This window comes from Schistocerca cancellata, chromosome 3 (assembly GCF_023864275.1).
Source record: "Schistocerca cancellata isolate TAMUIC-IGC-003103 chromosome 3, iqSchCanc2.1, whole genome shotgun sequence".
Classification (NCBI taxonomy): domain Eukaryota; kingdom Metazoa; phylum Arthropoda; class Insecta; order Orthoptera; family Acrididae; genus Schistocerca; species Schistocerca cancellata.
In genome coordinates, this window is record NC_064628.1 from 602,265,579 (window position 1) to 602,337,667 (window position 72,089).

Consider the following 72,089-nt stretch of genomic DNA (forward strand, 5'->3'; position numbering starts at 1 on the left):
CGGTGTTTTTCTCTTACATCCCGGATACCGAAAAACAATGGAGGTTTCAGAGTGTCCCATGAGGAAAACAAACTGCTGACCGAAACCTGTGTCCGAATACTGGCCACCATCGAGACAACAGTGCATCGCATTTATAGAAGACTAGGCCTGTCTTACTGCACCTGCTTTCTGCATCGCCTCCACCGGCGATCGTGGCAATCAGTTGTGAACACAAGTCTATTGTGAGCTGTTTACCATGTGGTCCGTCAGCATGCCAGGTCAGATTTGCTATCGAAGGGGCGGCCTATCAGTACGTGTCGACTACTGTTACTTCAGTGCCCTGTAGTGTCGCTGAATGACCTTTCCGGACATTTGTTCCTAACATCAGTTTGTTCCTCAAGATACCCCCTACAACCCCTCGATGTTTGTTGGTATCGCTTCGTAACACTCTGCACAAATGGCAAATACAGGGTGCCAAAACCGTGATTACAAGGAAGCAGCTACAACAACCGTGTCATCGAGAGCAGTCACTTATAGAGTGACACTTTGATGTCGTGGTAGTAAAAACTACAGACAGTCTGTACATATTCGAGGGAGGACGGCTGAGTTTCCGAAAAGTAGACAGCAACAGTTATTATCATGAGTTTTCTGCCTGTTGCTGAAGAATAAGCTCTGAAGAGCTTGTCTCTAGTAGTAGCAACGAGTATTAGTTGACATTTCCTGTGGGTCAGAATACGAGGACAGTCTGACAAGTTTTCAACATAACAAAGAAATAAGGCATTTTTCTTCAAATTTATTTTATTTTTCAACATAATCTCCCCGAAGGTCTATACTCCTCTCCGAATGGTGCTTCCTGTCCTATAATAGTATAGTTAGTGTCCTTTTCCGCAAAGTAGTTGTTTAGGAAGGTGACGGCCTCTTCATTCGACGAAAATTCCTGTTCTCCGAGCTCAATCTGTAACACTTTTATCGATTAGAAGTAGGTTTATACTATGCAACTATGTATTTGTAATTATGGAGTGTGTATTCCTTGTTATTTAAAGTCCTTGATTTGTGACAGGAAAATTAGAGTTTTGTAATGTATATATGGAAAAAGCAAAATGATTCGTTAAAATCATAAACCATTATAATGTGTGTATGTGCATGGGAAGAAAATGTTTACTTAAAGCTGGTTCATGCCTAGGGCACTTGTATTTGTAATATATAAAAGATTTAGGGAAGTCCCTCCTCAACGGAAGTGGCAGAGCATGATGCAAAAGGGGTTTTGGCGGTCGAACTGAGCGGCTCCTTGCTGCGAACGGTACGCAGTACGTGGCTAAACTTCGACGGAGTTAAGAGAGGCAATTGGAAGCTGATTTACAATGTATTTGCCTCGGATGTGGATCTTGCTCTTAGTTGGTGTTCTCGGAAAAAAGGAATAGCTCCAATCCGACGCTAAGAAGAGATTTTATAGAGCATCCGAACATAAAGAGCCGTGAGTACAGCTTGCCACTAATCTTCGCCACTGCTTCACTAACTTGATACATTCAGTAATGTATATGGGCATGGACCAGTCAATTTGTATGTGGTTTGAATAATAATCACAAAAACAAATATGTGTCCAGAACCATATTTTCTATCCTGATCACGAACCTATGCAGGGTCCTCACCTAATTGCTACTAAAACCGAGTATCCTGATTTAAATGAACAATTCTTGCATTCAAGTGCTTAAAAGTAATTTTTTGTCAAATGTAAAAAGGAGTAGTAAAAGTTAAAGTTAAAACCACAAAAGTGAAGTAGATAGGATTTTGCTAAAGTATACCTAGTTTATTACAATGCATAGTTTTGCAGAAATACAGTGCAAGATTGTGTAAATATTGTCTAGAATACCTACTTCACAGATAATAAAAAGGCAAAAAAGTTAAGTTCATTTTCAAAAATAGTGTGTTTTGATTTTTGTCACGAATGGTTCCCCTTTTGAAGTTAATTAAGCTCAGTGTTGAATTTTATTCTCTCGCAAAGTAAAGTATGACCTACTCGAAGTGAAGTGAATGATTAGCTTTGTTTGAATTATTCTTTTCTGCTGGAATAAACATAGAGCTTGAGTGGTGAAACTATACTAGTTTAAGGGTCCCCATCATGTTCTCCACTTATTAGAAAGAAAATTTAACTGTTACTGCTGCTAAGGATAACTGATATATGTAGAGGAGTTTAAACAGTGTATTTATGGTATTACTTATCTTTATTTGTTTTTTTTTTAATGTCAGTTAAGTTAAACGCCCCTCATGTCCAAATTTAGTTCTACACTTCATGCAGTAACATTTCAGTATCTGATTAAGTAATGATCTTGAGTGTAGCTGTCATTAATATGAGCTTGGTGCAAATTTGCTTCCTATAATTCACTGGTGTGTGCGTTATTGGTAACCACTGCTACATACAGTTCAGAGTGCACTGTGTCAGTTTGTATCCTGTGTGCTATCCAAAGGGAAATATCAAGGAAAGTAATTTAAATAACCAATATTCAATTTTCTGAAACATATGTTTTCAAATTAATGTGCTTAATTGGGCTGGCGACCGTTCATTTTTTTATTCAGTTATGATTTTACCACTTTCATTAACTCACAATGTTAAATTCTGTTTAGTTTTCTGTTAATTTCACCATATTCAAAATTACAGTCCAATATCTTTGTGCATTAGACATACGCGCGGTCAGTTTTCGAAATCCTCTCAGAGGGTAACATTAACTTGTTTCGCGGCAAGTTAGTGTTATAAACCTTTAGCTGAGGGAACCAAAATACGTCGCTTGGTGGTAGATCTGGTGAGTAAGGAAGGTGGTCAAACAGTTGAAACCAAAAATCGTTAATTTTCGCCATGGCAACTGCTGACGTGTCTGACGGCGCAGAGTGAGTAATTCTGCACCCAGTGTGCGGCTAGCTTTTCCGTACCTAAATTTTCAATCAATGTGTAAGAAACACGTTCTTTAGATATGTTCATAGCCTTACGTATCACTCTGACTTTAATTCGTCGGTTCTCTAACACCATTTGGTGAAACTGAGCGATTTTATCGTCAGTTGTTTAACTTTTTGGCCATCCCAGCGTTCATCGTCAACCAAGATACTACGGTCACTTTTAAATTCAGCTACCCAAAATTTCACAGTGGTAAATGATGGTAAGGAGTTCCCGTGCATAGTGTCTAACTTGAGTAGGCGTATTTTCTCTGAAAAACAAAGATCTAATGACAGCTCGATACTCTATGTTGTCCATTTCCACAAAACCACCTGCGTCGACGCACTAAAACGACTGTCAAACAACAACTACACGTCCAAATTGGCAGAAATTTTGGTGAGTACCTTAATACACATGCGCAAAAAAATTCCCCTGTTTATGTTGACAGATACTGCTACCCTCATCTTGAGGTCGGAAACTTTTCAGATTGTTCTTGTGTAAAGAGGGACGAGAGCAGTGGAAACAGCATGCAGCCTTATAAGATGCTGACTCCTCTACCTCAGCAGATTCTTGAGGCCTCTGTGTCTCTCAAGGCTGCTCATGTAATATCTCTGTGTCATGCGAAGTGGCGGGCAGCAGGCATAGCTTATACAGTTGTTGTCCTAGCTGAAAAAAAGTTCCACAGAGTTCATTCATATACCCCAAAAGATGTTTTTCATGGAAATTTAGTTCGAGAAATGCAGAATGACCTTCACCAACATGTGGAAATACTTCCACGTACTGACGACAACTCTTAGCTCCACAGCTAAAGTCGAACGGTTTTGTCCTTTATGACTTCATGTCATTGTCACCTACCCCAAGTAATCTGTACAGTGAAGACCTAAGTCTCTTCCTACCTAAAAGGTACATAGTAATGACTGACACATGCACACCTGTATCTACAAAAACTTGAGTTCCTTGTCCTGTACTATGCCTAACAAGCAGCATTCCGTCTGCGCATACATGTGTGGAGAAAACGACATTGCACTCTAAATATAACTATTTCGAGTGAGAAGCTCTCTGCTGTCGAAACAGCTGTTCCGAAATTTGAAGACTTAATAGAGCTTAACCTGACCCCTGATCAGTCGTATAACATTGATGATTCTGGGCCGTTCTTTGAGGCCGAGCGGTTCTAGGTGCTTCAGTCTGGAAGCGCACTGCTGCTCCGGTCGCAGGTTCGAATCCTGCCTCGGGCATGGATGTGTGTGATGTTCTTAGGTTAGTTAGGTTTAAGTAGTTCTAAGTTCTAGGGGACTGATGACCTCAGACGTTAAGTCCCATAGTGTTCAGAGCCATTTGAACCATTTGATGATTCTGGCTTGAACTACAAAAGGCTCCCTACAAGAATTCTTGTTACACAAAATCACTCTGTAACGGATACAAATCTTCCCAAAGATAGAATTACTGTTGCTCTATGTAGTACCGCTAATTGCAGTCACAAGATGCCATTGTGCCTAATCAGAAAGGCAAAAAAACCCAATGCATTCTAAAACATTAGTATCTCATCATTATCTGCACATTATCGTAACCAAAAGTCAACATGGATGTAGTCCAGCCTTTTTAAGGAATGGTTTTATCACCAATTAGTCTCTGACATTACAAAATACCTAAAAGGAAAAAACACTTCCTAAACATACCATATCGGTATTCGACACTGCGACATCTCATTCATTAAAGATGAACTTTAAAAGGAGAAATAAAAACTTTATTTCTTCCTGTTAGCGTAACATGTCTAATCCAAACGTTGGTCCAGGGTGTCGGTAAGTGGCTGAAAAGGCGATGTTACGGAAAATTCATTTGATCGCTTTTGCGGAGGACACAAGAAGGCAGTATATTGTTTCAAGCGATGAAATCAATAAATATAAACGATATGACTTACACAGTTGCCAGAGTTTGGGAAGAATGCCGGCATCAACGCTTGAAAAATCGTGGTGCAAACTGAAATGAAAGATGGAACCTCAAACGAGACAACTGAAGAGAATAAAGATGAAACAGACCACGCAACAAGTGACGAAAGTCAAGACATAGACACTCCAGTTATTTTGCGCCATTTGCAAACATTACAACCATACGTTAAACCCAGTGACATGAGTGAGGGGATCAGTACAGCTGACGCAAACTGCACAATGGAAGAAGAATTAACTGCCGATCAAATCATTCACGCTTTAAGCCAAAGATCCGATGAAAACGAGAAAGATGATGACGGCAAGGAAGACTGTTGTGTCTAGGAATCCTGCCTACTCTGTTCGGTAGACAAACAAGCAAACAATTCATATTAATGAGTTTTATTACAAAAAGATAATTACAATCTTTAACTTCGGCAATTACACGGCTGTGTCGCAAGCAAAGGACGACATACGAAATAATCAATCTTTGCAGTGATTGCTGGTCTCTAATTGACAAAAGTCTTTCCTGAACTGTTATCGAAGTGCCTAACGTTGACCCTCATATCCAAGTGCCTAACATTGAAGCTGCTATCCAAGTGGGCTGTCATCAGTCGGGCGCGGTGCTTATGTCCTCTTCATGTAGGGCCCACTGCTGTCGCGTTGTCGATCTCGAAGGGAGGTCGGTAAGCGTGCGATCGGCTGAATTCTTCTCACAGCTCTCTCCCCCCTGTCGTTCCCGACTGGGCTGCCCGCGCTGACCTTACGCCGTAACAAAGACAATGAAAGTACAGTTCGAGTATCACATATAGATGATAAAGACGCCTTTGATATAGCCTTTCAAAGCTCTACATCTGCCCAAAAGACGTTTTGTGGATAGGTAATGGTGGAACATCACTGCAAAATCAATGTTGTTGATTGCTAAGCAAAAGTTCATTAGAGTTTTTTTTCGTCGTGCTTAAAAACAGGACATTTTTTACCGTATGATCTCATGTTTTAAACAGTTAACTGCAAATCAGTTGAGTGTCACAACAGTTCTGTAATAAGGTATGTACAGCTGTTAAACTTCCGAACACAATAGCAATAACTTTCCGTACGATACAGACGTATTTTACAGTACAGACACTAATTTACATTACATTTTCGTATAAGATTTTTCAGTATGTCGACCTTTTTTTCGTATTACTACTGTTTTAACATGAAACAATATTTCATACAGCGTTTCCAGTTGAAAATTAAAGTTTTATTGCACTCTATTGAAATGTGACGGGTCAATAAAAGTGTTCCTCTAGTAATCCAACCGTAGGGGATGGATTAGCGATGTTGTACAGTAAAAAAGTTTTACTTATCGTGAGGATGCAATATGAACAATTCCTGTGAAATATGCTGGTGGTTTTCTTTTGGTGTGCGGGTGGGGGAACGCAGATTCCGTGGAAACACCGGGCAGAATCTATTTCTCAAACCCCACTTCACAAAGAATCGATATCAGCTTGGCTAGCAGACGCTGGTGCCGTCATTACATGCTGCTTCAATTCAACCTACAACTACGTCCTACTCCGCAAGCCACCTAACGGTGTGTGGCGGAGGGTATTTCTCAGACCACTAACTGATTCCCCCCTCCACTACTGCCCTGCTCCACTCGCGAATGACACGTGGGTAGAATGATTGCCGGTGAGCCTCTGTGTTGGCTCTAATTTTTCGAATTTTTTCGTCGGAGGAATTACGCGAGATGTGTGTGGGAGGAAGTAATATGTAGCCCGGCTCTTCCAGGAAAGTGCTCGAAATTTCAATAGTAAACCTCTCCCTGATGAACGACACATCTCTTGTAACATCTGCCAACGGAGTTTGTTAGCATCCAGGTAACGCTCGCGCCGACTAAACGATCCCGTGACGAAACACGCCTCTGTTAGTTTAATCTTCTCTATGTCTTCTATCAGTCTTACCAGGTAAGGATCCCATAGTGACTAACAACACACAAGAATCGGTCGAACAAATGCCTTGTAAGCCACTTCCTTCGTGAGTGAGCTACATTTCCTTAAGATTCATCCTATAAATCTTAGTCTGCCATATGCTTTTCCCACAATTTTTTTTACTCGCCAGTCTTCTGACTGGTTTGATGCGTCAATCTCTTCATCTCAGAGTAGCACTTGCATCCTCTGTCCTCAGTTGTTTGTTGTATATATTCCTCTCTCTGTCTTCCTCCACAGTTTTTACATTATCAATCCACGAAATTTTCAAGATTCTTCTGTAGCACCACATCTCCAATGCTTTGATTCTCTTCTTTTCCGGTTTTCCCACATTGTTTCACTACCACACAATGCCGTGTTCCAAACGTATATTCTCAGAAATTTCTTCCTGAAATTAAGGCCTCTATTTGATACCAGTACACAACTGTTCCACACATACTACACCTCGTCGCATCACCATCCTGCAGTAGTGACTCGTGGCGAGCAGTCAACAGCTGTTCCACAAACCACACCACGCTGCATCACATCAGAGCTGCTTACAGCAAAGTCTTAGCTGCAGCTCCAATTAAGCTCTCTTGTTAACCACAGTAGTGGAGCAAGGGATCAGAACGTCAACTAATGATTGTGCCTCCACGGCCAGTGGAGTAAGCCTACGAGTTCAGAGAGGTGGAGTGAAAGTAGGAGAGATTTTCTTGACCACAATGCTTGGTTCAGTGAACATCCAACTGAGTAAACTGGATAGTAAAATAGATATTTCTGTAGTTACTTTCAAAGGTGATTTGAAAAATGAAGTTGGAGGATTAGACAATAAATATGGGGATCTAGCCGTGAAGTTTGACGAGGTAGAATATAAGTTATGTACTAGGATTGATACTGTTGAAGCAGAATTAAGGGGGGAGACGGGTTCAGGCAGGCAGAAGTGTGAGTTTAGAATGCTGAGACATTGCAGGCTCTGGTAGAGGTAGATCGAAAGATAGTGGCTAGTAACGAGGAAACAAAATCTATGCCGAGAGGTGAATTAACGATCACTGCTGTCAGTTTAAGGAAGGAGATGGAAAACGTGGTTGCTATAACTGTGAAGAATAACGGTGAATTCAATAAAATAACTAACACAATAATGAATTTACAGCTAAGCAATGTTCCTGGAAATGTGGGGTGGTCAGTGAAGCAGGTGCTCAACATATGGAAGCATATGTCATGATGTGGATTTGCTTTTTGCATGCAAAGGTTTTCTGTGCAGTGTGTGAATGATAATGAATGAGAGTAAAATTAAATCTGTGAAAAGATTGCTAGAGGGTTTTTCTCAGACATGGGCAAATCAAAATGCTTACGAGTTTGTCTCTTATAATATGTTTCAGTAACTGTCTTTAAATTGATATCAGAGCCAGTCAGAGCCAGGCAAAACAAATTAGCCTGAAAAATGAGTTCTTAACGGCCAATGTATAGGACAGGCAGATTCACTACGAGAGAGTTGTGCCAGGAGGAGCTAAGAGAGTCGGTGCATTCGAAAAGGCCACTTGAGGTATTAACTGAGATATCCACATTGAAAAGGGTCTTATCAGAGTCATTACAGTTTTCTGAACTGTATGGAAAAAACGTGGTTCAGGCATTGTAGCACAACCTAAGTGGGTAAGCAGTAATCACAGAAATTGTCAGGATAGCAAAAATGACAGGTGGAACAGTCATCATAATAGTAAGAAGAATAGGAATCAAAATGAAAATTGGAGAGGGATAGAGGAAGATTTAATGAAGGAAACAGAAACCACGTGGCCACTGGGAAAAAATTATAGGTATAATTCTAGACGAATAAAAGGCAATAGGCTAAGGATTGTCGAAATGAGTAGAGGTGAACATTGGGGACAGAATTTGATAAACTGAAATGTTTTCCAACTTGGATCCAGTTAAGGACAATAAATAATAAAAGAAACAGGATCAAGAGGTGTGATAATCATAGGCATAATAGTAGGGGTTTCCCCAATAGTAATAGAAGTAAAGAGATAAGGTAGGAGAAAATCTGCAGAAGGGAGGCATTTATGAGAAATAGTAATTTATGGGGAGACTGTTTTGAGCAGAATGATACGAGGCAGGTAAATAAGGGGAAAATCTTGCAAAGAAGTAGTCATGCAGAAGAAATTATTATTGGATATTTATTTGATGAAGTTAATGGTAAGATTGAGTTTGTTGAAGATAGTGTGGGGTTCGGTAGCATAAAAACGTAGTAAGCAGTCACGATCAGAATCAGCTGAGGTACCTTGGGGAACAAATGTTTGCTTTGGTAAGATAAGTAAGGTTGCAAATGCCATTAATTTAGTTGACGTAGGATCAACTACAGTCGAAGTTGATGGTAACTGAATGCAGGCAGTAAGGCTTCTGGCTGCTGTTTTTGTGGGAGGTGATGTACACGAGGATGCATGATTCCAATTGTAAGGTTCTGGTTAATTGCGTGCAAGCAATGGAGCCTGTGTCACGTGTTTTAGGTGATGATATTTCTGTTGTACGGGATGTAGCTAAAGATTATGTTTTACTATAGTAGACGTGAAGGATACGCTGAAGGCCCATAATGTGGATTATGTTTGCTACTGGTGTGAATGAAGAGGTTGTGCAGGCACACGTATTTATTAATGATAATCAGTAGTTGAGTGTTGATAATGAAATATGTGATAGAATATAAATTTAACATTTTTGGGGGGAGAACATGGATATATGATGGGGAAAGATTATATAGAAAGCACTATAGGTGATGCTAGTGAGGTTAATGATAACGTTGATAATACTGCAAATACCGAGGAGAACGATGAGATTCAAACTTTCTTGGTTGTTGATGGTGAACAGCAGATGTCCGTGAGTAGCAATGACAAGCAAAGATTGTGAGGAAGTGCTGAAAGCAAAGGTGACAGTAAAGGAAGGAGTAGTGACAAGTGATCAATAATGTGTTATCTGTCTATATGGTTAATTGTTTATCTATTTTAGTGTTCGAACATTATTATTTATGGCTATATAAATGCAAGTTGTTACTGAAGCAGTGAAGAGTTGAATTCGGTGTAGGAACATGCAAGCAGGAGATGCATATTGTCAGTGTGGTAGTAATTTCAGATGCAAATGTTAAGTGAACGATTTCCTTGTGCTTAGGTTAATATTTTTGGGATTTTTTTTGTATGTGAGGTCCGCCAGTTATGCAAAACACCGTTTTTCTCAGTACCCAAACATGTTTTGGCACCACTGTGCCATCGTCAGTGGGTTTTCGTTTTTATTTGTTCTGTAATGTGAACATTGTTTTAAAATGATTATAAAATATGTGCATTTTTAGTTCAAACAGCAGATCGTTTCTTTTTGTAAATACCTTTACATTTAGTGATAATGAATTTTATGGATCACTTTTGTGTTAATTATTACAGGTAGCTTGTCATCTGCAACCAAACGATGTTGATATGAAAAGTTTTTTGCTGGGCGTTAACCTATTTTCTAGAATGTAATTTAGTTTTTCGCGATGTTTTCGCGCCTATTTACGTGTTTACTTACGTTTTCGTGTGGCAAGAACTTCCATTCTACGCATCATTTTGAAGAAACTTCAAAACAAGATATTCGGAACATCTCTGAGCTTTAAAAACCAACAGCTCCCATAGTACATTTGCTGACCACTTTATAGCCAACAATCACCACCCAATCACAATAAAAACAGACTTAAGAATACTAAAACCCAGCCACAGCCTATACAGCAAACTGACCATTGAGGAAAACTTTCATATACAGAAGGCAATAGCAGAAGGAAAACAGGTCTTAAACGAATACACTACACTCTGCAAGGGCACGCTATTTAACACATTAAACGAACTTTACAAATAAAAACAGCACAAACAGATAAAGTCTACTCACACTTGCACACGCACGCGCGCGAAAAATAGATACACTAAAATCTGCAAAGGTGCACCATTTACACACAAATAGTAATACCATAGAAAAGACAACACACACAGCTAAGAAGCACATACAGTCGCGCACATACACACACACGCACACACACACACACACACACACACACACACACACACACACACACAAAGATAAAATTCAAGTAAAATTCAAATTTGGCGCCGAACTCTCTGATGAACAAATGAAAACTGACATCTTCAACTTTTATAGTCCTGTCTTCCTCAGTTGCGTGTAATATTACGGTATATTGATAATTTTTACTTATGGACCGTCTGACAGCAACTGAATAAAACACAATTTTAGTGCCATACGCGTTTCGCCTTTATTTTCTGCAAGGCATCATCAGTGGCCTGGAATATGTACATATGTTAGCTATTTTATTTACATTTTTGTCATTGTGCCTATAGGTTATAAACAGTTCTGGTAGTTGGTATTTCCTATTAAGCAGTAATGTTTTGAACTGTACTTACAGGTTGCGTGGACAATTTCTTACATATTACGCTCCTGTTGCGTTTTTGGTGTTGTTCTTCTTCTTATGAACGCCAATTTGCGGTTTTTTCCACATTCCACAGCACTATGCACTGGACGCTTGTTTTAAAGCAATGTTTTGGTTTCTGTTGCCGACTGTCAAATATTTTTGCCAAAGATCGAATGTTATTGCCAAACTTATGAATGTAACTATTGAAGTATCTGTGGTCTTTTCGTGTATGCATTTGTGTGTGCGTATGAGTGTGTGTGTGTGTGTGTGTGTGTGTGTGTGTGTGTGTGTGTGAGTGATTTTTGGTGTGATATATATTTTTTGTGCTGTGTGTGTGTGTGTGTGTGTATTTTGGTGTTATATAATTTTTTTGTGGCTGTGTATGTGTGTGTGTCTCCAGATGGTGTGGGGAAGAGTTTTTTTTATGTTATCATTTCCTTTATTAAGTGTAGTAGGGAGCCTGTGCTGATGTGTGTTTGTTCATTTATCACATGTTTGTTTTCTGCTATGGCTTTCTGGATGTGGAAGTTTTCTTGCATTTGTATAAGATGTTTGTCATAGTTGCTTATTCTCATTGTTTTCATTTCTTGTTCCATGTTTGTAGGATGATGGTTGTAGTGTTTTAAATGCTCTGCAAATGTGGAATGGTTTGTTTCATACTTCCAACATCTGATATGTTCTTTGTATCTTGTTTCAAAATTCCTGCATATCATGCCTATGTATACTGCATCACAACTTTGACATTCAAGTTTATGTATTCCTGGTTGTTGGAATGTGTCCTTCTTGGTAGCTGGCTGGCTTAGGTGTGATTGAAGGGTTTGCCCAGGCTTATATACTATTTTGAAGCCCTGTCTCTTTAGGATGTTTGCAACTCTGTGTGTTAGTTTATGTGTGTAGGTCATGGTGTACCATCTGGTTCTTTTCTGTGTGGTGTTATCATTGTGTGTGTTTGTTGAGTGTGTTTGTAAGTTTTCAGCTTGTGAGTTCTTTTGTATTGTGGAAATTCACCTTGAAAAAGAAAAAGAAAATCAAATAAATTTTCTTGACATTACAATTAAAAAAGAAAATGGTAAACATACATTTAACATCTTTAGAAAACCAACAGCCACAGACACAATAATACATTCCACATCCAACCACCCCCACAGCCAGAAACTTGCAGCACTAAGACACATGTTACATAGATTAAACAGAATCCCACTCAGCAAGAGAAACTATGAACAAGAAATGAGTACAATGATACAAATAGCTAGGAACAACGGGTATGACACACATGTGGTACACAAGCTCAATCAAAAAGGAAAACCACAAATAAAAAACGAACACAACAGTTCCACAATACAAAAGAACTCACAAGCTGAAAACTTACAAACACACTCAACAAACACACACAATGACAACACCACACAGAAAAGAACTAGATGGTACACCATGACATACACACATAAACTAACACACAGAGTTGCAAACATCCTAAAGAGACAGAGCTTCAAAATAGCATATAAGCCTGGGCAAACCCTTCAATCACACCTAAGCCGAAACATGTTTGGGTACTGAGAAAAACGGTTTTTTGCGTAACTGACGGACCACACATCCAAAAATTTTAACTGCAAACACGGCCAATACAAGGAGCTGCAAATCAAAAAGATGGATACTTTTAGGATCATTTTAATGTGGGAGCGAGTACAAGTTACCTTTAGTATATTTTTAGGGGGACATTTATTGTGGGTTGTTGTCAGATTTAAGAATTTTGGAAGGGCTAAATGTACTGTATCCCGTTATTTAAGTGCAATTCTGTCCAACTTGTGGAAAGTAAATTGTGAATAACATGTACCTGAGAGTTAGTTTTGTTGTTCACTGTATTGCAACAGCTGTGACTACATTAAAGTATTGGAGAAGAAAGTATGAAAAATTTACTTTTGTTCGTCTGTTTTTGCAAGGCATGTTAGCTGTAGTTGAATTTTAAGCGGTGATGATTTTGCGTTGGTTACTCACCAAAAGTTTTGGTACCTTTGGATCCAGCAAGTAACAGGTAGGTAGTCAGCTGATATTGATAAATGTGAGGAAGGCTGAAGTTTTGACATGTGGTAGCATAGGATATTGGTGTAGGTTTGTTTATTCATAGACTTATTGTTCTATGGGATTTTGTTCATTCGGTGTTGATTAAATTTCATGCAGTTTCATTTAATGTTTTTTTTAATTTTTTATGTTAAATTTGTGGTTAATGAAGAGGGTGTTATCTTTTCTCTGGTTTTAAAATGGCTAATTATTTTGTCTTAGCGATACATGTTCAAGATACCAATGATATATATCTACATTTACTGAACGTTATTTACTTGACATCTTGATTTCATTTTGGCTGGCACAACTTTATCTTCATGTTGTACATTTGCAATGGCTTGGGTGTTCTGTATATGAATGGCACTAGTTGTTGCTACCGAAACGAGAAGCCTGTACCAGGGGGTACTTAGTTTTGTGTACTTGGGACTTTTGTGTATTTGGGACTTTTTCCCTCTAGAGCTATAGGTGGAAAGTTTTCAGTACCATCTTTGTCGTATGTAAATGAGTAATCGTGTTATTTATTAATATTATGAGGAAGGGAGTGTTTCAAATGACACAAAGATCCACATTTTTATGTGTGTTATTGTATGTTATCACAAATAACTGTTTGTATTGTAGTGTCATTTGCTTTAGATACGCGTCGGGTGGCGTGTGGCAGTCGGAGTTCGACAACAGAAGCTTGTACATCACAAGAAGTATGTCATGGAGGTCATTGAAAGGATGCTACTGTTTACAGACGTGCTCTTGCTTTTTGGTTTACAAAGCAACATTCAGATATTTAAATGCGTTGTAGTGTAGTGATTAGGGTAGGAAACATGCTGCCGCATATGAAGTTTTCCAATGAAATTTTGTGACTAGGTGTAAGAAGGTTTGTGGAGCATGAAATGCGTTAATGGATACTGTGTTTGGTGCAACTTGTGACATCAGCCATTAGGTTCATAGTGTAGTAGGTAGGGGCTGTACTGAGGTAGCAGTCAGATACGGCCGTATGGCAATATTTTTAAAAACAGATGCTGCTGAACACGCATTGTATTTGACAGCTGAGGGGGGCCTATTGACCGTACTAGGCTGGACCCAGAGGCAGTCCGAGTGGGGGTCGCTGCATTCACTAGGAGGTGGCAACGAGGCTTGAGTCACTCAACTAAGCAGACGGCAGATTTCAGATTTCTTGGCAGGCGGAAGCTATAGTATGAGACATATCATGGCTGCAGGAGGCAGCAGGTAAACTGATGGATTGATATGGTTGGTGGAAATACCCAAGGCACCTGGCCGTTGGAGAGGTGATTGCTGTGGCGTCAGTGTGTACAAAGCAGAACAAAATTCAGTAAAACCCAATCCAAGACAGCTATAAAATAAACAAGCTCATCTGCATGAAGAGAAAAATAAAATGAGTGCGTAAATATGCCCTTAATTGGAGCCGGCTGGAGTGGCCGAGCGGTTCTAGGCGATACAGTCTGGAGCCGCACGACCGCTACGGTCGCAGATTCGAATCCTGCCTCGGGTATGGATGTGTGTGTTGCCCTTAGTTTAGTTAGGTTTAAGTAGTTCTAAGTTCTAGGGGACTAATGATCTCAGCAGTTAAGTCCCATAGTGCTCAGAGCCATTTTGAACCTTAATTGGACAAGTAGTTTTTAAAGTACTGATTATCGAAATTTTGTAAGTAAAGTAATTTCTAAAAATTTCATATCTCTTCAACGCCTCGGGAGATTTTGATAAACTATGTGTCAGTGTATAGAGATTGAGAAACTGTATCAGAACGTAGTAAAAAAACTTTTGTACATATTATACAATATAAGCTAAAAGACTGAATATGTATTACGACGTATAAAAATCTCGTATTCACACTATTTGAATGAATATTAATAGATAAATATAGCGGCAGAACTGTAATTTAGATTGAGGTACCTATCTGTAAGTGTATTTATTTCTTCATATTCGTAGTTTTTCAGCAGAAAAATATATTAAACTAACTAATGCACTGTCAAAAACTGTAATTATTGTCTAAATGAAGAGGGTCGGCAAAAAACTGAAGACACCATCAGGAACTTGGTATTTTTTTGTAGACGTTAAATACATCATTAAAGTTTGTTAATATGCCTAGGAAAAAATGTGTGAGAATTTTCGAAACAGACAAACTGAGTGCATAAATAATCAGTGGCCATCTTGCTCAGGTAGTTGATTTGGAGACTTGAGGCAGGGCAGACGTATGTACTGGTGATTGATACGTGAGTTATGACGTTGATATATTTATAGGTACGAATTCGTGTACTTGTGAACGTCTTGCACGTCGGTAGCGTAAACTTGGAAATTGTACGGGGAAAAGTTCAGGAACTTGTAATATATCCGCGAGTTAGCTAGTGTTTGCACCTACGATACTTTTGGTAGTTTATTGGAACTACTTGGTAGATAATAACGTTGTGCTCTCTTCTGAACAAGAAATTCACAAAGCATTAAAAATTTTTGTTGATTTAGTTCAACAAGAAAAGCAATGAAAACCCAAGTTAGTTGAGAAAGTTACTTTACTTTTTATCACTGTTTATTCAATAGCGTCTGCATTTTTTATGAATTACTGTATAGTCAGTACGACGAATAACAGTGTGTTGCGGCATATTCTATGAATTACTGTATAGTCAGTACGACGATTAACAGTGTGTTGCGACGAATGTGTTGATTGTCCCCTATACAATAACCCAGAACAGACGTTCTTTCGTACGTCGCAATAGGCAGGGTAGACCTTGTATTCACCGAAGAACCTCTTCGTTAGTAATGTGGCTTTCCACAGCGTTTTGAGCATTTGGGATTTAGTATCGCATCTTAAGCTAGGTTTCGAGAACGAATAGAATCAAAAGGCAACCATCACCATTAATATCCCCTTAGCTTTCAATGTTCTTCCTCGAAACCGATTTCCTCAAACTTCGCGGGACCGTGTGAACCCAAGCGCTTTAGCAACCCAATGACTTTCACAGAGGATTTTTTAATGTGAATATGTGTTTCATTAACGTGTTGTCTCCATATGTAACCTATTCATTTGTTTTTTTATTATGTTGTACGGAATATTTTCTGTGTTGATACAAAATTGGCAATTAACGGTAATTTTGTTCTGTATATTGTCTATATCAGAGCAAATTTCTTTTATGCTTCTATGTTATGTTGAGAGGCACCCACATGCCTTGCTCATACTGTGGCATCAAGCAGTCAGGCCTGCAAGATGAGTGGTCTGCCAAGCGAGTGGATTCATTCTTATTTATCGAGTAACATGAACTCTCGTACTCACAATTAAGTTACAAATTATCCTCCTGTATGAATAATACGCAACGGAAACGCACATCTGACTATCAGTGATTTACAGAACTCAGACTGTTCACTACGCACTGGCAATACCACATTTTCTTTATGTCTTTTATTTAACGGCTTTTATCAACACGTGGCCACCGCACTGAATATGAATGGCGCACACATTATAGATTCGGGACATCATGACAACATACAATTCGAAGGAAAAGTCCACCAATCTTTTACTTTTCACTATCTTATTAATTCTGATAAATTCTATAACCTAAACACACAAATTCTATAACCTACAACAATAACACATGAGAAATTCCGCCCAGTGGGCATGGCTTTACATTGGTGAATCTCTATATTATGGTCTCGTAATTATTTAACGCTACAGTGCACTTTCTGGATAGGATGGTGGATCTTTTATTATTTCTCACACTTCGACTCTCACAATCATCATCACGAAACTTTCCTCCAGACCGAGCGGTACAGAAGGAACAAGCATAACCCACTAATCTTTTGAAACTACCTCGCTACTCTCCCATGCAAACCACACATACCCAAATTACATGACATACACCACACTACAATATGAAATACTACACAGGTAATAGTCACAACATTATCACTTTCAGCTTTCCCACTTCAATTAATATTTATCCCAATTTCACACGACACTGCCCCACTTCGTAATTCTACTTTCCTACTATGAACTCTGATGATATATGCACGTCTTCCTGTACAATGCAAGCCGAGTGGCGTTGCTGGATAGACGGCCGACTCACCTTGCTTCTCTCTCAGAGTTTGAATCTAGCATCACACGGAATCATATCACGCAAAGTAATATTAAGAACATATTCATTACACACGCGAGTCCTCAACTGATACCATGGACGAGTACTTCGCTTTATCTTTTGTCTCATACACAGTTTGAGACTCACTCAGTACTCACCACGTGGAAGTACTCGTCTCTAATTTCAAGTTCTGCACACGCCATTTGTTAAATATTTCAAGTTATGGTACACACGCTATTTCTTAAATATTTCAACTTATTGTACACACGCTAGTAATTCAGCTTAACTTAAGCACACGGAAGTATTTCAACTTATTGCTACACGTGGTTTCATTGTGACCGTTGGTCACTTCCGAAGATTACTACAATCCCATTAATATTACCTGCCTGACATTTAATTCTCCCCACAAAAGTTCCTGCAATAGAGAAATTATTATTTCAAACTACTCTTAAATATTCCACATGCATACCATGTCTCCACTCTTTCGTCATTACGGAGCACAACTGAAACAGGTCATAACAGCACAAGATCCTGCGGCAGAGTGCTGAAACATGGCCGTTCTTGAGGTCCTCTCGCACCTCTGTCGAAATGGGGGAGCACCTTGCTACCGTATTGGTCAGCCACATTTCAGGCGCTCAAAGCTCAGGTAAATTTCATCTCTTTGGTCCCACCAAAGGTGACCAAAGGATCGACTCAAAGATGATCATATATTCACATTCACTATCTGTGGTTAGCAGACGACCATACATTCATTCATTTCAAAAGATCTCACCAAACTGGACGTAGGGATTTATTTTGTGGGAGTGCACATGTGATCAATTAAATAAATAAATTGTCATTCTTTCCCACACTGGTATCTGGCTTCGCTGTATTAATTGAAATTGAGTTATTTTACAAAAAAAGTGTTGTTCTGACAAAAATAATGAAGTATGTTGTACCTATTTTCAATGTCGGGCGGTACTGTACCCTTTCAATGTGTGATGCACAAACACCTACTCAGTATTTAATGTAACGCGGTGGCTCAATTGGCCTGACATATAAATGGCACCTGTAGGATTTTGCTTAAGTGAAGAACTCCTTTGTTAAATCGAATGACTGTATGTGAGTAACAGTGCTGGGGTGTGAAAGCGAGAGTGAAACAGCGCGCCCTCATTTCGAAAACTATAATCCGGTTGTTGGGACTGAAGTCAAGACTTAATACGAACTGGGAACTATATTGAAAGACACGAAAGAGAAGAGCTGGAAAGCGTTTAATTGATCACAGTCAATTTGGAGACTGCGTACATGCGAGTCACTGTGATGCATCGTTAATCAAATGCTGGATTGTTTCGTTATTAAAGGAGACCAACATAGGTGATTTAGATTGCGGACCTGGGCCTGTGTGAGAGGAAGAAAACCAGTTAGTAGAACCACCAGAATTGAACCGTGTCCGCCTATAAACTGTGACCATCAGAATTGGGGAGTAGGAGAACGGAAAACGCAAACGTTTAACCATTATGAACACGGTAACAGCAGACCAACTTTATAAACTGTAAGGCTTGTGACGGTACGTCACATAAATATTGACGTTTTTATCGGTTGCAAGCAGTGAACAATATTATGAAGTGTTAAGGATGAACTAAAAATTATTTGTAAACACTTAACGTATTTTATGAACATAATTAATATAGAAGATACAGTTAATGTTCTTGAAAAAAACCTGATATGCAGCGATAATTTAAAAGTAGCATCTTTTTTTTAAAACTTGTCTATGAAAAGAAAAAGGGATCGCTAAGAGACGCGATTGTACGGCCGAGGAGGCCGAGGAGGACGGACGTAGTTTATGGTACACACACTGTTTTGTTTCCCGATACGGAAGGCAGCCATTGAGCGGCTGCACATATTTTACGTAAGTTATTCTGTATTCTGCTAAAATAAACTAATTACTGTTATCACAAAATGAATTTACTAGTAATAGTTGTCACCTCAAATGGCCACAGTGGCTAATTGTTTTTAATAAGCATTTTTTTTTCAGTAATTTGCGCTGCGGGAAACTCATCTTCCGATGCAGCCTCTGGTCGGCCATTACGCGCCGAAGTATTAATTTATTTTTCAGTGTGTTAACAGTAACTGTAAATGCGAGAGATTTCGTTGTAAGAACCTTTCTAAATTGCAACAGATAATTAATTTAACGTTAAAGTTAATTTTTTAAATTATACAGATTCCATGAGTCCAGTATGTTTTATCTTGGCCGCTCCACGGCAACAATCGAAATTCTCTCGAACCTTGGTTTGCAATCAATAAATAGAAATTAACAAAATTACATTCAATTCAGTTAACGGCAACTATGTTTTAGTCATCACGTTCAAAATCTAAAGTTGGTACATGAATAACAGCGGCCCTTCAAGAACCCGTTTCATATTTGCTTATGCACGTAAGGAAAAGTGATAAGAAAAGATAATATCCCTGAGAGAAAGAATCATGCTCTAACAAAAAAAAATTCACATGATAAATTAAAAATAAAATATAAATATATAATTTTTAATATATATAACGTAACAGCCTCATTCGCGAGATGTACGGTTACTAGTGGAAACCTTGAATAATCGTACACGCTCCGGAATAATAAACTTCACGTGTGTGTACATTTGTTCAGGTACACAGTGTTTCACTTAACGTTTAAGCCTATAAATCCCATCTTGACGTTTCCCATGACTGCAGGAAACTTAAATATGCTCGGTGGAGACTCAGTGTCACCTTTAACGTCACTAATTAATCGTGAACTGATTTTTTAACAAGTAATTAAATTTAATACAGCTAGAAGTATTGCGCCATTGCTGTTGACTGTCGTCTTTCCCGGTCCAGCAAGAAGCAGATAGTTTGCAGCATCAGCGAGCAGACGCCCGGTACGGATGCGTGTGGGACACGTTTTTGCGGTTCAGTACTTCTGCGGAGTCAGCGGTGTTAAAATGTCTGAGGGACTAGCAAGTTGCCCAATGCTCAGCCAATGAACGCGATGCTTTAACAGCCAATGAACGCATTTTTAAACGAAGAATTAATTAAAGATCTGCAGTCAGCTAGAAGGCTGTAATCTTCCGTATATCAGACAATCTTTTAAAGTTGAACACAGCAAATTAGTTTAATTTCATTATGTCTGGTCATGCATCAGTAGAATGTGCATTACTTTACAGTTCGAGCTCTTGTTGAGGTTTTCTAATGAGAAGTTCCTTAAATTAACTAAATTAGCTGATTTCTCGCAGTCACTTATTCGCATCAGACACACTATCATGAAAGAGAGCAGCAACGGAGTATGAGATTTGAAATTCAGTAATTTCAGAAAAACGCATTGCTGCTTCACTTGCGCGACTAATGTATACTACTATACTGTTATTATTACTAATTTCCATGCTCTGTCAACTAATTTTTCACTTGTATGAGTAATAAATGATTTATATCACTATATTGTTATTACTATGAATTTTCGTCTTTTGTCAGCTGAATGAGAGCACACTTCTATCTATGCTTGCGTCAATATTTTGCCTAAAGAGTAATTGGAAGAAAGACTAAGAGTTTAGTGTAGTTCCAGTTTTTTATTTTTGTAATAAAAATATATGAGAGGCGAATAGTGCCCAAGATCAAACGTGCACTAATATCGAAATATCGCGTCTTAACGGTTTGATAACCAAAGACATCTTGCCGCAGTAGCCTTCCCAGTTCTTAGTGTACGAAACCACAAATTAGATCAAGGATAAAAGGTCTGATCAATATGCATTTCTCCCACTGTTAAAGTAATCACTTTAACTCAGCAACAGGAGATTCATATTATTCATAAAGTTTTCACTAAAATCATTACTACTATTAAACTGATTATTCAGCGTTTTAAAGTATCTGTATAGAATGAGCTGTATAAACTGATTCAGCTGAAATAATGTTTCGGTCATTAGAGAAATTTGTAATATTCTTTCATTTAGAGAAATTGTGACCGTACGTTATGAATCACACCCATCGTATTTCGGCATCATCATTACTGACCGAGGTACATGCATTAGCTTTATTCTTTAAACATAACTGTGATGTTTTCTTGCGCCATAGCAGATATATGTGACAAAATCAGTGATATGATTGTTTTATAGATCTGAAACGATATTATGCAATAAAAATTGTGGAAATTTTTGTGCTGTTGTTGCGTTTGTTTGACGGACTCGCCGCCTGGAAGCTGACACCACTCTCCACGGAAACTAGCGCCGACCAGCAAATTCTTACGAGAGACTCTATAATTTCTGTCCAGGCTTTCGAAAGAGTTATTTCTCCGCATTTGTAGAATATAGATTTGCTATTCTGGCCCCAAAAGGCGATAGATCAAAGAAAAAAATCTAAGTTTAAGCCTTTATCTGAGTGCTGACTGAAGTTGACAAACTCGCAGGTCATTGTTTAATGAGATTAAAAAAAAAATGATTCAAATGGCTCTGAGCACTGTGGGACTTAACCTCTAAGGTCATCAGTCCCCTAGAACTTAGAACTACTTAAACCTAACTAACCTAAAGACATCACACACATCCATGCCCGAGGCAGGATTTGAATCTGCGACCCTAGCGGTCACGCGTTTCCAGACTATAGCGCCTAGAACCGTTCGGCCACTCAGGCCGGCGCTGGCAGGAGGGACAAGACTTCTGGTCAGGTGAATACAGGGCTATAAATAAAAAATCAGATAGGGGTGATGCAGTAGTAGGTTTAATAATGAATAAAAAAATAGGAATGCGGGTAAGCTACTACAAACAGCATAGTGAACGCATTATTGTGGCAAAGATAGATACGAATCCCACGCCTGCCACAGTAGTTCAAGTTTATATGCCAACTAGCTCCGCAGATGACGAAGAGATTGATTAAATGTATGATGAGATAAAAGAAATTATTCAGATAGTGAAGGGAGAATAAAATTTAATAGTCATGGGTGACTGGAATTCAATAGTAGGAAAAGGAAGAGAAGGAAACGTAGTAGGTGAATATGGAGTGGGGCTAAGGAATGAAAGAGGAAGCCACCTGGTAGAATTTTGCACAGAGCATAAGTTAATCATAGCTAACACTCGGTTCAAGAATCATGAAAGAAGGTTGCATACATGGAAGAGGTCTGGAGACACTGGAATATTTCAGATAGGTTACGTAATGGTTAGACAGAGATTTAGGAACCAGGTTTTGAATTGTAGGACATTTACAGGGGCAGCTGTGGACTCTGACCACAATTTATTGGATGTGAACTGTAGATTAAAACTGAAGAAACTGCAAAAAGGTGGGAATTTAAGGAGATGAGACCTGGATAAACTGAAAGAACCAGAGGTTGTACAGAGTTTCAGACAGAGCATTAGGGAACGGTTGACAAGAATGGGAGAAAGAAATACAGTAGAAGAAGAATGGGTAGCTTTGAGAGATGAAGTAGTGAAGGCAGCAGAGGATCAAGTAGGTAAAAAGACGAGGGCTAGTAGAAATCCTTGGGTGAAAGAAGATATAGTGAATTTAACTGATATAAGGAGAAAATATAAAAATGCAGTAAATGAAGCAGACAAAAAGGAATACAAACGTCTCAAAAATGAGATCGACAGTAAGTGCAGAATTGCTAATCCGTGATGGCTAGAGGGCAAATGTAAGGATGTAGAGCAATATATCACTAGAGGTAAGATAGACACTGCTTACAGGAAAACTAAAGAGACCTTTTGAGAAAAGATAACCACTTGTATGAATAGCAAGAGATAAAATGGAAACCCAGTTCTAAGCAAAGAAGGGAAAACAGAAAGGTGAAAGGAGTATATAGAGGGTCTATACAAGGGCGATGTACTTGAGGACATATTATGGAAATGGAAGAGATTGTAGATGAAGATGAAATGGGAGATATGATACTACGTGAAGAATTTGACAGAGCACTGAAAGAGCTCAGACGAAACAAGGCCCCGAGAGTAGACGACATTCCATTGGAATTACTGACGGCCTTGGGAGAGCCAGCCCTAAGAAAACTCTACCATCTGGTGGCCAAGATGTATGAGACAGGCGAAATACCCTCAGATTTCCAGAAGAATATAATATTTCCAATCCCCAAGAAAGCAGGTGTTGACAGGTGTGAAAATTACTGTACAATCAATTTAATAAAACACAGCAGCAAAATATTGACAGGAATTCTGTACAGATGAATGGAAAAACTGGTAGAAGCCGAACTCGTGGAAGATCAGTTTGGACTCCGTAGAAATGTTGGAACACGTGAGATAATACTGACCCTACGACTTATCTTAGAAGATAGATTAAGGAAAGGCAAATCTACGTTTCTAGCATTTGTAGTCTTAGAGAGAGCATTTGACAATGTTGACTGGAATACTCTCTTTCAAATTATGAAGGTGACAGGGGTAAAATACGGGGAGCGAAAGGCTATTTACAATTTGTACAGGAACCAGATGGGAGTTATAAGAGTCGAGGGGCATGAAAGGGAAGTAATGGTTGGGAAGGGAGTGAGAAGCCTATCCCTGATGTTATTCAATCTGCATATTGAGCAAGTAGTAAATGAAACAAAAGAAAATTTCGGAGTAGGAACTATAATCCATGGAGAAGAAATAAAAACTTTGACGTTCGCCGATGACATTGTAATTGTGTCAGAGACAGCAAAGGATCTGGAAGAGGAATTGAATGGAATGGACAGTGCTTGATAGGAGGATATAAGATGAACATCAACAAAAGCATAACGAAGATAATGGAATGTAGTGGAATTAAATCGGGTGATACTGAGGGAATTAGATTAGGAAATGAGACACTTAAAGTAGTAAATGAGTTTTGCTATTTGGGGGCAAAACAACTGATGATGGTCGAAGTAGAGAGGATATAAAATGTAGACTGACAATGGCAAGGAAAGCGTTACTGAAGAAGAGAAATTTGTTAACATCGAGTAGATTTAAGTGTCAGGAAGTCGTTTCTGAAAGTATTTGTATGGAATGTAGCCATGTATGGAAGTGAAACGTGGACGATAAACAGTTTAGACAAGAAGAGAATAGAAGCTTTCGAAATGTGGTGCTACAGAAGTATGTTGAAGATTAGATGGGTAGATCACATAACTAATGAGGAGGTATTGAACAGTATTGGAGAGAAGAGAAATTTGTGGCACAACTTGACTAGAAGAAGGGATCGGTTGGTAGGACATGTTCTGAGGCATCAAGGGATGACCAAATTAGTACTGGAGAGCAGCGTGGAGGGTAGAGATCGTAGAGGGAGACCATGAGATGAATACACAAGCAGATTCAGAACGATGTTGGTTGCAGTAGATACTATGAGATGAAGAAGCTTGCACAGGATAGAGTAGCATGGAGAGCTGCATCAAACCAGTCTCAAGACTGAAGACCACAACAACAATGTCCCTCTATCGGAGAATGTTTGGTAGGCTTCGTTACTGTGCCAAACAGCACCTTCTATGACTGTGTACGCAGCGATTATGAATTTGGACTACTCGGCAAACACTACTTCGTTCTATAGGTGTCCTGACTTCATCATAGGCGCTGTTGTTCGTAGACCGGAATACTATCTTCCGTGCAGAACACGATCGTACGGACATCCGTATGTTCATAACGTGAATTAGATACGTGGCGAGGAAGTAGTGGTTTGTCGCTTTAATTATGGTCCCAGTGTAATTGTTTCAATACTGTTATGTAGAAGCAATATATTTATATAGAGTGAAGCAGTGCAGATTAATGAACCTCTGACTTTAAGGAATAAGATTATGAAGAAGCGAAAGAGGGTGATAACGATCAGTCTATATCCGCCACAAACTCACGTTTGCATCCCCCGGCAAAGTGTTAAATTAAAACGTGATATTGAAAGGTTGCATGAAAGATGTGTGCTACGTGATGAAATTAGAGTTGCAAGTGGGAGTAAATCATTTCATTAAATGTTTTGAAAGTATGTTGAGGAACGAGCTGCCACACAGTATTCCAAACCCAAGGGATTGAGGCAGATCTATGGCTGTCAGTTGAAAAGTAATCTTCTGCAAAAGAATGGAAATGTTAAAACTTTACTTCTAATACTGGTCCATGCGTAGGGTACTTAAGTTTGTAATCCTGTAAAACATGGAGGGAATCCCCTTTGCAACGAAACCCCATGCCGGGAATACAAAAAGTGGATTTTGGGGGTCGAACTGGAAATCTGCTTTGTGGCACAACTTAGTCGGTGGTTAGCAGACAAAGCGTTCATATCTTGTGTGTGGAACGAGGTAAGAAGAGCAGCAAGATTAGCTTGTAATGCAGCCTGAGATGTAGATGTAATTATGCTTATAATTCATGGCGTACTTTCGTTAACTCTGTACTACGAAATTCTGATGCTAAGAAGAGAATTTTCAGAGGCTGTTACACAACAAGAGACATGGATACTTTTGCAGCCTTGTTTGATAATGCATAACTGCATGGACCAGTAATTTGGTTCCTTATCCAAATAACAAAGCTACTTTGTTTAATCTTTGTGTCGAATACCCATATTTAATCCCTACTCAATTACCGAAGATGGGTCCTTTTTCAAGTGCTGTAGTGTTTCCGATTATCCTATTTTATTGAAATGTAAAGTAATTATTTTCTATAACAAAGCTTAATAAACTTTGTGGAGTTGTAAATTTCTTAGTCATTCATTGAGCTTTGTTTCTGTAGTAATACAAATGTTTTTGCAGTTTTAAGTTTAAAGTTTCACTAAATTGTAACTGCCAAGAAATGACCTAAAGTGCTTTTCTTCAATGCTTACTGAAATATCAGTACAGTATCAAAGTTACCTGCATAGAACTGTCATCAATCAGCGTAGTTACGATCTAGTAAACTTGTTGGAGCAGCTTAAGATATAAGCAATGTACACGCTTGTAATAATACGTATACTTCACGTGGTTGCGGTTAACAGTGTTTTTAATACTTTGCTGTAACAAACCTACTCACCCTTGATCTTAAGTCACTAATAGATTGGTTTCTGGCCGCCATACAAACTGTTGAGCCACCTTTGCTTTCCAAATTACAGTTACTGTACTAATGAAGTGCAGCTACCAATTCTATAACATTCATGTGCTATAATAAGTAACTGGCTATCACAATACATACTACTATAGATTCAGGGACGATACGTCTTACGTGTTCTCTATTTACTATACAGAAGTAAATGCTTTCTGATAAAACAATGAGTAATCTGAGAAAGGACATAAAGATTTGAATACCAATTCAGTGATAGTATTTCTCCGATAATTAAGCTGATAAAAGAATCTCATGTCCAACTTAGTAATGCTCCACCATTAATAACCATTTACCTCGAATGATCATTAGCTGTCTGCTTTGACAAACAGATAGTAAGTGTTGCTGAGAGCCAGTTGTCGCCAAAACATTTTCATACTCCTCCTGTGTCAACCATGACAAACAACTAGTGTATTACTTGCTAAAGTGTACTACTGTCTTGCATCCTATGAGCTAAAATAGAATTCCAGTATCAAGTAAAGTAAATACTAATGCTTAACTTCCTTTATGAACAAAATGGCTTTGAGCACTATGGGACTTAACATCTGAGGTCATCAGTCCCCTAGAACTTAGAACTACTTAAACCTAACTAACCTAAGGACACCACACACATTCATGCCGGAGACAAGATTCGAACCTACAACTGTAGCGGTCGCGCGGTTCCAGACTGAAGCGCCTAGAACCCCTTTATGAACAAAATAGTACTTGATTCAACCTTGCCTAATAACAGAATGTCTAATCTTTTAGCCGTATAATTTTCCAAATTTATTTTTAGTGGGCTACCAGTTTTGACGATATATTACGCCATCTTCAGGTCCCTATGTAAAGACAACAATGGTAACAATATGAGATATACAATAAAAGTGGGTGGTGCAGGTCTTATATACAATGTGTCCATCTACCTCTTCTTTGAGATTTATAAAAGCGCTGGAGAGCTAGAGAGCGCTGGATAGCTAGTTGGACACATTGATGGACAAGACCTCGCAAATCAAAATGAATCAGCCGTTGGTAGCATGCAGGTACCTAGAAAAATCTGAAACCGATTGAACTGAATCAGAACGAAGAAAGCACGATGCAAAACATCCTTTATATAAATGGGAATGATGCACAGCAAACAGTAGACAATATTATTCCTGAATGCCCAAATAAGTCTATTGCATGCTTAATTTCCCTGCACATAGAGCTCTAACGGAACCGTGATATTAATAACGTCTCTAAATGTTAACTTGCTGTTATATTATACAATTTCCTTGATGTTTAATATGTTTGTTTTATGTCTTAATTTTCTGTTTTAGGTATGTCACTTACTTACATGATTTTGCTATGCGCTAAATAAATACAAATAATAAGAAAAAAAAGTAAATACCACTTTTCTAATTTAATGGTTTGGTAGACCTCATGAGCACACCAGTATTGGATGATTCGGCTAGGAGTGACGTTGTTGTATTCTGTGAGGGTGTTAAACAGAGGTTCCGGCTGGGCAGGGATGCTGCTGAGTTTGCCAATGCAGTTGTACCTCCTGTTGTCAGTTATATGTAAGGAATCACTGATCAGCCACAACATTATGACCACCTACCTAGTAGCCGATATTTCCATCTTTGACAATGATAACAGCGGCGACGCGTCGCGGCATGGAAGCAATGAGGCGTTGTTAGGTCGCTGGAGGGAGTTGACACCACATCGACACACATGTCACACATCCCAGATGTGTGCTATCAGGTTCAGATCTGGCGAGTTGGGGGGCCAGTATATCAATTGGAAATCGCCATTGTGTTCCTCGAACCCCTCTATCACCTCCTGGCCTTGTGACATGGTGCATTATCTTACTGAAAAATGCCACTGGGCTCGGAAAACTTGATCGTCATGAAGGGGTGTACGTGGTCTGCAAGCAGTGTACGATACTCCTTGGCCGTCCTAGGGCCTTGCACGAGCTCCACTGGACCCAAGGATGCCCACGTGAATGTTGCCCAGAGCGTAATGGAGCCGCCGCCAGCTAGTCTCCGTCCCGCAGCACAGGTGTCAAGTAGCTGTTTACCTGGAAGACGACGGATTCGCGCATGATGAAGAAGGTATCGGGATCCATCACGCCATGCAACGCTCTGACATTGCGCCAAAGATGGCCACCTGCCCATTTTAGTCATAGTTGCCGATGTCGTGATGTTAACGTAGGCACTTGCATGAGTCGTCAGCTGCGGAGGTCGATCGCTAGAAATGTTCGATGCACTGTGTGTTCAGACACACTTGTACTCTGTCCAGTATTAAAGTCTGAAGTAAGTTGCACGACAGTTCGCCTCCTGTTCTGTTTTACCAGTCTGCCCTGCCTACGGCGTCAGACATCTGTAGTGAGGGGTGGCTGCCCATCCCCCACGACGTCTGGACGTGGTTTCACCTTGGTTTCGCCACGTTTTGAAGACACGTACAGCAGCACTCCTCGAACGCCAGACAAGTTGTGCAGTTTCCGAAATGCCCAGCCTCCGAACTATCACACTCTGCCATCGATGAAACTCAAATAGACTGCGTCCCTAACCAATTCTACACGCGGATATCACCCTCGCTGCACTACATGTACCGTGCGTGTGTCTGCCTAGAAGTCATTCCTCGCCAAGTGACACTACTATCGCCTGGGCGGATTTATATCTATAGTAGGTCAGTGGTGATAATGTTCTGGCTGATCAGTGTATGGCGATGACCAAATATGCGGTAGAATGGCTGAGGATGAAGACATGGGCCTGTTACTGTGAAATACGTGTACAAACGAAGGTTTCTTTACAGTGAAGGAGAATATGTGGCAGAAAATGTTATTACAATGTTGTTACATCATAATTTGAAGACTAGGAAAGGAGGAGGTAGAGAAAGTGTGGTGTATTCTAAATTAGAATTTCAAAGTTGTTGAAGAGGAAGTTCATCTGGCTGTGGGAAAGCAGAGTTTAAACAGTGAGTTGGAAAATTTGACTCGGCCTTGTGAGTAATTCATTGGATGTTTTGTGCCAAGGTGCTGACGTAAAGGCAAGTTTTGAACTGTAAGGATTTAATTAGAAGAATTATTTTGTTTGATAATGTAAGCAGGACGGTTAGGATAGAACAGTTTCTGTTTGGGTGACTGATTTTTAGTTCTGCATACTGAGGAATACTAAAGATGGGACTAGTTACACGTATTACATGTGACTGGGCAAACTATCTTTGGGCTACGCTTGAAGGTATGTTTGGCTGTACAGTAAGCAGATGTTACGAAGGTGTGAATGAGTGTGAATGTTCAAATGTGTGTGAATTCCTGAGTTCCTGAGGGACCAAACTGCTGAGGTCATCGGTCCCTACGCGAACACACTACTTAAACTAACCTATGCTAAGAACAACAATCACACCCATGCCCCAGGGAGGAATCGAACCTCCGGCGGAAGGACCCGCGCAATCCGTGACATGGCGCCTCAAACCGTGCGGCCACTCCGCGCGCCTAGGAAGGTGTGCACAGTCATGGGTTACGTAATGATAATAGGTAAGACACATCTTTGAGTTAGGGTTGAGAGTGGGAAGAATGTGGATAAAAGAAACGATTGAGTTTAGTGTCCCATTAATGATGAGATTTATGGAGGTGGCGCACGCATGAAGAAAGAAATCGGGCCTACCCTTTACAAAGCAATCATCTCAGCATTTCTTCTGATCGATGTAAGGAAACCACAGTAAGGAAACCACAGTAAACCTGTATTAGGAAAACTGGACGAGGATCTGAACTCTACGTTTCATAAAGGCGAATTCAATATCTTAACCACTGTGAGTTCTCGTTCGATTGCGGAAACTATATGGATCTACATTGTATCTGTGGTAGTAGACCATAAGGCGATCCGAATATTTGGACGATAGTGGGACCAGCTTTAATATGAAGTTATTTTTAGAGCAGTTCTTAGCGTAATTGTGTATAATATACAGGCATCATGTGTTTTGGGTAGGGGGAGGACTGATTGTGTGTGTGTGTGCGTGCGTGTGTGCGTGTGTCGCGTGCAGCTCGTTACACGCTGTCGGGTTTATTGCCCGCCGTAGCGCAGGCGATGCTTGATGGCTCAGCTGTCAATACAGGCGGCTGGCGGCTGCTGAAGCGGCGGTTCTTCCCGCGGCCGCGTCACCGCCAGCCGCGCGCTGATTGGCTCGTTTCGGCGCGCCGTCGTTATCTCGGCTGCTGTCGTCACGGCTGCCCGCGTGTTGCTAAACGCGTCGCGTCCGCCCGGCACGGCGCAGAGTCCGCGTGTGTGCGCTGCGGACAGCGGCAGCTGACGAAGGCGTCCCGCCGTCAGCGTTTAAAAATAACGCGGCCGCTCTGTGTGTGCACGCTGGAAGTGACGTCTCAGGAAGCTGCCGTAATCGCCCCCGTCACCTCCTAACAGCTCCACTGCCTCAGCAAATAATGTAGCTCCACTAGTCATGATTCATCGCGTTCATGGCAGTATCAGTAAATGAATCAGAAGAGCTCAGGCCAGAAAAATGGTTCAAATGGCTCTAAGCACTATGGGACTTGACGTCTGAGGTCATCAGTCCCCCAGACTTAGAACTACTTAAACCTAACTAACCTAAGGACATCACACACATTCATGTCCAAGGCAGGATTCGAACCTGCGACCGTAGCAGCAGCGCGATTCCGGACTGAAGCGCCTAGAACCGCTCGGCCACGAAGGCCGGCTCAGGCCACAAACCGTTTATATATACACGAACGGGAAAAAATCGTAACACCAGTAAATAATGTAGAAGTAATTAACATTGATGATCACAGACTACTCTACCATACAAGTCATTGCAAAAATTCACATGCTGGTACATTAATAACCGGTGCAAACGTGCATGCATTGTTCTGTAAAGGTGCCGGATGTTAGTTTGTGGGATGGAGTTCAGTGCCCTGTTGCACTCGGTCAGTCCATACAGGGACGATTCATGCTGTTTGTGGGATGGCGCTGGTGTTGTCGTCCGATAACGCTCCATATGTTTTCGACTGGAAACAGATCTGGTGATCGAGCAGGCCAAGGCACCATGTCGACACTCTGTAGAGCATATTGGGTTAGAACAGGGGTATGTGGGGGAGCATTATCCTGTTGGGAAGCAGCTCATGGAATGCGGTTCATGAATGGTAGCACAACAGGTCGAATCATCGTAATGGTACCCCAGATCGTAACTCCAGGTGTAGGTCCAGTGCGTCTAGCACACAGACAGGTTCGTTACAAGCCCTTAACCTTCTAACCAACACACGCCATCACTTGCACCGAGGTAGAACCGGCTTTCATCAAGAAACACCCTGTCCCGCCGGCCGGAGTGGCCGTACGGTTCTAGGCGGTACAGTCTGGAACCGAGCGACCGCTACGGTCGCAGGTTCAAATCCTGCCTCGGGCATGGATGTGTGTGATGTCCTTAGGTTAGTTAGGTTTAAGTACTTCTAAGTTCTAGGCGACTGATGACCCCAGACGTTAAGTCGCATAGTGCTCAGAGCCATTTGATTTGAATCCTGTCCTCCAATGAGATCTCGCTTCGCACCACTAAAGTCGCAAATGAGGTAACCGACTTGTAACAGTTAGTTGTGTCACTGTGGTGCCAACTGCTGCACAAATTACTGCTGTGGATGCAGTACGATCCACCAGAGCCATCGCTACATTTCTCTAAGTCTCTTTGCAGTATCACAGAAGAAACATCCAGTTTCTCGTAGCCCTATTACACGACCTCGCGGAGTGGCCGAGCGGTTCTAGGCGCTACAGTCTGGAACTGCGCGACCGCTACGGTCGCAGGTTCGAATCCTGCCTCGGGCATGGATGTGTGTGATGTCCTTAGGTTAGTTAGGTTCAAGTAGTTCTAACTTCTAGGGGACTGATGACCTCAGAAGTTAAGTCCCATAGTGCTCAGAGCCATTTGAACCATTTTTGAACACGACATCGTTCAAACTCAGTGAGCTGTTCATAATGGCTTCTTTGTCGCCTCAAAGGCATTTTTCACTAACATCAACTCACCACTTCCGATTTCAAAGATAAGCGTGTATTTAAAACAAAGCTAATTTGCACCCTCATAGTGGCGCTATTAGCGCCGGTTTTGTGCGAGTGGTGCGAAATCTGAACAGATATCATCTTTCAGATACAGAAACACGCCTGCCAGCTTTCATTTGTGTCACACAACGCCTCCCTGGTGTTGAGATTTTTTCCTGTCAGTTCATATCATATGTAGTGCCTGCCTAGTATTGCCAATTCACAATTCGGATTGGTATTTTAAATAATCAGCGCGACATAAGAGGAAAAAAATAAGGACATGAATTTTACGTCATTAGATACGTTATTTCCGTACAATATACTACCAATTTTTGGGTTGTAACAAAAACTTGTCCACACGCTTCAGCAAAATTCAGTAAGTTATTTAAATATTACCAACCATTTTTAATGTGAACTTGAATAATACGGTTGCGCCCACACATGAGTATTTCTCGCCGCCCAATGGTGCATAGAAGACATGTCCGAAAGAACATATACCATCGGTGACCATGCAGTACTCTTAGAATGAAATGATAATTAAATCAAGAGCCTAAGCTGTTGACAGACGTTGAAATACATCAACGGGGACAGTTGAAAATGTGAGCCCCGACCGGGACACGAACCCGGGATCTCCTGCTTACATGGCAGACGCTCTATCCATCTGAACCACCGAGGACGCAGAGGATAGTGCGACTGCAGGGATTTATCCCTTGCACGCTCCCCGTGAGACCCACATTCCCAACTTAATGTCCACACACTATATTCGTGTTGCCCCTGCCCATTACACTCATTACTCGCGGCAGACAGACTTACATTAAGTTTGGAATGTGGGTCTCACGGGGAGCGTGCAAGGAATAAATCCCTGCAGTCACACTATCCTCTGTTCCCCTGGTAGCTCAGATGGATAGAATGTCTGCCATGCAAGCAGGAGATCCCGGTTTCGAGTCCCGGTCGGGACACACATTTTCAACTGTCTCCGTTAATGTATATCAACACCTGTCGACAGCTTAGGATCTTGATTTAAACATCATTTCATAGCAGATAGTAGGCTTGTTAGTGTACTTACTTAATATATCTCACTAGGACGTGGCTTCATTCAAACTGGTACTACTTACTGTCTTCCATAGTAGATAGACAGGACGATCATCACTGAAAGTTTGCAACATCATCACAAAAACACCCTGTATATTGTACAAATGACTTACCAGTTGTATTTCCATTAAAGGAATGAATGAAGCTCGTCGACGGGCGTTGTGAAGAATGAAGTCACAAGTTACTACAGACGATGCACTGCAAAAACATACGAGATGCATTCAAGTTCTAAGGCCTCCGATTTTTTTTCTAATTAACTACTCACCCGAAATCGATGAAACTGGCGTTACTTCTCGACGTAATCGCCCTGCAGACGTACACATTTTTCACAACGCTGACGCCATGATTCCATGGCAGCGGCGAAGGCTTCTTTAGGAGTCTGTTTTGACCACTGGAAAATCGCTGAGACGATAGCAGCACGGCTGGTGAATGTGCGGACACGCAGAGTGTTTTTCATTGTTGGAAAAAGCCAAAAGTCACTAGGAGCCAGGTCAGGTGAGTAGGGAGTGTGAGGAATCACTTCAAAGTTGTTATCACGAAGAAACTATTGCGTAACGTTAGCTCGATGTGCGGGTGCGTTGTCTTGGTGAAACAGCACACGCACAGCCCTTCCCGGACGGTTTTGTTGCAGTGCAGGAAGGAATTTGTTCTTCAAAACATTTTCGTAGGATGCAACTGTTACCGTAGTGCCCTTTGGAACGCAATGGGTAAGGATTACGTCCTCGCTGTCCCATAACATGGACACCATCATTTTTTCAGCACTGGCGGTTACCCGAAATTTTTTTGGTGGTGGTGAATCTGTGTGCTTCCATTGATCTGACTGGCACTTTGTTTCTGGATTGAAAAATGGCATCCACGTCTCATCCATTGTCACAACCGACGAAAAGAAAGTCCCATTCATGCTGTCGTTGCGCGTCAACATTGCTTGGCAACATGCCACACGGGCAGCCATGTGGTCATCCGCCAGCATTCGTGGCACCCACTTGGATGACACTTTTCACATTTTCAGGTCATCATGCAGGATTGTGTGCACAGAACCCACAGAAATGCCAACTCTGGAGGCGATATGTTCAACAGTCATTCGGCAATCCCCCAAAACAATTCTCTCCACTTTCTCGATCATGTCGTCAGACCGGCTTGTGCGAGGCCGAGGTTGTTTCGGTTTGTTGTCACACGATGTTCTGCCTTCATTAAACTGTCGCACCCACAAACGCACTTTCAACACATCCATAACTCCATCACCACATGTCTCCTTCAACTGTCGATGAATTTCAATTGGTTTCACACCACGCAAATTCAGAAAACGAATGATTGCACGCTGTTCAAGTAAGGAAAACGTCGCCATTTTAAGTATTTAAAACAGTTCTCATTCTCGCCGCTGGCGGTAAAATTCCATCTGCCGTACGGTGCTGCCATCTCTGGGACGTATTGACAATGAACGCGGCCTCGTTTTAAAACAATGCGCATGTTTCTATCTCTTTCCAGTTCGGAGAAAAAAAATCGGAGGCCTTAGAACTTGAATGCACCTCGTACTAAACCGGTTCGCGACAGTTTGTGTTGACTCGCCTCTGCTCAAAGCGCTCTTATTGTGCAGTGGTAGCTGTGCGATCTGCCACTGCCGCCCTTACACTACGATGACCCTGACGGGTGTCTGTGCTGCATGGGCGTCCACAACCTCGTTTACGAGGGTGAGAACGTTCACGTGACCACTGATATCAGCATAGTTGCATAGCTGACGCAGCACGTTGAAATTGTGTGGCAGTTCTCCGAAAGGACCATCTCGCCACTCGGAAGGCCGCAATTTCAAACTCGCTCAGTTGGGTGTAGGAAGCGCGAGTGCGTCTCTGTGGCATGGGTGCCTGCTTGTTTCAGGTGTCTGCGCCACACTGAGCCTTCTGGCTGTGAGTATAACCTCCTAAAGGGAAGACGCAAATGGCGCTCTGGTAGGTACGCCAGTACGCCATCTGTTGACGGACGACGTTGAAACCATTATCTGTACATCCACTATCCCCTAAGTGACAAATGCCGTGATCAGTGTATATTAAAAGCTAGTTGACAAACTCGGCATTGAGTAGGTATTCATTTTGTCAGTTTCATATTAGAAACGTACAGTTCCTGCACGATGGGCATAGCTGCTTCGCGTAGCTAACAGTGCAGTGTTGTGAACGTGTCAATGGAAAAGCCTCTTCATAGCCCTATTGACGACTATTTTTTCCACCTACAGCAGCTTGCGCTTTGCAATTTTCAGCACTGCCAGGTTTCATGGACTTCCTTAATGTGACTCGACTGTAGGAGTGTATTAGTAGTAAAGAATAAATGTATTAGATTTTCATGAATGATGAGGCATTTTTTACACTTGTCAGTGTTTATGTTCATCTCAATGTTTATGACATCATATCTGCTGAACTATGATAGGTGGGCGGTTCTGCGCGTGACAGTTCGTTGAGTGAGGTACACAGTGTGTTTCGTAGGAAATATTGCAAGATTAGGACATCTGAAGGCTGTGTTTTGCACAAATATGCATGGCACTCGATTTTTAAATTAGGGACGACGATGTAAACACGTTTGTTACAAGAGACACCCTTGAGAATGGACGGTTTTTGTTAGCAAAGCACACACACACACACAAAACACACAAACACGTTAATATTTGCCATAAATATTTAGTTATGTTACCATGACATCCCCCAAATGTGCAATGGATTGACCTCATTTACGGATATACCATAAGACCAACAGCCTGTACCCCTGTCAGCTTGAAACTATATGTACATCAACTAATGGCACAAATTGCACATCCATCTGTCTGCGATCCTCCAGAAATTGTAACACAACACAAACATACTGACAATGTGTATCTACTAGATGATGGAGGTTTAAACCTTTGAAACGCATCGTGGAAATAAATAAATAGTGCCTGGTAACAGAAAACTTGTTGTTTCGTTTGATATCAATAACAGTCACGGTAAGGCCTAAACTAAAAAGTTCGCATTTAAAAAAGTTAATGTTATGATTAAAACTATGTGACAAAGGAATGGAATTAAAAAATTACACCCTATCCATTACACAACACATGCACACTATACAATGTAATTTTTTTATCGGCACTGAGTGCTACACAAAATTCCGATTTTTGTTCCATCTATTACTCTCAGACGAGGACCCATCAGGGTGAATGGCTGCAGTGTATGATACCTGGGATCTTAGCCCACCTCACTACACAGATAGTTTCAAAAAGTCGATTGCACCGCTGGGGACCGATCCTTGTTAGTAAGCACAAATAAAGTAAAATGGCACACAAAAGAAATGAGAGTAAAATAATAAGCTACAATCAAGTTTCAAAAGAAAAGAACGGGGCGAAAAGAAATTATGGCACAGCTTGACTTGAAAGATAGTGGCAATAGTTACGCAGAGATGAAGAGATATTCACAGAACAGACCACAGTGACGAGCGGTTTCGAACCGGTCTTCGGAATTCAGGCCAAAAAGTCAACAACGCAGATGCTACATGATTATTTCTGATACTTCTTTTGCAGTTTCATTCGTTTTGTTCGTAAGTTCTTTCCGACACTTGGAATATCCGGTAAAATTTCCTCATGTTACAGAGGATGACTGCTAAATATTACAAGGCATGTACAGATGATAGGACGTACAAATATAAATGGAGAAGTATGTATTTAGATGAAGCTAATTACCTTCATTTACGACACATCGTTATAGTGCTGTTTTAATAAATATTGTGTTATTCACCATTACTGCATATTCTCAAAAAAAGCTACCTTTTGTTTAAACGTAGGTATGCAATCATTGTCTTTCAGAACGTCCTAACACTGTTTAATCAAGCTGTTAAATTCCGTACTTACGATCTGTTAATTTAAGCAGATGCGTACATCACACAACGTCTTCTGGATACTCACCCGCTTCCATAGCAGTAGTCGGGAACCCAGGTCTTTTCGGTGGCGCTCGACTTGGAGGTAGTTTGTTCGAACCCTAGTAGTGGAAGAAATTTTGTCTACCAGTATTTAGTCACCAGTGGGAGGAGAGAAAGGGATCTAAAGTTCCTGGTCACTAGACTTGTGCCAATGTTCGGGTTTAAACTCCAAACATCGCCGGATTATCTCATGAAGTGAGGGCATATCATCCGACTCTTTTTTTCTTTCTGAAAATATTTTGCCAGGACAGAAACTTGTTAAATCTGTTCCTATTCTTCCTGCATGGAAGACATTTTTTCAAATCTCAAACGACCTATTGAAACAAATTGTTAATATGTACAGGACATACTGCAAATGAATACGACAACATCTTTTGCTTTTGAAATGTATGAAATTCCATAGCAGCTTGATGATGTGAGTCAAACAGAATGGCTGAAGAGCTCAGAGCAGAAAATCTGCTCGAACGTAACGAGCTCAGAGTAAATTATGTTCGAGTGAAATGTAAATGAAGTCTCCTTTACCGTTTTATCAGTATCTATGAGTAGCCCTAACGAAGATGATCAAGTCTTGCGAAGGCAATAGAGTAGTTAGAATATTTTCAAACCAGTTTGGACTTCGTATACGCTGAGGCAGAGAAATACAATAAAGGATTTTCGCTACATTGTGGTTCCTGTCTTTTCCTTAGACAGTACACTTAGTCTGTGGGAATTCTATGAACTGTATTGTGTTGCCGACATTGCGTGTCTGACGTTATATGGAATGTGATAGAACGTCACGTATGTATCCAGACAAACAACTGGAAAACTGATGATGATTCGTAACAATCGAAACTTGCAGCTGTAATAAAGATTTTCATCGCAACAGAGGGTGGTAAATATTATACCATTTGACATTGCTGTACGGTGTATTTATCGTTTAATGAAGACATTCTTTCTCGTCACCTAGACTACCTCTTTCGAAGAAATTTTTATTACATCCGTAAAGATACTGGCGTTTCTCCACTCATTGTGTATCTGTGTATCGTTTCAGATTATTCGTTTTCTTTGTCTGTGTAAAGAATGAAGATTTCATTCAGAGACAGCTGCATTGTCATCAGTGTTCGTGCGTAAAGAAGCAGTTAAATATTCATAGTGAGGATCGTTTCCAATTTAGTTTAGTAGCTGCTTTTGGTGACACCTTGATCGAAAAAAGCTGGGGCATATTCACCAGGTATAAAAAAATATTAGTTATAGATAGTCAGGCAGTCAATAAATACACTCTTTAAAATGTATATAAAGTTTTGGATAGCAGATGTCTTTATTGAAATAATGGACGATGCAAGTATAAAATAATGTAAAAAGCTATTTCCTCATGAGTTGTGATGAGTGATGTAATGTTGAAAGACTGACGGCTTCATGGTCTGAGATGGCAGCGATGACATTTGGCACTGGTTGACATAAAAGCTGCTGCAACCTGTAACGGAAACAATACACTGTGATTACTGAACGTCTTGGTACAAGTAAAAACAAGTGTTACTTGACAAGTAGCTAAAGGAAACTTAAAATTTAAAGTGTGCCTCTATCATATTCCAGTGACGCGTTTGTTTATTCCTTAACTTTCGGATCTAAGTGTTGAATAACAGGAACATAGGAATTCAGCAAGTAAATCGATATAAACAGACAAGGGCATGAATTTTTATCACGTGGTCGTGTGTCATAGGTTCTGAACTCGACAAAACCTGGCATGGAAGTACCTATCATTTAAATTTTATAGACGCGCGGCTTGTATGGCATTCCATAGCAAAGCATAGGTACCACGAACGTAATGCGCAACTCTTTAACACATTTTGCTTACTTATTTACAGATTTATTTCACCTGGCGAGATTCGATGCTTCAGACATTTATTTCACCTGGCAAGATTCGATGCTTCAGACCCTGTTTTACATCTAACCAAATATACTTAGGAACTCGACATGGCGATGTGTGTAGTACATCTTAAGTACACTACTGGCCATTAAAATTGCTACACCACGAAGATGACGTGCTACAGACGCGAAATTTAACCGACAGGAAGAAGATGCTGTGATATGCAAATGATTAGCTTTTCAGAGCATTCACACAAGGTTGGCGCCGGTGGCGACACCTACAACGTGCTGACATGACGAAAGGTTCCAACCGATTATTCATACAAAAACAGCAGTTGACCGGCGTTGCCTGGTGAAACGTTGTTGTGATGCCTCGTGTAAGGAGGAGAAATGCTTACCATCACGTTTCCGACTTTGATAACGGTCGGATTGGAGCCTATCGCAATTGCGGTTTTTTCGTATCGCTACATTGCTGCTCGCGTTGGTCGAGATTCAATGACTGTTAGCAGAATATGGAATCGGAGGGTTCAGAAGGGTAATAAGGAACGCCGTGCTGGATCCCAACGGCCTCGTATCACTAGCAGTCGAGATGACAGGCATCTCATCCGCATGGCTGTAACGCATCGTGCATCCACGTCTCGGTCCCTGAGTCAACAGATGGGGACGTTTGCAAGACCAACAACCATCTGCACGAACAGTTCGACGACGTTTGCAGCAGCATGGACAATCAGCTCGGAGACCATGGCTGCGGTTACCCTTGACGCTGCATCACAGACAGGAGCGCCTGCGATGGTGTTCAACGGCGAATCTGGGTGCACGAATGACAAAAAGTTATTTTTTCGGATGAATCCAGGTTCTGTTTACAGCATCATGATAGTCGCATCCGTGTTTGGCGACATCGCGGTGAACGCACATTGGAAGCGTGTATTTGTCATCGCCAGACGGGCGTATCACCCGACGTGATGGTATGGGGTGCCAATGGTTACATGTCTCGGTCACCTCTTGTTCGCATCGACGGTACTTTGAACAGTGGACGTTACATTTCAGATGTGTTACGAGCCTGTGGCTCCACCCTTCATTCTATCCCTGCGAAACCCTACATTTCAGCAGGATAATACACGACCACATGTTGCAGGTCCTGTGCGGGCCTATCTGGATACAGAAAATGTTCGACTGCTGCCCTGGCCAGCTCATTCTCCAGATCTCTCGCCAATTGAAAACGTCTGGTCAATGGTGGCCGAGCAACTGGCTCGTCACAATACGCCAGTCACTATTGTTGATGAACTGTGGTATCGTGTTGAAGCTGCATGGGCAGCTGTACCTGTATACGCCATCCAAGCTCTGTATGACTCAATGCCCAGGCGTGTCAAGGCCGTTATTACGGCCAGAGGTGGTTGTTCTGGGTACTGACTTCTCAGGATCCATGCACCCAAATTGCGTGAAAATGTAATCACATGTCAGTTCTAGTATAATATATTTGTGCAATGAATATCCGTTTATCATCTGCATTTCTTCTTGGTGTAGCAATTTTAATCGCCAGTAGTGTACAAAGGTTCAAGAGTTTTCAAAAAAAATCCTAGGCATTACTTTTCAGAACGCCCTCATATTAAGCAATTGCCGATTGTGAGTAATGACATGTAACGGAAAAATGTGACAGCTGTACTGAAGGCATTAAATGTACGTAAAAAGAAGACTGGTCAGAGGAAGAGCGAGAAATAGCAGTCTGCAGATGACTTGGAAGGAGGAAAGCTTCCCCGATGGGTAGCGTACTGTGGATGGAAATCTGAAGTTCCCAGCTGCATTGCGACGTTGTAAATGTCTTACACGTTTTGATGAGAGTCGTACCTAAGTTATTTCTGCAAAATTATAGGTATTACGGTCTTAGAAACGTTGCGGAATTTTAATACAGTTGAACGGTTGGGAACCTGAGAGCTCTTAAGCAACGTAACGGGTAAATTTGTCGTCTCTCACGTGTGCGCTCTAAAAACTGCTCAAGAAAGCTGAAGAATTAAAAATAATCGAAACGTTCATCTGAAAGAAGGTGCGAAGGAAGACTGGAATTTGCTCTTACCGTCGACATGAAGATCAGTAAGGCGGATCATTAAGCAGGACACAAACTACAGTGGAAACTGGTGGCGACCTTTATAAAGTTTTTTTCAACATTTTGTTGACAAAGGACTAAAATTTTTAATGTTTCATGAAGCGATTATTTACAAGTCTGTCACAGCTGCAGTACGTATGTTTGATGACTGTTTTCGGACCAGTTGGTTCACTCTCAAGCCTGGCCTACTGAGGAAACACTGAAATTGCCTGATCTTAATAACAAACATCAGAATGGCAATACATGCTTTATAAAATTTTGGCAGATGCCTATCACAGTCAACATGTGCCTACTTAGCAAGTTAGAATCAAACTTTCCAAATGTAATTATCGCCTGTAATTGTTTAAATAATTCTTGATATACTTCACCCAGTGTGACCAGAATCAAACTGCAGTCCAGTAACTTAGTCTCAGTGCTGCCTAGCTTGGTGTCTTGATCACAGGTTTTTATTTCAGTTAAACGTAAATAACCAGCGACCACCAAGGTTGGACAACTGCAAGAAGAAAGCTATCCTGTTGAAAAATCCTGGCAGACTAAACCTATATGCCGGAACAGCACTCGTGCCCTTATCGGTTGGACCCTATATTAAGAGAAGCTTCTTCAATGGATTATAAATGCATTCTCCGACTGTAATGTCGAACGAGTTAGTTGAAACTCATCATGTCTGTTGACATCGAAAAATATGATAACGTACTGATCATTTTTACGACAGTCTCTTGCGCTAGTCTTTGCTACCAGTAATTCTTTTTCACGCATTGTGATTTACACTGAACTGCAGTCAAACACACCCACATACGCGCATTGTACACATTTAAAAAATTGTATGGAGCAGTTGTCAAGCAAGTATAATGATTTCGATTTGAGTTTGAAGTTTATTTTGTAATGTATTACATTTTTACAAATAATGTAGTCCAAGTCGCGATAAATGGCAATTATTGCAACTATTTTCGATGATCTTGTCGTTAGATAATGGTCGTTTTGAGAAAAATTGTACTTGACGTCTTCACAGAGCTGTATCAGTTGTTCTCGCCTTCCGACGTCACACAGACAATTGCTGTGGGACAGTCGACACAACCTCAAGATGTGAAGTTTCTCTCATGTAGACGAATGATCGAAATCGATTTAAAATGTATCATTTCCTCGTAGATTTGAAAGTATAATAGAAAGTACCGAAGGTAAACGAACCTGATTGTTGTCCACAGCAACACAGTTCGACACCACGGACTTCCGTTTTCCCGCTCTCTGCCGCCAAGCATGCGTAATCCTCATCCCCTCCACGATTCACTATTTTTATACTAAGATGGTATCTGTTCTTTCAGACATGTCCGAAAGAACAGATATCATCGGTGACCATGCAGCTCGCTAGAATGAAATTACAATGAAATGAACACCTTTAGCTGCTTACAGGCGTTGATACACGTCAACGGGGAAAGATGAATATGTGTGCCCCGACCGGGACTCGAACCCGGGATCTCCTGCTTACATAGCAAACGCTCTATCCATCTGAGCCACCGAGGACCCAGGGGATAGCGCGACTGCAGGGATTTATCTCTGGCACACCTCCCGCGAAACCCACATTCTCAATGTATTGTCCTGCACTACATTCGTAGTGCCCCCGCCCATTATACTCATTACTCGCAGCGCGTTGCCGATTCCCGTAAGACTTCGGGCACTATTTGTGCATTCACACAGAAGATGAAGATGGTCAAGTGGCCGGTGAGCCTTAACTATATGTATACTAAGATGGTATCTGTTCTTTCGGACAAGTCCGAAAGAACAGATACCATCGGTGACCATGCAGCTCGTTAGAGTGAAATTACGATGAAATTAACACCCATAGCTGCTTACGTTGAGAATGTGGGTTCCGCGGGAGGCGTGCCAGAGATAAATCCCTGCAGTCGCGCTATCCTCTGTGTCCTAGGTGGCTCAAATGGATAGAGCGTCTGCCATGTAAGCAGGAGATCCCGGGTTCGAGTCCCGGTCGGGACACACATTTTCATCTGTCCCCGTTGACGTGTGTCAACGCCTTTAAGCAGCTAAGGGTGTTCATTTCATTGTAATATCATTCACTATTCTCCGCGTCTATGCACGAAAGCGCCGTCCTACGTGAAGCGGCTGTAGACGATAGGAAAACCGTGGTCTGGTCAGTTGAGTCTTGATTTCAGTTGGTAAGAGTTGATGGTGTGGGTTGTGTTTACATTGAATGGACTGGATCCTCTGGTCCAACCGAACCGATCATTGACTGGAAATGGTTATGTTCTGCTACATTTGCAACCATTAATGTATTTCGTGTTACCAAAAAATTTTTATGGATGACAATGCGCCATGTTACTGGGCCATAATTGCTCGCGATTGGCTGGAAGAACATTCTGAACAGTTTGAGCAAATGGTTTGGCCACACTTTCGTAATTATGGACGGCTATAGAGGCAGAGAGTGGCTGCACTAATCCTGGCGAAAGTAGGTCCGACACGGTATTGAGAGGTATCCCATGAATTTTTTTTCTCGGTGAAATATGGTATGGGCGACAGTTGATGCGCTCTGCCTACACAGGAATGTGTACAGAATTTGCACTCACCTTACTAGTCTGACGAGTCTGAACTGTTATCGCTGCTGTCGTCGTTGGAGCCGACCGCGCCGCCTACCAGTAGCAGGAAGGCGAGGAACAGCAGGCCGAGGTAGTGAACGCTGAAGTACTTCATGGTGCTGTGGCATGCCGACCGCTGTCATGTGTCGTCTTATATACTGTAGGCCCCGGTAGCACGGCGTAGTCTCTTGATAAGGGTAGCGCCAACAAGGCGTCCTCAGGTCAAGGGGGAGGCGATAACACATTTAGCGGCCAAGCGGTTTTATTCTTACATCGCTAACTTGCTGACCTGGAGTTCGTCTGTTTACTGCTGTTGTAGTCTTCAGTCTCAAGACTATATCCTCTCTACTTCAACCATCATCAGTTATTTTGCTACCTAAATAACAAAACTCATCTACTACTTTAAGTGTCTCGTTTCCTAATCTAATTTTCCCGGCATCTCCTGATTTAATTTTACTACATTCCATTATTCTTGTTTTGTTTTTGTTGATGTTCATCTTATATCCTTCTTTCAAGACATGTCCATTCCGCTCGACTGCTCTTCTACGTCCTTTGCTGTCTCTGACGGAATTACAATGTCATCGGCAAACCCCAAAGTTTTTATTTCTTCTTCTTGGACTTTAATTCCTACTCATAATTTTTCTTTGGTTTCTTTAATTGGTTGTTCAACGCACAGATTGAATAATATCAGGGATAGGCTACAGCCCTGTCTCACTCCGTTCCCAACCCTGCTTCCTTTTCATGCCCCTCGACTCTTGTAACTGCTGTCTGGTTTCTGTACAAATTGTAAATAGCCTTTCGCTCACCGTACTTTACCTCTGCTATCTTCTGAATTTCGAAGAGAGTATGCCAGTCAACTCTGTCAAAAACTTTCTCTAGGTCTACAAATGTTATAAACGTAGGTTTGCCTTTCCTTAACCTATTTTTTAAGCCAAGTCGTAGGATCAGTATTGCCTCGCGTAATCCTACATTTGTCCAGTATCCAAACTAATCTTGCTCGAGATCAGCTTCTATCAGTTTTTCTATTCTTCTGTAAAGAATTCGCGTTAGTACTTTGCAACCATGACATTAAATTTATAGTTCGGTAATTTTCGCACCTGTCAGCAATTGCTTTCTTTGGGATTGGAATTATTATATTCTTCTTGAAGTCTGAGGGTAAAGAGGTAACTATATGCCTATCAGTAGTTAGTGCCTTTAGTAGTTAGAATCTTTTATTTAGCTGGCAGTATTGGCGCTCGCTGTATTGAAGTAGTTCGAGTAACGAAGATTTTGGTGAGGTAAGTGATTCATGAAGGATAGGTTATTGTTAGTCAGGGTTATTATTTTGTAGGGATTATTGAAAGTCAGATTGCATTGCGCTTAAGTATTGTGTGTCAGTTCAGAAATGATCAGAATAAGTAAAGAGAAAACTGTCTGAGTACGTTCAGTTACTCAGCTGTTTCAGTATCAAATAACGTAGAAGTTTACCAGCACAGTCATTCTTTACATTCAAATGGGAAGTTTCACATTCTTATTGAAGTCTGAGGGTATTTCTTCCCTCCCATACATCTTGCACACCAGATGGAAGAAATGAAATGAAATGACCGTATGGCATTGTTGGCCGGGAGGCCCTATGCGGGGAAGTTCGGCCGCCGTATTGCAAGTTCTTTTTGTCGACGCCATTGCGGCGACTTGCGTGCGTCAATGATGATGAAGAACACACAACACCCAGTCATCACGAGGCAGAGAAAATCCCTGACCCCGCTGGGAATCGAACCCGGGTTATGTCATGACTGGCTCTCCCAAGTCTGTTAGTAGTTCTGACGGAATATCGTTTACTCTCAGGACCGAGTTTCGACTTATATCTTTCAGAGCTCTGCCACATTCTCGCACAGTATCATATCTTCCGTTTCATCTTCATCTACGTCCACTTCCCATTCTAAAATATTGCCTTCAAGTTCATCTCCCTTGTATACACCCTCTATATACTCCTTTCACCTTTCAGCTTTCCCTTCTTTGCTTAGAATTGGTTTTCCATCTAAGACCTTGATAGTCATACAGCTGCTTCTCTTTTCTCCAAAGGTTTCTTTAATTTTCCTGTAGGCTGTATCTGTCTTTGCTCTAGCGACAAATGCTTCTAAATACTTAAATTTGTCCTTTAGCCATTCCAGCTTAGCTCTTTATGCACTTTCTGCCAATCTGATTTTCTAAACGTATATTTTCCCTGTCACCTGCTTCATTATGCCTTTAAAATTATTACAGAACATTCTGTATACAAACACTTCAGTTTTCCGGTGTAATTCACATACAAGACGGAGAGCAACGGTATTACTACATATTCGTTACAGTATCACCTCGTAAAAATCTTATAGCCCTATCAAAGATACTCAAATTCACCCTTTGAACAACTAAAAATTTGTTTTTGTATCATCAAAATCGTGTCATTTTATTGATTTAAAGTGTCGTGGCTCGTAGCATCTTTATCTGACGCCCGCTTACATCTGGAAGTTTTGTCAGCTTGCACGCATTCAAATTATTCCTGCATTTGGCAAGGATGTTTTCGACCTAATTAACAAAATATAGCGTCACTAGCGTCTGTTTACGTTCTCCTGGCTAAAAGTGTGTCTGAAAAGCATGCAAGCAAATAATACTTTCAGATGTAAGCGGAAATCAAACAAAAATGCTGCCACTGACGATGTTTCAAATTAATAAAATGTAACGCTAAAGGTGATACAAAGTCTCATTTTTTCCCAAGAGTGTAAGAGCCAACAAGTGCGAGAATTATCGCACAATCAGCTCAACAGCCCTTACATCCTAAAAAATTTTGCATTACCTCGGTTCCGAGAGTTCCGGAAAAATGGAGCAGAGGTCAACATAAATATCATTTCCGTCCTTTTTATTGCTCATGAAAACCACACATTGCATGTTGTACTACCATACAGCGAGACCTTCAGAGCTGGTGGTCCAAATTGCTGAACACACCAGTACCTCTAATACCCAGCAGCACGTCCTGCACATTCATGCATGCCTTTATTCGTCGTGGCATACTATCCAAAAGTTCATCGAGGCACTGTTGGTCCAGATTGTCCCACTCCTCAACGGCAATTCGGCAAGTGGTTGGTGGGACACGTCGCCCGTAAACAGCCCTTTTCAATCTGTCCCAGGCATGTTCGATAGGGTTCATGTCTGGGGAACATGCTGGCCACTGTGGTCGAACGATGTCGTCATCCTGAAGAAAGTCATTCACAAGATGTGCGCGATGGGGGCGCGATTTGCCGTCCATGAAGACGAATGCCTCGCCAAAATGCTGCTGATATAGTTGCACTATCGGTCGGAGGATGGTATTTACGTATCGTACAGCTGTTACGGCCCCTTTAATGACCACCAGCAGCGTACGTCGGCACCACAAAATGCCCTCCAAAAATGATTGCTGCACTCGCTGGACAGTGTGTCTAAGGCGTTCAACCTGACCGAGTTGCCTCCAAACACGTCTTCAATGATTGTCTGTTTGAAGGCATAAACAGCACTCATCGATGAAGAGAACATGATGCCAATCCCGAGCGGTCCATTCGACATGTTTTTGGGCCCATCTGTGCCGCGCTGCATGGTGTCGTGGTTGTGAAGATGGACCTCGCCATGGACGTCGGGAGTGAAGTTGCGCATCATGCAGCCTATTGCGGACAGTTTGAGTTGTAACACGACATCCTGTGGCTGCACGAAAAGCATTATTCAACATGGTAGCGTTGCTGTCAGGGTTCCTCCGAGCCATAATCCATAGGTAGCGGTCACCCACTTCAGTAGTAGTCCTTGTGCGGCCTGAACGAGGCACATCATCGACAGTTCCATTCTCTCCGTATCTCCTCCATGTCCGAACAACATCGCTTTGGTTGACTCCGAGACACCTGGACACTTCCATTGTTGAGAGCCATTCTTGGCACAAAATAACAATGCGGACGCGATCGAACCGCGGTATTGACTGTCTAGGCATGGTTGAACTATAGACAACACGAGCCGTCTACCTCCTTCCTGGTGGGATGACTGGAACTGATCGGCTGTTGGATCCCCTTCTTCTAATAGGCGCTGCTCGTGTATGGTTGTTTACATCTCTGGGCTGTTCAAAATGGTTCAAATGGCTCTGAGCACTATGGGACTTAACATCTGAGGTCATCAGGCCCCTAGAACTTAGAACTACTTAAACCTAACTAACCTAAGGACATCAGAAACATCCATGCCCGAGGCAGGATTCGAGCCTGCAACCGTAGCGGTCGTGCGGTTACAGACTGAAGTGCCTAGAACCGCTCGGCCACTCTGGCCGGCTCTCTGGGCGGGTTTAGTGACATCTCTGAACAGTCAAAGGGACTGTGTCTCTGGTACTATATCCACAGTCAACGTCTATCTTCAGGAGTTCTGGGAAGTGGGGTGATGCAAAACTTTTTTTGATGTGTGTGTATGGAAGAATGGAAAAGAAAATTGAGGACCTGTTAGATGACGATCAGTTTGGCTTTAGGAAAGGTAAAAGTTCCAGAGAAGCAGTTCTAACGTTGCGGATGATAATGGAAGGAAGACTTAAGTAAAATAAAATCACTTTCCTAGAATTTGTCGACCTGGAAGAAACATTCAGTAATGTAAAATGGTGCAAGATACACGAAATTCTGAGAAAAATATGGGTAAGCTTTAGGGTAAGATGGGTAATGTACATTATGTAGGTGTGCGAAGAGAGAAAAATAAGAGTGGAAGACTAAGAACTAAGTGCACATATTAAAAAGGGTGAAAGTCAGGGATGTAGTCATTCGCCTCTGGTGTTCAATCTATCTGTCGAAGAAGTAATGCCGGAAATAAAAGAAAGGTTCAAGAGTGGGATTAAAATTCAAGGGGAAAGGAAATCATTGTTAAGATTCTCCGATGGCATTGCTATCCCCAGTGAAGTGTTCTTTAATGCTATTCGCAGAAGATGCAGTTGTTTATACCAATGTAGTAATGTTAAGATTCTCCGATGGCATTGCTATCCCCAGTGAAGTGTTCTTTAATGCTATTTGCAGAAGATGCAGTTATTTATACCAAAGTAGTAACCATGCCAAAAAGGGCATTCCTGGCCAAGAGAAGTCTGCTGGTATTAAACATAGGCCTTAATTTACGGAGGAAACTTCTGAGAATGTTCATCTGGAACAAAGCAAAAGAATGTTGAAAATCAGGTGGACTGATAAGGAAAGGATGATAGGTTCCCGCAGAATCAGCCAGGAAAGGAATATACGGAAAACACTGACAAGAAAAAGGGGAAAGGATGATAGGACATCTGTTAAGACATCAGAGAATAACTACCGAGGAAGAGCTGTAGAGAGTAAAAACTATAGAGGAAGAGATTGGGGTACACCCAGTAAATAACAGAAGACCCAGTTTGAAAGTGCTACTCTGAAATGAAAAGCTTGGCACAGGAGACTGATGAGTAACAAAAAAAAGATCGCTTAATATATTTTTTTATTTATAAGGTCGCTTCGACTACTGGCGTCATCAGGCCTGCAAGTACAAAGTCATTCAATAAAGAATGGGAAAAGTGGTATAAGAAATGCAAAAAATGGTTCAAATGGCTCTGAGCACTACGGGACTTAACATCTGAGGTCATCACTCCCCTAGAACATAGAACTACTTAAACCTAACTAACCTAAGGACATCACACACATCCATGCCCGTGGCAGGATTCGAACCTGCGACCGCAGCGGTCGCGCGGTTCCAGACTGAAGCGCCTAGAACCGCTCGGCCACACCGGCCGGCTAAGAAATGCAAAAGTCCGACAAAGTTTGTGCTTCTTTGTTGTCTTTTGGTGGTGTACTAGAACTATTATCAGATGGGGCTGGCACACCTGCCTAGCGAACGGAACTCTGGGAATCAGTGAAGCAAGATGGTGGCATCCTTACAGGTTTGCACTAACGTGGAGCAGCGGAGTGTCATTAGATTTATATTAGCTCAAGGACTGAAACCAATGGAACTACCGTCGGATGGCAGTGCAATGGCAGTGCAATTTGGTAAAAGTTGTTTGAGTCGAACACAAATGTAGGAGTGGCAAATAAGGCCAAACCGGGTGTCACGCCCAGGACCCGCTGTGCAGTCACGGAGAACAGCACTGCGAGAGTCTTTGCAGATGGAACTGAGAAGTTGGTATAGGTGCACAGGAATTGAGACGGATTATGTTGAAAAACAAATGCGTGTTGAGATCTATTTTCGTAATAGATTCATTAAAAAAAGATTCCGGTTTTTTATCCAATGATCCTTGTTTAAGATCAAATGAACAAAATAATAAGAGTATTTGCTCTACATCGTCGTCTACAAAAAATGCAAAATCAGGAAGTTAAAATATTTGAAAAAGTTTTCTCACACAAAACTTAGGTATTGTAAAACAACCTTCAGTGCCAGTATCAATAAAATCTAGGCCTAAGGGGGCTGAGCCGGTGAAGCATCCGTTGGTTGCAACCTACCTCTGGGAACAAGTTACTTGTTCTCCATCGAGATGCAGCTGCCTTCCTAAAAATACTAATTTAGTAAACAAATTTTTATATTCTTTGTAATCTCTATTGTAACTCGTCGCATTTATGTACATTGCCTGATCAAATCTGAGCTAATAGGGCACAGTTTTTATGTATGAGACACGCGTCACTGTAGGAGCAATTATAACTTAAGCGTCACTCGTTGTATAGAGAATCGTCACTGTTAGAGCCTTGTATCAGAAAAGTGGAGCCTCCGGTTTTTGCTTGTATGATGATCAGCCTTCTGACTGGTTTGATACGATGCGCAATGCAACGTTCTGTGGCTTGCGGAGTATCTACACGGATGAGCCAAAGAAACTGTTACACCTGCCTAATACCGTGGAGGGCCTCGCGAGCACGCAGAAGCGTCGCAACACGACGTTGCATGGAATCGACTCTTGTCTGAATTATTGCTCGAGGGAAGTGAAGTCATTAGTCCTGCAAGGGCATCCATAAATTCGTAGGAGTACGAGGGTGTGGCGATCTCTTTTGAACAGCATATTGCAAGGAATCCCAGATATGCTCAATAATGTTCGTATCTGGGGACTTTGGTGGCCAGCGGAAGGGTTTAAACTGAGAAGAGTGTTCCTAGAGCCACTCTGTAGCAATTCTGGACGTGTGGAGTGTCGCATTGTCCTGCTGGAATTGCCCAAGTCCGTCGAAATGCACGACTGACATGAAGGGACGCTTATGTACGTGTCACCTATCAGAGTCGTATCTAGACGTATCACTCCAACTGCACACATCCCACACCATTACTGAGCCTCTACCAGCTTGAACAATCCTCTGCTGACATGCAGCGTCCTTGGATTCATGAGGTTGAGTTCATACTCGTACACGTCCATCCGCTCGATACAATTTGAAACGAGACTTGTCCGACCGGGCGACATGTTTCCAGGCATCAACAGTCCAATTTCGGCGTTGACGGTCTCAGGCGAGGCCTGAAGCTTTGTGTCGTGCAGTCATTAACAGTACACGCTGCTCCGAAAGCCCATATCGATGATATTTTACATGGAACCATCTATTTTATTACATCACTCGGCTGTAGCAGCGCAATTCAAACACTTTAATTCTCTTCATTCCTCGTTTTCTCATAGTCAGTAATTCATGATGTTGTGCTGTGGACTTACATTCTTATCAATTTTTTTCTCAGACTGAAGCCTTCGTTTGATATAAGTAGACTTTTTTGGTGAGAAATGCTCTATTTGTCTATGTTACCCTGCTTCTTTCATCCTCCTTTCTTCGTTCATTATGCATTTTGCTTCCAAAATAGTATAATTCTACCTCTTCATCTACTACAGGGTCGTCACTTTTGATGTTAACTGTCGCTTATCTCATTTTTGCTGCTCCTCAGTACTTTCTTCTATCTTTGAATTTACTCTCACTTTATATTCTGTGCTCCGTGCTTTCACCTCTTGTCCACGGTATTACTAAACTCTACTGAGTACTGCTATAGAGAAGTTATCTACTGAGTACTGTATCTCGTGTTTCGTATCTGTAGTGAAGTACTGAAAGAAAAATGTTGCAAAAACATTGCGCAAAGACTCAACTTGCTTCGATGTTCAGATATATGCAGCGTGCACTTCTCAAAAAGAAAAAAGAAATGCCGTATGATGTAACTACAATATCAAATGGTTCAAATGGCTCTGAGCACTATGCGACTTAACATCTGAGGTCATCAGTCGCCTAGAACTTAGAACTACTTAAACCTAACTAACCTAAGGACATCACACACATCCATGCCCGGGGCAGGATTCGAACCTGCGACCGTACCGGTCGCCCGGCTCCAGACTGCAGCGCCTAGAACCGCACGGCCACTCTGGCCGGCAACTACAATATCACTCAATCACATCTATAATCGGTCATCTCACGTAAAAACTGATTCTAATACGAGGGGATTTAAAAAATAAATTACATATTATTATGGGTGGCGATATACTGAAGCGCCAAAGAAACTGATATAGGCATGCGTATTCAATTACAGAGATAAGTGAATAGGCAGAATACGGCGCTGCGGTCGGTAACGCCCATGTAAGAAAAGTGTCTGGCGCAGTTGTTAGATCGGTTACTGCTGCTATAATGTCAGGTTATCAAGATTTAAGTGAATTAGAACGTGGTGGTACAGTCGGTGCACGAGAAATGGGACACAGCATCTCCTAGGTAGCAATGAAGTGCGGATTTTTCCATACGACCATTTCACGAGTGTATCGTTACTATTAGGAATCCGGTAAAACATCAAATCTGCGGCGTCGCTGCGACCGGAAAGAAATCCTGCAACAACGGGATCAACTACGACTGAAGAGAATCGTTTAATGCGACAGAAATGCAACCCTTCCTTAAATTGCTGCAGATTTCAGCGCTGGCCCATCAACAAGTGTCAGCGTGCGAACCATTCAAGGAAACATCATCGATGTGGACTTTCGGAGCCGACGGTCCAGTGGTGTACCCTTGATGAGTGCACGACACAAAGCTTTACGCCTCGCCTAGACCCGTCTACACCGACATTGGGCTGTTGATGACAGGAAACCTGTTGCCTTGTCGGGCAAGTCTCGTTTCAAATTGTATCGAACAGATGGACGTATACGGATATGAAGACAACATCATGAATCCATGGACCCTGCATATCAGCAGGGGACTGTTCAAGCTGGTGGAGGCTCTGTAATGGTGTAGGGTGTGTGCAGTTGGTGTGATATGGAACCCCTGATATGTCTAGATACGACTCTGACAAGTGACACGTACGTAAGCATCATTTCATGTCCATTGTGTATTCCGTCGGACTTGGGCAGTTCCAGCAGGACAACGCGACGCCCCACACGTCTAGAATTGCTACATAGTTGCCCCAGGAACATTCTTCTGAATTTGAACACTTCCGCAGGCCACTAATCTACCCAGGCATGAACATCTGGGATGCCTTGCAATGTGCTGCTCACAAGGGAACCTCCCCATCGCATCCCCCTCAGATTTAGTTATAAGTTGGCACAGTGGATAGGCCTTGAAAACCTGAACACAGATCAATCGAGAAAACAGGAAGAAGTTGTGTGGAACTATGAAAAAAATAAGCAAAATATACAAACAGAGTAGTCCATGGGCAACACATGCAACTTCGAGGAAACTGTGGGCTCATGAGCGCCGTGGTCCCGTGGTTAGCGTGCGCAGCTACGGAATGAGAGGTCCCTGGTACAGGTCTTCCTTCGAGTGAAAAGTTTAATTTTTTATTTTCAGACAATTATCAAAGTTCAGGCACTCACACATAATATTCCAGGGCATGTTCAGATTTGCTTGGACATATGCAGGATTTGACGGTGTACACAGGGAAAAATTTGAAAACGTTAGAAAAGTTTTTTTTTTAATCTCATTTTTGTTCGCTTTTGCTCGCTGCATCTCCTTGGGGCGGACGTCGTAAGACATGCGTTTAAGTTCGTTGTTGATCGATTAACTCAGTTTTTCTATTACAGGTGGCAGCGAATCCTCTGACCGAACACGCTGAGCTACCGTGCCGGCCTTGACAGAGCACAGGGAAAACTGTGTGATTGTGAAACTGTTGCATTCATTTGTTGCAGTTTATGTGACAAACTCATGTTTTCATTACTTTTTTGGGGAGTTATTATCACATCCACAATAAAACCTAAATCGGGCAAGGTAGATGAATCTTTTTACCCATTCGCCAAGTGTACAAGTTAGGTGGGTCGACAACATATTCCTGTCATGATACGCACATGCCGTCACCAGTGTCATATAGAACATATCAGACGTGTTTTCCTGTGGAGAAATCGGTTGACCTACGACCTTGCGATCAAATGTTTTCGGTTCCCATTGGAGAGGCACGTCCTTTCGTCTACTAGTCGCACGGTTTTGCGGTGCGGTCGCAAAACACAGACACTAAACTTATTACAGTGAACAGAGACGTCAACGAACGAACGGACAGATGATAGCTTTGCGAAAATAAAAAAAAAGCAAACTTTTTACTCGAGGGAAGACTTGAACCAGGGACCTCTCGTTCCGCAGCTGCTCACGCTAACCACAGGTCCACAGCGCTCCTGAGCTCACAGTTCCCTTGATATTGCATATGTTGCCCATGGACTATTCAGTTTGTATATTTTGCTTATATTTTTCATAGTTCCACACAACTTCTTCCTGTTTTCTCGATTGATCTGTGTTCAGTTTTTCAAGGCCTATCCACTGTGCCAACTTATAACTAAATCTGAAGGGGGTGCGATGGGGAGGTTCCCTTGTCAGAAGAGATCTTCACCCCTCGTACTCTTACGGATTTATGGACAGCCCTGCAGGACTCATGGTGTCAATTCCTCCAGCACTACGTCAGAGATTAGTCGAGTCCATGACACGTCGTGCTGGAGCACTTCTGGGTGCTCGCGGGGGACCTACACGATATTAGGCAGGTGTACCAGTTGCTTTGATTCTTCAGTGTAGTTGTTATTGAATGCTACACTACACTTCAAAGTGGCACAGATACATGACACTATTTTTCAGCATCGTCACTAAATCTCTGTAAACGACAGTCCATACAATCTACCAATTGCTCAATTCCTCGACGATAGAAATCCGCACCTTGGACACGGAGCCATTAGGAAACCGCTGTATGAACGTCTTCATCGTTGGGAAATCTCTTTCCCCAGATTGTATTTCGGTTAGCCAACATATGGCCATAATTTCAAAGTAATCTGTACAGAGAGAGGTGACGCAGTGGTTAGCACACTGGACTCGCATTCGGTTCAAAACCGCGTCCGTCCCTACTGATATGTTTTCCGTGATTTCCCTAAATCACTTCAGGCAAATGCCATGATGGTTCCTCTGAAAGAGCACGGACGACTTCCTTCCCCATCCTCCCCTTATCTGATGGGACCGATGACCTAGCTGTTTGGTCCCCTCCCCCGAATCAACCAACCAACAGTACTCTGGGTGTAGCCTAGACATTTTGCCTGCAAAGGTCATACTGTCCTGCGTACTTCAGCTCTTGAGAACGTTTTCATTTCACTCCCAAACTGTGAGACACCTGTTATCCATACTGCAGCAGAACTGTGCCTGCAGGAAATACATACGAAACACGTGCTCTCTTCTGACGATGAGCCACTCTCGTTACGTAATATTCTCAGCGTGGGATGACATGTCCAACTTACTTGATGAGGTCATCATCATCATCATCATCATCATCATCATCATCATCCTTTCAAGTTCCAAACTTTCAATAAATCATTTCCATTTTTTCTGAGGTCTTCCTAAATCCCTTTTCCTATTCGACTTGTAGTTAAGGATCTTCTGGGGAATTCTGTCACCTGGAAGTCTCATGAGGTGTTGTCTCCAGTTATCACGATACTTGAATTTTTTCATTTATGTTCAAGACACTTAATTCAGTTCCAATGTCTTTCTTTTTTTGCGGTAACCCAACTTTCGCTTCCATAGGATAATACAGGAAGCACTATCGCTTCATAGAACTTCATGATGAGCTCTTCTTGTAGTTTTACGGCCCATTATTCTGCTAAGGTAGCACAGACGGCTTGGAATTTGTGTATTTTATTTCCGTTATCAGGATCAAAATCAAAATTTATATCGCACCCTAAATAAGAGATTTGCGGGACTTGTTCTACGACTGAATTATCTAAAACATTTTTTGGTGTGATCGGGTACTTTCCTCGGAATGCCATTATTTTCATTTCATTTCTATAAAGTTTTAAGTTGTATTTTTTGCATGTTTCGTTCAGCTGGTACACTGGTCTGTGGAGGTCATCTTCATTCTTTTGAATAATAACGTTGTCATCTTCAAACACAAGCACATTCAAGTATTCCTCATCCGCTGTCGTAATTCCATTGTTTGTTTTAGATTTGCATTTACGAAGAATAAAGTCAATGAAAATACTAAAAAGAGCAGGTGACAGTTCACACTCTAAGCTTACACCTTGGTTAATAATTTCTTCTGATTGATTTCTACCTGTGTTTGTTACAGTGTGTGAATTTTGCAAAAGATAAAGTGACGAGGATATTAAAGCGTTATCTTTTATTTTTTGTTTTACTGATATTTAAAGCTTTCCAGTATACCAGAAAGCCTGTTTGTTCTTATACGTATTCTTATACGTATCTGATGAAATATGTTTCTGAAGTGTTGTTCCTCAAGAAACTATTGAAAACTTTTATAATCTTAGTGAACATTTATACTTAAAATTTTTAGGACTGTGAAGGATGGGAGCTTTATGTCTGTGAGAACAAATGATGAATGTTACTTCACTTATGCCTGTCTTCTTATCCTTGTGACGCCCCGGATTGTACTGACACCATGCGAGCATAACCCGTCTGTATTTTCTGCCCTGGTAATTACTTTAAAAGTGATTACCATTCTATCTGCTTGTCATACAAATAACTTTTATTGTATTTTGGGTGTTTTTCGACGGCCAACTAAGAGAAGTTGGAGGTGAACGACCGAATATTATTCTTGTTATTTCGGTAAATGCTTCTTTAACATAAGCTGGGACCCCCTGAAGTATTTTTATCGATCATTTTCATTAGCTTACATAACATTTTTCGTAAGAATTGCATGGATTTAATACAGGTAAAAATTCAGTCAATTACACATTTACCAGTTCCTTAAAAGAAATTGTTCTCCATCACCGATGTTTCTTGTCTTCTTGTGGCGACAACTAAGTTACGTAAAATCATATATTTCATTCCGATGTCACCCGTTGAAAAGCTTTAATTTAGTATCTGACTATGAGACAGAAGGCAACGCTACACTGTCGACATTCAGACATAATCTTCCATAAGTTATAACGTCTGACATGGTAAAAAGTCTTCTTAAGGTCGATAAAGGCCCTGTGGATTTCTGCATTAATTCACTGTGGTTTTCTGTAATGTTCTTAATTACAAACATAAACAGACTTTATGAAGTCGCTACGTACTTTGTAGGGATATGAAAACGAATAGTTATCTAGGCTCAGCCGTAGGTGGGGCAGGTGGCAGACTTCGGTTCTTTGGCAGTGTACTGGGAAAAGGCAATCGACCAACAAGGATAGTCGGTTACAAAACACTAAAATGTGTGGGACCTAAATCAGACGTAACTAACAGGGCAAGGGCATCACGAAAGGTCATAGACACGTTTGATGTAGGGAGAGCGCTACGCAAACGTTGAAAAAACTAAACTGCCAGACCTCTGAATACAGCTGCAAACCACCCCGAGTAAGGCTGCTTACAAAGTTTCAAGAACCGTCTTTAAGTGAAGAAAATAGGAATATACCACAACCACCTGCCTACCGCTCCCGTAGGAATCGCGTGGACAAGAGTGTACTAATTACAACACGTACAGAGGTGTTTAAAAATCGTTATTCCCGTACCCCTACACGTGAACAGAACAGGATGAAATTCCAAAAACTGGTACAATGCGAAGTACCCTCTGCTCTTTAGATGTGAATGCTACTGCAGCATTGCACAGCAGAGGCAGGCTGGAACATTCAGTGAACTGTGGAATTTGATGAACTGAACGAGTACAAGAATAAACAAACAGTTTAAAAAAATAGATAACTCGTCCCAGTGTTATGACCTTCGACAGGGAGCCGCGTGGCCCCAATTTAACTGCCATAATCGACTTTGAGTCACGAGAACTGGTCCAAAACTGTCCCGTGCCCATCTACACTGTGCAGTAACATTAATGCGACCACTTGTCCGAAGCCTGAACAACCACAGTCTGCGGCACAGACCGCTGCCAGACGTGCAGGTAGAGTGTCAGTGAGGTTCTGGAAGGTATCGACTGGAGTATGGAGACATGCCGTGGCCAGCGGCGCTTGGTTTGTCGGTTGAGGATCCACGGCGTGAGCAGCCCGATCGAGGCGATGTCACAGATTCTTGATTGGGTTTAAATCCTGGGAATTCGGTGCCTCGGGGAGTAAGGTAAACTTATCCTAATGCTGGCCGGCCGTTGAGGCTGCGCGGTTCTAGGCGCTTCAATCTGGAACCGCGAGACTGCTACGATCGGCGGTTCGAATCCTGCCCCGGGCATGGGTCTGTGTGATGTCCTTAGGTTAGTTAGGTTTAAATAGTTCTAAGTCTAGGGGACTGATGACTTCATATGTTAAGTCCCATAGTGTTCAGAGCCATTTGAATCGTTTGAACCATCATCGTGGTGCTCTTCGAAGCATGCACGAACACTGCGAACTGTGTGACACATTGCACCGTCCTGCTGGTAGTTGCCATCGTGCTGAGGAAAACCAACAACGCGTAATGCTGAACATGGCTCCCAAGGATAGGTTCATAGTTGTTTTGATCCATTGTGTCTCCCAGAATGACGAGACTACCCAGAGAATGCCAGGAGAACTTTCCACAGACCAGAACACTTCCTCCTTCGGCCTGTACCCTTCCGACGATCGCTGCAAGGTGTTTCCTTTCAGACGTTTCACGCCTTACACGCCAACGGGTCATGTGTCCGATGGAGTGGAAAACGCGATTCATCTGAAAAAGCCACCTGTCGCCATTCAATGGATGGCCAGTTGCGATACTGTTGTGTAAATCCCAACCTTCGTTGCCGGTGAACTGCGGTCAGCATGGGTGCATGGACCAGGAGGTTGCTCTGGGAGCGATACGCAGCTACGATCGCTAACAGTCGTTGGTGAATCTGTGCGTTCAGTTGCTCAACAATTGCACGTCTAGTTCACCAGTACACATCTCCGCAGCCGACGTTCACCCCCGTCATCTACGGCCCGTGGTGTAACACATTGTCACGGCGCCGTTTTGGTTAGCTCCATTTTTTCATGCACGGTATACTTCAACAGAGGCATCAGGCGAACACTTTACAAACTTAGCCGTTTCGGAAATTATTCCATCCTTACATCCTTATCCCCCCCCCCTCCCCGACACGCCTTATATACCACCCACTTTTACGGCACCAACCGTTTGTGAGTGTTATAGCACGTCGGCGTTGAACATTGGCAGTGATCACACTAGTATGACTGGACCGTGTATAAGGGTCATGAATTTCCATTATTCTACTACTTCTACATCCACATCTACATGGATACTCTGCAAATCACATTTAAGTGCCTGGCAGAGGATTCATTGAACCACCTTCACAATTCTCTATTATTCCAATCTCGTATAGCGCGCGGAAAGAATGAACATCTATATCATTCCGTACGAGCTCTGATTTCCCTTTATCGTGGTGATCATCCCTACCTATGTAGGTCGGTGTCAACAATATACACTCCTGGAAATTGAAATAAGAACACCGTGAATTCATTGTCCCAGGAAGGGGAAACTTTATTGACACATTCCTGGGGTCAGATACATCACATGATCACACTGACAGAACCACAGGCACATAGACACAGACAACAGAGCATGCACAATGTCGGCACTAGTACAGTGTATATCCACCTTTCGCAGCAATGCAGGCTGCTATTCTCCCATGGAGACGATCGTAGAGATGCTGGATGTAGTCCTGTGGACCGGCTTGCCATGCCATTTCCACCTGGCGCCTCAGTTGGACCAGCGTTCGTGCTGGACGTGCAGACCGCGTGAGACGACGCTTCATCCAGTCCCAAACATGCTCAATGGGGGACAGATCCGGAGATCTTGCTGGCCAGGGTAGTTGACTTACACCTTCTACAGCACGTTGGGTGGCACGGGACACATGCGGACGTGCATTGTCCTGTTGGAACAGCAAGTTCCCTTGCCGGTCTGGGAATGGTAGAACGATGGGTTCGATGACGGTTTGGATGTACCGTGCACTATTCAGTGTCCCCTCGACGATCACCAGTGGTGTACGGCCAGTGTAGGAGATCGCTCCCCACACCATGATGCCGGGTGTTGGCCCTGTGTGTCTCGGTCGTATGCAGTCCTGATTGTGGCGCTCACCTGCACGGCGCCAAACACGCATACGACCATCATTGGCCCAAGGCAGAAGCGACTCTCATCGCTGAAGACGACACGTCTCCATTCGTCCCTCCATTCACGCCTGTCGCGACACCACTGGAGGCGGGCTGCACGATGTTGGGGCGTGAGCGGAAGACGGCCTAACGGTGTGCGGGACCGTAGCCCAGCTTCATGGAGACGGTTGCGAATGGTCCTCGCCGATACCCCAGGAGCAACAGTGTCCCTAATTTGCTGGGAAGTGGCGGTGCGGTCCCCTACGGCACTGCGTAGGATCCTACGGTCTTGGCGTGCATCCGTGCGTCGCTGCGGTCCGGTCCCAGGTCGACGGGCACGTGCACCTTCCGCCGACCACTGGCGACAACATCGATGTACTGTGGAGACTTCACGCCCCACGTGTTGAGCAATTCGGCGGTACGTCCACCCGGCCTCCCGCATGCCCACTATACGCCCTCGCTCAAAGTCCGTCAACTGCACATACGGTTCACGTCGACGCTGTCGCGGCATGCTACCAGTGTGAAAGACTGCGATGGAGCTCCGTATGCCACGGCAAACTGGCTGACACTGACGGCGGCGGTGCACAAATGCTGCGCAGCTAGCGCCATTCGACGGCCAACACCACGGTTCCTGGTGTGTCCGCTGTGCCGTGCGCGTGATCATTGCTTGTACAGCCCTCTCGCAGTGTCCGGAGCAAGTATGGTGGGTCTGACACACCGGTGTCAATGTGTTCTTTTTTCCATTTCCAGGAGTGTATTTTCGCATTCGGAGGAGAAAGTTGGTGATTGGAATTTCGTGAGAAGATTGCGTCGCAACGAAAAAGGCCTTTCTTTTAATGATTTCCAGCCCAAATCCTGTATCATTTCTGTGACACTCTCTCACATATTTCGCGATAATACAAAACGTGCTGCCTTTCTTTGAACTTTTTCGATGTACTCCGTTAGTCCTATCTGGTAAGGATCCCACACCGCGCAACAGTATTCTAAATGAGGACGGATAAGCGTAGTGTAGGCAGTCTCCTTAGTAGGTCTGTCACATTTCTAAGTGTCCTGCCAATAAAACACAGCCTTTGGTCAGCCTTCCCCACAACATTTTCTATGTGTTCTTTCCAATTTAAGTTGTTTGTAATTGTAATACCTACGTATTTAGTTGAATTTACGGCTTTTAGATTAGACTGATTTATCGTGTAACCGAAGTTTAACGAGTTCCTTTTAGCACTCATGTGGATGACCTCGCACTTTTCGTTATTTAGGGTCAACTGCCACTTTTCGCACCAATCAGATATTTTTTCTAAATCGTTTTGCAGCTTATTTTGATCTTCTGATGACCTTATTAGTCGATAAACGACAGCGTCATCTGCGAACAACCGAAGACGGCTGCTCAGATTGTCTCCCAAATCGTTAATAACAGCAAAGAGCCTATAACACTACCAGAAATCACTTCTGTTTTACTCGATGACTTTCCGTCAATTATTACGAACTGTGACCTTTCTGACAGCCGCGCCGGATTAGCCGAGCGGTCCAGGGCCCTGCAGTCATGGACTATGCAGATGGTCCCGGCGGAGGTTCGATTCCTCCCTCGGGCATGGGTCGTGTGTTTGTCCTTAGGATAATTTAGGATAAGTAGTGTGTAAGCTTAGGGACTGATGGCATTAGTAGTTAAGCCCCATAAGATTTCACACACATTTGAAGATTTTTGAACCGCTCTGACAGGAAATCGCAAATCCAGTCACATAACTGAGACGATATTCCATAAGTACGCAATTTCACTACGAGCCGCTTGTGTGGTACAGTGTCAAAAGCCTTCCGGAAATCCAGGAATACGGAATCGATCTGAAATCCCTGGTCAATAGCACTTCCTATGACCGAGAAGAATTTGTATGGGTTGATATGTATACGTGAGCTTCGCACGAGATGACGGAAACAGACCGTCGAAGACTAAGATAAAAAATAAATTTACGGTCAGTCGAACCTTTAGCACGAAGAGCTGAAGGCTAAACTCTACTAAAACAAGAAAATTTACACTTGCAGACATTGTGTCTTGTGTATATCAACGCTCTAATACCAGTACATACGTATACGTGAGGAGTTCACTTCAAATGCCTACGAAGAAGTGATAGGTCTGCATTTTTAAGTAAACGTGCTAAATCTGGCAGAAATCCTCTCTACTGCGCGAATGGTGGTAACCGTCGCGGAGAACAAATATTTAGCTGTGGAAATATCTGAGCGTAAGAAAACACGAGCAGGCCACGGTCGATGCACGAACGCAGCCTATTAAACGAGCAATGTAAGTATCGTGCGGTCTTTGTTGATAGGGAGCGCTTCACTGTGCAAACTCTGTCAGAACTGCGTATGGTAGAGGAAAAAGTAGTTTACTCAGCATTTCCATAATAGCGCTTCGCGCAGAGGCAGCGCTTTCAATGTGGTAAATGTTGCGGCGTCTGCATGTAGTTTTACGAGTCAGGCAAAGATTTCGACCAACAGCGGCAAGCTCTTGGAGCCGATATTACAAGCAGAAAACAAACAACAGCGTGTATCGTTGTCGTTGTCCCTTTAAACCATACGTTAGTTTCGAATCTGAAAGTTTCGCGTCCATTAGCGACAAACACTCGCATTGTGAAGTTAGTGGTTTCATTTTATCCACTTAACAAGCAATCTTTGAACACTGAGGACCTATCAAAAAATCACAGTAGAGAAGCAAATTTAGGCGTTACGGTTACCTGCAAAATATGGTGTAAATTTCACGAATTACCAAACATTGCAATGAATTCGAAGTTCAGCAAATGGAAAGAAGTAGAAAGGATGGTGAAGTGTTCATCACTTTAATGGGATTGTGTTCGACACAAGGTAACTGCTAGCAGCCACTGTTTTATTTCGTGAATTATTTACTCAGAGTTATTACTAATTTCGAGTGCTTAAGTACCACTTATAGAAGATTCTATAAACATTTCTTTTCAGTGACTTTTTTTGGCACCCTATATTGTTTATTATCCCACTGTCGTGTTGGAAGAGGTTTCAATGGTTCGATGCAATTACTGCATATTTTTTAACACACGAAGAAAGATTTCCCACGTGTATTCTTTTTTATTTTGACCACAATGGAATGTGCTAACTGTCCCTAGCATTTGTCCTTCATATTTTTAACTATCCAAAATGGAAAAAAAACGGCTACGTGGATGTCACATAGTGTCACAGTTATGCCTAACAAAAACAAGGAAAGGCTTTTGAGGTTATCTGTTTCTTTAAAGCTCTCATTCAGTAAAATTAGATGGCAGTATTAATGACGCTATGTACCACAACAGTTGGGCAGCAATGAGCCTGAGTTGGCAAAAATATCTGTACAAATGTAAGTATGAAAGCATGTAGATGAGTTTCGCAGCACACCATAAATAGAACAGAAAACGAAGCAGACATCAGCTTCCCATAACACTGTTTTACACTGCTATAGATGAATGTTGAAAATTATGTGGACTGATAATGTAAGGAATTGAGGAGGTTTTTGCGCAGAATCGGAGACGAAAGGAATATGAAGTAAGCACTGACAAGAAGAAGTGACAGGATGACAGGGCAACCATTAAGACATCAGGAAATAGCTTCCTTGGTACTAGAGGGTAAATGTAGAGGGTAAAAACTATAGGGGAAGACAGAGACTGGAATACATCTAGAAGATAACTGAGGCCGTAGGGCATTTTCGGCTTCAGCCGATGAAACGTATCTGCTTATGTACTTAAAGAGAATTTTCCCTATCGCTCCGAATATAGAGAACAGCTTACATTGGTTCCATGGTGCCGTTCAATACACTGAAGCCATGCAACACCATTTGCAGAACATGTTTTGCACCGAATATAATTTGTGAGCAAGTACAAACTAACTACCATCGTTCATTCATTCGTTCGTCATGTAACACCAGCCTAACAGTGCGTTTATTTAAACTCTCGTCTAGGATTGGCACTGGTGTGTCTCCTTCAGGAAATCCTCAAACTGTCATAGTGTATTTTCTCTTTTCATCTATATTTACGTCCAGTAACGAGTTTCGACTCATGTTTTTCTTTTTCCTGCCACAAAATTCGCTCCCATATTACTGTTATTTGCTCCCTGAGAATGGATTATTACAAGTGTTTAACTTTCTGTTGATAAACGTAATAAGTTATAATACACATTATAAAGGTAATTGGGTGATGTGGCCATGAATTATATTACTTTAAGATATACAGCTACCAGCCACGTTTTTTAATTTTATTTGTGCCAAAATGTGTTTTACTGAAATAGCATTAAACAAGCACTTGAACTTACATGATGATTCCTCAATGATGGGAATAGGTCAGCTGATTCAAAACAGTGTGTGGTACAGGACCTTAGTAGGGGAATTCGTCAATATCGCCTCTTCGCCCACAGGAAAGGGATTTTTTTTAATTTTTTTATTTACACGTCAAGTTCCGTAGACCAAATTGAGGAGCATATTCCAAGCTCATAGAACGTGCCAGTACATGAAAGTACAACATAAAAGTAATAACAGATAAAAATAAAATGTTTATGAACCCAAAAAAGTCAAGCCGTAAGTTTAAGTAAAAGCAATCAGCAATATAGTATAAGAATCAACTTAATTTTTCAAGGAACTCCTAAACAGAATAGAAGGAGTGACCCATGAGGACACTCTTCAGTTTCGATTTGAAAGCGCGAGGATTACTGCTAAGATTTTTGAATTCTTGTGGTAGCTTATTGAAAGTGGATACAGCAGTATACTGCAAACCTTTCTGCACAAAACTTAAGGAAGTCCGATCCAAATGCAGGTTGGATATCTGCCGAGTATTAACCGAGCGAAAGCTACTTATTCTAGGGAATAAGCTGATATTATTACCAGGAAACGACAGTAAAGAATATATACTGAGAGGCCAATGTCGAAATACACAGACTAGTGAACAGGGCTCGACAAGAGGTTCACGAACTTACAATACTTATTGCCTGAACCGACCGTTTCTGAGCCAAAAATACCCTTCTATGATCGGAAGAGTTACCCCAAAATATAATACTATACCACAGAAGCGAATGAAAATATGCAAAGTAGACTAATTTTCGTGTCCAACAATTACTTACTTCAGACACCGTCGAATAGTAAAGATGGCAACATTAAGTCTTTTCGTGGACTTAATATTCTGCTAGACACTCCATCGTGTCCATGGGAGTCCTTAGTCTTCAGTGATTTAATTATTGGCTCAATATACCCCTTGTCTGTATCCTAGAGGAGTACTTCAGACATCAATCTTGGAAAGGCATTTGCCAAGAGAGTTATATGATTCCCTGTAGAAACTAAATTTTTATTTAATTCACCAGCAATGCTCAGAAAACTATTGTTAAATATTTTTACTACGAACTGACTTTATACTGTCGACCTTGTGCTGCTGACCAGACACTTACTTCCATTCTAAATGATTCTCCGTCCTATCTCGTATTAAGCCATCTACAAATGGGATTCAGCACAAAACGCATCTTAGCATGAATAACATTAAAATGCGGCTCCTTACGGCATGTGTACAAATAAATTTAATAATTTCTATGCTTGAGACTGGTGAATGCTTTGTAAGACGCAAGACAGTGTCTCATTGCTCCAGTCATTTCAGGTGCCTGAATAACGGAATCAGGGAAATAAATTAGTTTCTGGTCTGATTGTTTCTCTCCATTAGAACACTCTTATCTTTTGATAATTTTTTTTAATATAGTAGGAATCGCCAATCGTTACAAGGATCATCACAGTTCCTGGTCCGAGAACTCATTACTATCGACAATCTGAAGCGCGAATAAAACAAAATTTCGTCCGAAGCAAATGTAAATATTTTTATATACATTAACCACATTAAAATGTTGATTCTGCCAGTTTACCATATTGTGTAATGAAATGTTTCTGTATTTTGGTAAACATGTGTTCATCATTGTCGAAGTTCGTCATGAAAGCTGATAAATTTCCTTCAGCAACGAGCGAAAGATTTTTTGTAGATTCAAAAACACATTTGTCGAAGGTACTGACTTCTAGGAACCGATAATGTACGTATCATTGCAATAATTAGTGATTATGACTAAATAAAAAAGAAATTACTGAAGAGAAATTAGACTACCTGAATTTCAATTGACACTACGTCATCTTCAGGATTATTCTTTTTTTCAATTTTTGATTTTAAATGTAGATATTTGTCCATTTTTCTGTCACCAAGTCTACAACTCTAGCAATACTAATATTTTTCTTATGTTGTCAACTTGTCTGGACCAAACATATCTTGTTACGCTGAATTTCACTGCTAGAATATGTTTGTGCGCGAATGAATGCGATTCACATTTTTGTTTGTTATGACTATAACAGTAAATTGTGCAGTCTGTACCAGTTATCCGCTTTCTTATTCCCCGGGGGGAGGGGGGGGGCGGGTCCTGATTTGTAGGAGACCTACGTAAGCTTGGCGTGGAACACCAAATATCTCGTCATTCGGGAGCTGTTAACAATCCCAAGGGTAAGGCTTAATGACTTCAAAAGTGGCCGAATACATGAAAGTTCTGAAATGCTTTTTTGTTACTATTAGCTGTAGAGGAGGCTGAACTGATGAGAAAGGCCTTACGTGTGAATCAAGCCAATCATTCCATAGTTAAAGCACTGATTTCGTTGTGTTGTTGCTGGTTTTCAGTCCGAAAACTCATTTGATGCAGTTTCCACTGTAGCCTATCGCGTGGAAGCTTCTTCATATTGTATAACTACTGAAAACTAAAGCCATTCGAGCCTCGTCCTACAATTTCAACCACTACCTCCTCCTCCCCACAATTCCCTTCATTATCAAACTGACGATTTCTTGATGTCTCACAATGTGTCCTATCAACTGATGCCTTCTTTTTGTCAATTTGTGTCATAATTTGTAATCCCCAGTTCGATTCAGTATCCCATCATTAATTATTCAGTCTATCTATCTACTCTCAGCAATCGTCTTTAGCACCACATTTCAATAGCTTCTATTCTATTCTTGTCTGAAATGTTTATCGTCCATGTTTCACTCCCGTACAGTATTTCATTCCAGACAAATCTCTTCACAAAATGCTTCCTAACAAATAAAGTCGTATTCGATATTAACAAACGGTTAATCTTATAAGCTGTTTCCAACTGCTCTTCCTCTTTATTGGCCGTCTCTCACAGACCTACAATAGCATCGGCAAACCTCAGATTTTAATTCTCTTCTCCCCTAAATTTTAATTTTCTTTCCAAATTTCTCCTCTTTTCCTTTACTGCTTGTTCAGTGTACATACTGAATAACATAGGTGATAGACTACAACCCTGTCTCACTCCCTTCTCATGTACTTCTTCACTACCACGTTCTTCGACTCTTATGACTGCAGTCTGGTTTCTGATAAAGTCGCAGACAACGTTTCATTATCTTTATTTTAACCCTAGTATCTGACGTAGAAAAATAAACGTTTGACAAATTTCGTGAAGTTATTAGGAGCGTGTTAATTGTGGAGTTATTTGTGGACCCTTATGAAGGGAAGAACGCCCAGTCCACTGCGACCTGATCTCTTAGTTTATCAACAGTCCCGACTTTCGTAGACTGACTACATCAGTTAATCGAAAGCGACCTTCATCTCACAGCAGCAGCGTTGCCATATAAATGTACTTAGATTTGGCGCAAATCTGTGTTATTAATGGGCGGCCAGCCGTGGTGGCCGAGCGGTTCTAGGCGCTTCAGTCCGGAACCGCACGACTGCTACGGTCGCAGGTTCGAATCCTGCCTCGGGCATGGACGTGTGTGATGTCCATAGGTTAGTTAGGTTTAAGTAGTTCTACCGGGTGATCAAAAAGTCAATATAAATTTGAAAACTGAATAAATCAAGGAATAATGTAGATAGAGAGGTACAAATTGACACACATGCTTGGAATGACATGGGGTTTTATTAGAACCAAAAAAATACAAAAGTTCAAAAAATGTCCGACAGATGGCGCTTTATCTGATCAGAATAGCAATAATTAGCATAACAAAGTAAGACAAAGCAAAGATGATGTTCTTTACAGGAAACGCTCAGTATGTCCACCATCATTCCTCAACAATAGCTGTAGTCGAGGAATAATGTGAACAGCACTGTAAAGCATGTCCGGAGTTATGGTGAGGCATTGGAGTCGGATGTTGTCTTTCAGCATCCCTAGAGATGTCGGTCGATCACGATACACTTGCGACTTCAGGTAACTCCAAAGCCAATAATCGCACGGAATGAGGTCTGGGGACCCGGAAGGCCAAGCATGACGAAAGTGGCGGCTGAGCACACGATCATCACCAAACGACACGCTCAAGAGAGCTTTCTCGCTTCTAGCAATATGGGGTGTTTTTTTTTTTTTGTTCTAATAAAATCCGATGTCATTCCAAGCATGTGTGTCAATTTTTACCTCTATATCTACATTATTCCGTGGTTTATAATGTTTTCAAATTTATACTGACTTTTTGATCACCCGGTAAGTTCTAGTGGACTGATGACCTCAGATGTTAAGTCCCATAGTGCTGAGAGCCATTTGAACCATATTAATGGGCGGAAATAATTACCTAGGAAGCAACAGACTTCTTGATGTTCATTACAGTGAAATGGATTGATCGTATGGCATTACTGGCCGAGATATCACCGTCAGGTTCGGCCGCCAAGTGCAAGTCTTCTTTCATTCGGCGCCACATTGGGCGACTCGCGGCCGGTGATGAGGATGAAATGATGATGAGGACAACACAACACCCAGTCCCCGAGCGGAGAAACTCTCCAACCCGGCCGGGAATCGAACCTGGAGGGTGCATGGTAGACAAGCACGTTACCACCCAGCTAAGTAGGCGGACTTCATTACAGTGGGAATTAACTATAATTTCCGAGGAAGTTAAAGTATTTGGTTTTGGTGTGACTCTCTGACTATATCTTACAATTCTCCTTCCAAGTCTTTTTTTTTTGTCTTACATAAAACGTGAATTGTTAGAGTTGTATGTTTCCTAGTTGGTAATCAGATGTTTACTTTATCTGTGGTTTGTTGGATTGTTACAAGCTGATAGTAATTAGTGAGAGCTTGAAATTTGTAATAGTGTTTTGAATATGTACAAAGCTGAAACTCTCGTCAAAAACCATTTTACATATAAATCAATGTAGAAAATTGACCGAAGTCTACGGAATAACGGTTCTTTCGATAACAAAGCTACTGTTGATTAACGTATCGGGACCAGGTTTATCGCAAAGACTGGAAGCTGGAGGACACCACACGCATGGTTTTGTACGGCCACGCTGTTAACAGCAGAAGAGACGTCATAAAACTTGCTAGATAAAACGAGCGTAGGAAAACTTCTCCATATTTTTAAATGTTATCGTCTGACTTGTTTAGTTAACTTGACTTATTTCCAGGAAAGAAGACTAATTGTGTCGTTAGGTCAGGAAGGTTAAAGAGACGATGACTGTATTTTGTTCCCTTTATCTGCCAATACGAAAAAGACAGATAACGATAGGTCGAGAGGTGAATGTTTGTGGTTCGCAACGAAATACGTTTCTGCTTTGATTTTTAAAGCAGATGAGAAGTAGTCTCTTTTCTTTACGTCTGAAGGTTGAACTACACAAAAATTTACATAAAACAAAATGAAAATTTCAGTTTACAACATAATATATACTACAACAAAAGAAATATATTTGCAGACTGAGGTTAGGGCCACAGAGTGTGCTAGGGAGGCTCTGATAGTCAGAGCATTGTCGGTGGAAGGAATGTGTCCAGCTTCAGATGGTAATCTGATCCACTGTTTCAGTCCGTCACGAAGTATTAATTTTTTGTTGTTGGAGCAGTTTTGCAGCTTACGCGTGAAAGTTTACTATACAGTTAAACTCGTGTCTATAAGTGTCAAGTTGGTATCTGAGAAATGTGTGAAACTTTTTTTGATATCGAAATACACACATCAAAAAACGTTTTGCATCACCCCGGTTCCCAGAACACCTGAAGATAGATGTTGACTGTGTATATTGTATCAGTCACAGTCCCTCTGACTGTTCAGAGATGTCACTGAACCTGCCCAAAGATGTAAACAACATTTGATAAAAATGCTTGAAAATTCACAAGATGACAGTTTACTGAAACCTTTTACTCTAATTGAGACTCTGAACTGATACTATTTTTACAAATAATCTCTGCCAATCACTTTGCATTAGAGTGGGCATAAACCTTGACAGTAATTAAATACATTGGTCTACCTGTGCGCACGGAACGCACATCTGCTCCGCAAATTGTTTCTATTAGAAATAATAATGTGACTGTCAAAAGTGAAATTTCATTTACTGTACTTGCGATGTGCAATTCAAGACGGTATCTTACCAGTTTTCATAAATGCTTCCCGGTACACAACTTGCGATGTGCTTATTCGAGTGTGCAAACAGAGTCATGAAAGTAAATGAAAATGGGAAACGAATCTCAACAACTGATAAATGAGAAGAAAAACTCCAAGTTAAAGTATGCTTTACTAATCCATAACAATAGTACACATTTTCATAAAGTTCTCACCCATGCACAGGTTAGCAAAATATTTCTTAAAAACTTTCCTGTGTACAGCTGCCTCCCTTGGCATTTGTTTCAGCTAGAAGACATGACCTTACACTTCATTACAAAATTTCTCCAGCAAATTTCAACCATGTTCTAAACATGAGAAATTACAAAGTTACAAATATAAAGAACAGGATTACCTTAAAAGTTGTCTTTTTCGTCCATCAATATAATCTTATTTTCTCAATATCTTTACTCAAAATACACTCCTGGAAATGGAAAAAATAACACATTGACACCGGTGTGTCAGACCCACCATACTTGCTCCGGACACTGCGAGAGGGCTGTACAAGCAATGATCACACGCACGGCACAGCGGACACACCAGGAACCGCGGTGTTGGCCGTCGAATGGCGCTAGCTGAGCAGCATTTGTGCACCGCCGCCGTCAGTGTCAGCCAGTTTGCCGTGGCATACGGAGCTCCATCGCAGTCTTTAACACTGGTAGCATGCCGCGACAGCGTCGACGTGAACCGTATGTGCAGTTGACGGACTTTGAGCGAGGGCGTATAGTGGGCATGCGGGAGGCCGGGTGGACGTACCGCCGAATTGCTCAACACGTGGGGCGTGAGGTCTCCACAGTACATCGATGTTGTCGCCAGTGGTCGGCGGAAGGTGCACGTGCCCGTCGACCTGGGACCGGACCGCAGCGACGCACGGATGCACGCCAAGATCGTAGGATCCTACGCAGTGCCGTAGGGGACCGCACCGCCACTTCCCAGCAAATTAGGGACACTGTTGCTCCTGGGGTATCGGCGAGGACCATTCGCAACCGTCTCCATGAAGCTGGGCTACGGTCCCGCACACCGTTAGGCCGTCTTCCGCTCACGCCCCAACATCGTGCAGCCCGCCTCCAGTGGTGTCGCGACAGGCGTGAATGGAGGGACGAATGGAGACGTGTCGACTTCAGCGATGAGAGTCGCTTCTGCCTTGGTGCCAATGATGGTCGTATGCGTGTTTGGCGCCGTGCAGGTGAGCGCCACAATCAGGACTGCATACGACCGAGGCACACAGGGCCAACACCCGGCATCATGGTGTGGGGAGCGATCTCCTACACTGGCCGTACACCACTGGTGATCGTCGAGGGGACACTGAATAGTGCACGGTACATCCAAACCGTCATCGAACCCATCGTTCTACCATTCCTAGACCGGCAAGGGAACTTGCTGTTCCAACAGGACAATGCACGTCCGCATGTATCCCGTGCCACCCAACGTGCTCTAGAAGGTGTAAGTCAACTACCCTGGCCAGCAAGATCTCCGGATATGTCCCCCATTGAGCATGTTTGGGACTGGATGAAGCG

The 72,089-nt window shown here is 41.8% G+C and overlaps 1 long non-coding RNA gene and 2 other non-coding genes across 3 annotated transcripts; 1 reads left to right on the plus strand and 2 right to left on the minus strand.

Annotated features, from left to right (window-relative positions):
- Positions 1–38,605: 38,605 nt before the first annotated feature.
- Positions 38,606–44,074, minus strand: LOC126175501 (uncharacterized). Its single transcript, XR_007535576.1, has 2 exons — positions 43,855–44,074; positions 38,606–38,785 (listed from the first exon to the last, which is right to left on the minus strand). It is a non-coding gene; the product is annotated as an uncharacterized LOC126175501 (long non-coding RNA).
- Trnat-ugu (transfer RNA threonine (anticodon UGU)) lies at positions 42,723–42,796 on the minus strand. The gene has a single exon. It is a non-coding gene; the product is annotated as a tRNA-Thr (tRNA).
- Trnat-ugu (transfer RNA threonine (anticodon UGU)) lies at positions 43,193–43,267 on the plus strand. The gene has a single exon. It is a non-coding gene; the product is annotated as a tRNA-Thr (tRNA).
- Positions 44,075–72,089: the final 28,015 nt, after the last annotated feature.